Source organism: Tamandua tetradactyla, chromosome 14 (assembly GCF_023851605.1).
Source record: "Tamandua tetradactyla isolate mTamTet1 chromosome 14, mTamTet1.pri, whole genome shotgun sequence".
In the NCBI taxonomy this organism is placed as follows: domain Eukaryota; kingdom Metazoa; phylum Chordata; class Mammalia; order Pilosa; family Myrmecophagidae; genus Tamandua; species Tamandua tetradactyla.
This window is the reverse complement of record NC_135340.1, coordinates 3,855,083-3,927,171: the sequence shown is the minus strand read 5'-3', so window position 1 is coordinate 3,927,171 and position 72,089 is coordinate 3,855,083. Positions and strand designations below refer to the sequence as shown.

Genomic DNA, 72,089 nt, shown 5'->3' with positions numbered 1-72,089 from the left:
AAATAAATAAATAAATGAGAAAGATTCTATGAGCCAATATTCAGTAATTATTAGGATATATTGTTAAGTAAACAGGCAAAGAGTAAAAAGGTATCTTTCAAATTCTATCTTTGTGCAATAAATAAGGGAAAATGCAGTTATCTGCTCAACAGGAAGAAAATATAGAGAATAATGAGCTTGTTTATAATGAGCAAGTGGGTGATAACAAGGTGAAAAGGTAGAAATGTGGGGAGAGGGTGAGTGACGTTCTCTGAATATAACTTTTTGCACAGTTCTAACTTTTGGAACCATGTTAATATTTTACACATGCAAGAATAATTTTTTTAAATAAACTAGATTTTGGAAAATCCTGAAAAAAAAACAAAAATAAATTAATTAAATTGTATCTCAAATGAATACCATAACCTCACTGAAGAAGGGAAAAAGAAAGAATCCCAAAACATTTGAACATGATATTTATAGAGCTATGAACAAATTTTGAACTCCAGCTAGTGGGTTTGTTTTTCACTGTGGTATAGGTTAGCAATTCTGAGCTACTTTTCATATATTCTCGGGTAAAGCAAACTAGTAAATATATTATAAAATTCTGCAATATACTCTCAAATGCTTCAGAATGAAAATCATAATTTTACAGATGTGTGTGTGTAGAGAAAGAGAGAGGGGGAGGGAAAAGTAAATATGGGAGGTTGTTTAAAGGGTTTACAGGAGTTATTTGCATGATCTCTCATCTTGTCAGTAAGCATGAAATTATGTCAAAATAAACAGGTAAAAGGAAAACAAATGAACACAATGGAGTGAACGGTGCAGAAGTACGTGAAAACTGCCGAGCTCGTCACGCACTAGCTTTGGTTGGTTTTACTGGGAAGTCCCGGGGCCTTGTAAACTGTTTTACAGTCTTGTCCCACTGGCCACCGCTACCGAGACCCCAAGCCTGGTCGATAACAAGTTTATCGACCCCACAATCATTGATCATTTAAGGAGAGGTAACAGAACTTTCCTCAAGCTACAGAACTCTCTGCTCCTAACACTATACCAGGAAAGATTTTACTCAATCTTGTGACATTTCAAGAGATACTTACATTTCCAAAGTTGACTGAAAAATGATCATGTTTGATTTGCAAATTTGGAAATAATGCATCATGCAATGAATAGTTAGCTAATTCCGCAAATCTATTATTTCTAAATGCAAAATGTAAGTCACTCAATATAATGAACAATAAAAACTATGATATGTATGAAAAGACATCACCATGAATTAAAATTAGAGAAGCTCTTACTAATTTGTGTTCAACCTTTTGATGTTAAAACAAGAACTCTGCGGCTTCAGTGAAAGACTAAAATATTTAGTGTTCTTGTCAACCGCCAGAAATGGAAACGTCTTTGTAAAAATAAAAATGTAAAAATAACCGCTCACATGTATCTACCAGGAATACTTATTTTCGTCTTTGTACATCAGTTCTACGAGTTCAGTTTTTCTGGATTAATCCTCTCTCATTACAGGTGGATCATCTCTTAAATGAAGTGTATTCCTCACCAGCCATAACATTGCTAGATATCTCTTTTTATCTAGCCAGTTAACTTTGTAATTCATGTCATTCTTCCGACGATTACAGGAAAAGCAAAATTGTTGAGTGTCATAAACAGAGGCAAAAGTCACCGCTTGTACTCTCTTCCTTTTCTCGTACTTTTATAATTCTTCTGCCTTATCTTCCTGTCAGTACTATAACATTAGCTTCTTTAATGGTAGGGTGAAAATAATGCTAAAAGTATTACTACCATACGCAATACTAATTATAGACTAACAACAGCATCTTAGGAGAATGCGCTGTGAGTCAGCTTCTATGGTAGACACTCTGCATACATTTATTTTAGTTCTTGTAACTGCCACAGGAGTTTTAGCCTCAGATTATAAATGAGCTAACTGAGACTCAGGAAGACTGATAACTTTTCCAAGGACACACAGCCAGCAAATTCTGGTTCAAATCCAAGTGTATCTGATTTCAAAGTCTGGAAAATGACTCCCAATGGCAGGCAGCTTCAACCTGGAGTCCTTACCAGAACCACAAGACACAGAAAATTATTCGGCTGGCTATTTTCTCAATATTCTCATAGGAAAATTCTTTCCCATAGGAACAAAGTCAGTTCATTAACCTTTATTCACTGTGGGTTAATATGTTCCAGGCACCGTGAAATGGGCTAATTGTATATTAACACATTTAATGCCCAAAGCCAATCGGAGGGAAACACGGTATCATTTCAGGCTTCTAGAATGGAAAAATGATGCTCAGAACGTGGGATAATGTGACGGAGGTCACACAAGCGCCAAGTGGTGGTGAGAAAACAAATAACAAGCATAGTATTTAAGTTGATCCAGATAAACTAGTAAAGCTTTCTGAGAGGAAATTATCATTAATTAATATGTTGTTTGATTTATGTCAGTCATCCTGAAACCTGACTGCACTTGGTGTCTGAGTCCCACCCTAAGAGATTTCATAGGATGGGTCTGGGGGCTCTCTGGACATCAGGATTTTTAAATAAAATTGCTCAAGTGACTCTCAAGTCCAGCTGACTTCTATGCGACACAATTTGAAAGATTAAATCATCCCTCCCACTCCCAATAAAATGATCAATTGCTTTAAGTATTACTTAAATATACAAGATAGCCAAAGAAGCAAGAAGCATCTCACCGATGTCACATGCTTTCTCTAAAGAAGTCAAGTCAGGAGAAAACACACACTGTTCCACAAAGAGCTACTTTCTACCTGCTTTGTAAAGACCCTCACGTGTCCCCCAGCTGGAGGCTTGTCTTACGAGGGACGCTCGGTTGCTGTGATGTAGGTCATCTTATCCAGTGATTGGCTGGATTGAGCATTATCACCATTTTATTGAAACAGAGAACTTTTTCTGTGCCTTCCAAAATCCAAGAGGGAAAAGACAGACTGGACGCACGTCGGAGTTGCTGAGCAGGCCTGGCACAGCGGCGTGTGGGAAATGGTGTGACGTCTAGTCTCAGGAGGCCACTCATTTCCCAGATGAGCAGAGTGACGTGAGCGGCCCATGGCCTGTAACAGCTAAATGTCAGCGTCCCCACCAATAGTAGAATCGCCACTGCTGAAACTAAGATTTTGTTTGTGTGGTCCCGTATAGCGGGGTCTACTTTTTGCTTCTCTTACCTCCCTCACTCAGTGACTGCACAGGAGAAAGGAAGACAAGCCGACGCGCACACCTCTGTACGCAGCAGGTGAGCTGAGGAGACACCTCTAGAGGAAAGAGCTGGAAAGGACAACGGGGGATAATTGTGGGACGGTTTTGAGGTCTCACTCTGCCGTTACTGGCTATGTGACCCTGATGATTTATCTAACCTCTTTGTGCTTTTTAAAAATTATTATTGAAATGTGCATAATATAGTATCATTTTAGAATTATATAGGCTAATAAGTGTGTTTGGAACAATGCATGACACACAGTAAGTATGCTAGAAATGCTAAATAATGTTTTAGTTAATACTATAATTATTATTAAAAATAAGAGAGTGAGGCAGCACAGGAGACTTGTGTGCTGGTTTTCTGTTGCAGTCTTAATAAATTACTATAAATGTAGTGAATTAAATAACACAGATTTATTATCTGATGGCTCTGTAGGCCAGGAGTCCAGTAGGTCTTCCTGGGGTAAAATCAAGGTGCTGACAGGGCTGTCTGCCTTTTGAAAGGCTCTCAGGAAGCATCGATTTTCTTGTTCATTCAGATTGGTAGAAGAATTCGGTTCCTCAGGCGTAGGATGGACTTCCCCGTCTCCTCACCAGCCATCACCCGAGGGCAGTTCTCAGCTTCTAAGACACCTGTCTCCTGTCCCCCTTCCTTCCTATCGGCAATGGTGAGGCCAGTTCAAACCTCTCTCCTTCCTCCATCATAGCATGTTGCATTCCTCCGTCATGTACTTTCAAGGACCCTGTGATTAGATTGAGCCCACCAGGATAATCCAGGGAAATCTCCCAACCTCAAGGGTCTTAACCGCAATAACACCTGCAAAGTCCCTTTTACCATGTGAGGTACTAAAGTCACAAGTTTTAGGCAATAGGACATGGACATCTTGGGGAGACCATTCATCGCCCTACAACACCCCCAATGACATGGAAGTGGGAAAAGGTACCCTTGGACAGGACACCCTCAGAGAGAAAGGCTTTGGAGTAGTGAGAGCACAAAGACAAACTGGAAAGGGGGGAGGGTGCAGCGAGCAAGATGCTGCCTCAGATGGGAAGCATGGCTGGAAAGGAGAGCTCCATTCTCTAAGAACTGTGCATGCTCGTTTTGGGGCCTTTTCAGTCTCCTCAAGGAGAAAGCGGTGGCTTCAGTGAAAACACATATTAAAGATACAATTCACCCTCTCAAAGGGTAACGATTGGGCTGGGACCCCCTTAACAGAAGGGTTTGCTTTGGGGCAGTTTACTCATGTTTTAGATTGTTCTAGTACCTAGTGGAAAGACAAACCTACTCTCACTTATGATCACTCTCTTGACAATTATTTAGGTAGTACTTTAAAAGTGAAGAGATGAAATTGGAGAGTACCTTATAATGGACATAAAATGGCAAATTAAAATTTCATCCTCAAAAGTACATTCTACCTGAAATTTGCAGACTGTACTTCTACACCTAAGTTTTACAGGGCTATCACATCTCTGTAATAATGCAGTAGGCGTGTTTCTTCCCACTCAAAGGTGGTTGTGAAAGGATGTTTTTGTGTGCCTGTTTCTCATTTATGTAGATTTCAAACTCCACAGGAGTACAAAAGTCCACCCTCAAAAATATAATTTGCAGCTTTAACTAGATCACATTCTATTAATCTAAAATCCTCAGACTCAATTCTGCAGGCATTTATAGACTAAATGTTTCGCTGGCATAAAAATTCTAAATGCTTACTTCTCCAGGTTTAAGCCCCTAGGCCTCTAGTGTTGTAATAACTGTAATTCATGTCATATGTCAGAATCACTGTAATGAGAAACAGTGAGACAGGGCCTTTGGTATCTGTCATCTGAAGAATAGCAGCGATATCTTCAATATCAACCTTATAGCTGTAATTAGAGGGACAATTGGTGACATGCTCAAGTCAATACTTTAATCTAAATAAGCCACCATCATTAAAGTCTGTTGTATTCTCTGCCTAAGAAGACGATTCCATTTTACAGCTTAAAATCAAATTGGTTTTGCAGTCTTTGTGTAAGTTCTAAGCCTTTCTTTTCAAAGTTATTGACTAAGCCTTATTTTCATGATGAGTTCAGCATGAAAGCAAAAGCCAGAGTAATTTCATACTCTCAATGACTTTTTTTACTTACATAGAAATTATTATTTTAAAAGGACCTTTTACTTTCAGATTAAAATTTCTTAAGCTCAAACATTAGTAGTTAATTAAAGTGTTTTTGAGCTTCTAATCTAATAAGGTTTAATGGCTTAATTTAATTACGAAATATAACATTTAGCATGCATGTGGTATTTTCTCCAAAGAAAGGTTTGACGAAATTCCCTATATTCAATCTTTAAATTTGCAAGGGGAAAGATAGTTCTGCATTCAGATCTTTCACTGCTTAATGCCTTCACCATTTAATTAATAATTTTTTTTTGCATTTGTTACAAGGTAAATTACATGATTGAGGCCTACTTCTACCCAGTGAAAATGAGAAAATAAATTGAAAGCAAGGATTTAAGAAATAGGCTAAGGTTTGGAATAGACCATTATAGAGACATGAAAAGGATGTCAATTAGGAAAAAATTAAAAGATGCCTAATTAGGTCCGGGTATCAAAAGTTAGAGTTCCTGTCCTTGGAACAGAACCAACACATATGGCTATGGGATTTTTTTTCCCCAAAGCAATGTTCAATAACACAATAATATGGCAAAGCAATAAGATAGACACCAGGGATACTCAGGAAGTATGTAGGAAGAGAATGTGGCCAAATAAGAACTCTTAAGTTAGATCAACTTTGTGGCCTGGAATGTGGAAGCAAATGAAGAAACTTTTATGCAGGTAACTGAGAAGGAACTACTTTAAAAGTAGGGAGAGAGTTAGGGATGATTTTGTGTTTTGAGATTTTGTGTTTTGAGAGTGAGTTTCAACATCAAAGTAATTGTCCACGGTGTCAAGGACAGACTCGTCTCTTTTAAGAAAACAGTGTAAAAGCATTTAAAGGAACACATTGGATTTTGGAAATTAGGGTGTCCTTGGTGAGGCTGGGTAGAAGCCAGATTCTAGAGAACTAGATGTGACATGAGAAAGTAGAGACTATTTTTTTAAAGTTTTGTCCATGAAATAAAGAAAACAAAGTGCTAGCTGGAGCGGGGAGAAGAACTGAGGGAGACTGCTGTTTCGTAAGTAGAAGAGACAGGACTATTTTATACTGAAATCAAAGTGCCATTGGAGAAACACAATTTAATGTGTGGAAAAATAGGTAGAACAAAATCCTAAGGGAGTTAAGAGAAGGAAAGAGCCAAAAGGAGACCTAAAACTTGGTTTTAGGGAACAAGAAGAAGCTCTTTTCCATGGAATTGTCAGAAAATAAGAGAAGTGAGCATCAGCCTACATAGATGATGCACTTAACCTTGGGGACAAGAAGTCAAGGGAATTCTTACATGACCTCAGAACTCTCTGCTGAGAGTCCTGGTACAGTAGAATGGAAGGCCTCAAAATAGGGGGGGAACTTTGGATAGTTTGAGGAAAACAGGACTAGAATTATATGGAATAATTGCTGTGCAATACTGAGAGATGAGTTTAGGCTGGAGATAATTTTTGTAGTTGCAACTGTTAGGTCCAGGGGTCAACTTGGCCAGGCGGCAGTGCTCAGCTGTTCCGTTGGTCCACAGCAACTTAAATCATTGTCATGTGAAATTCATCTATGGCTGATTATATCTGCAGTTGGCTAAGGGGAGTACCTTCAGCAATGAATGATGTTTAATTTAATTAAGAGGAGGCATAAAAGAGAGCGATCACAAGAGAGCTCAGCAGCCCAGCCCAGCTCAGCTCGGTGCTCAGAGGGCTCAGACCCAGACATTTAGAGAGGCAGAAAGGAATCTTCCCAGGGAAAGTTGTTTGAACTCAGAAGCCAGGACAGAGGGCCAGCAGATGTTGCTGTGTGCATTCCCAAATTACTGAATTTGTAACTAAATAAATCTCCTTTATAAAAGCCTTTCCACCATTGGTGTATTGCATTCCAGCAGGCTTAGCAAACTAAAACAGGAACCAACTACAATTTTTGTCTGTGCTTAGTAATCTAGTTTTACATTTAAAGATCAACATCAAGCATCAAGAATGGTGTGCGGTAGGTTTCTCAGACATTAGCAGTGTTATTGTAGGACTACACTCGTTTTGAAAAATACTTCAGTATGTTTTAATAAAGTTAAGCACACGCTTACTATATGGCATGTAATGCCACATCTAGGTATTTGCCTGAGAGGGAATAAAACAAATGTCTACACAAACACTTGTACAAAATTGTTCATAGTTACTGCAATTATAACAGTCACAGACCAGAAACAATCCATGGTCTATCAATAGGAGAATAAATAAACTCCATAACGAAAAGAACAGCTGATATATGTATAAAACATGAATGAATCTCAGAAATGTTAGGTTGAGTCAAAGAAGTTAAGCACGAAAGAGTGCATTGTCTTTGACTCCTCTTACAGGAAGTACAAGAGCAACGTTTGGTGCTAGAAGTCAGACAGCTATGTAGTGGTTTGAAGCTGAATGTACCCCAGAAAAACATGTTCTTAAATTTAATCCATTCCTGAGGGTGTGAGCCCACTGTAAGCAAGGCCATTTGATGAGGTTAATTCAATTACAGTGGGGCTGCCTCAATCACGATGGTTCTTAATCCTATGACTGGCATCCTTTACAACAGAGTGAAGTCCGGCTGGCAGAGAGAAAGCCAAAGGAAGCATGAAGCTGAGATGGAACTCCAAAGAGGAGATGGACTCTAAGATGCTGCCTTGTGCCTAAGCACATGACTGAGGTGCCAAGGGTTGCTGGCAGCCAGCAGGATGCCCGAGCCGTTGGGGAGAAAGCCTCACCCCGATGATGCCATGCTTTGGACATTTTCCTGGCGTCAGAACCAGGAGTGAACACATTTCCATCGTGTAACCTGAACCATTTCATGGACTTTGCTTGAGCAGCCTGTGGTTACCTCTGGGCATGAGGGATCCTCCTGGGGTAAGGAAATAGCCTATATCTTGATTTGAGGGATGATGACTAGAGCACGTACACAGATAAAAACTTACTCGGCCATGCTCCGGATATTTGCGTGCTTTATTTACTATGTTTAAATAATACCTCACTCATTTTTTAAATCTCCTGAGGAATTTCTCTATAAGATGCACAAGCCTGACTATGAATGGTACAGCACCCTGCATGGTTCCTTTGAAACTGAAGTAACCACAGCACGTGCTGAATTACCAACGCTATGATAGAAACTCGCAGCACCCTTTGCTGTGTTGCAGCAGCAGGAAGAGAAGTCAGGAAATGAATATTCTGAAATTACTCTTTAGCAATTTGCTATGCTGGGAAAACGCCCCATGGCAGTTCTTAATGAAGAAAAACCTCTTTCATGAGTCATAAAAATATAGGTTGACAAAGCTGGTGCTATTCATCCAGATGATTACGCAGAATTTATACTTTTTTTTTAAATAACTGCCATACCAGCTAAATACATTAGCAGATATTACCTTTTTAAAAATGCCACCCCATTTTTTCTTCTCTGTTTTGAGAGTTGAAGGCCAGATTTTTACAATATTTTAAGGAAAAACAGAGAAAGTGAAGAAGCAAAAGAAAGAACCAGGAGAGTAGGCACAAGTGCGATGGTACGATTCCAGCTTTGGCTCAGTGTTTGCCCTCCCCCCATAGCACATGCAAACGCCAGAGCAGGTCTTGAGCAGTGGCTGTCATCACCCCTATTTTTCAGATAAGAAAACTGAAGCTCAGTGGATTAAATAAAAGCTGATATTTTTCTTTTATCTAATACAACTTGAATCTTGATCTACTGACCTAAAATCTTTTCATCATTACTTGTTTCAACATATAACTGACAGTTATAAAATATTTTCACTACAAAAGAAAGGAAATATTAAAATATGGGATTTATTTAGTAATTAACACAGCGTGGTAAAATAAACATGGATTTTCAGGATATCAGACCTACATTCAAATCCCCATGTGACCTTGAAAATGTTACATAGCCTTCCTGAGTCTCTGTCTCAAAATCTACGTAATAGAAACACTGTAACCTCCAACAAAGGCTTGTCATATAGGTTTAAATGTGAAAAAAATGGATATAAAGCACTGTACCTAGAATATGCTAGAATTTCCAGAGTCTTTAAAGGCATAAGGAAGAAAATATTAGTCATTGCATGTAAAGAGAATGGGAATGATTTTTCCACACAATTACTGGAAACCTTCACCCAGCCTTCCTCAGATACCATAGAGTGAGGGGAGCTCAATGTCTAGTGGGGAACTTGGACAGTTCTAATTATTTAAAGTACCTTTCTTAAATTGATCCCCCTTAATCATCCATGGGTCTCTGAACTGCCTTCTGGTATGAAAGAAACCAATCTTCTTTATCTTTTCTATTATGGTACACAGCCTATTATAAACCCTGTGCTCATATGCTTTCTATGGCTGCCCAACTCAACGAAGAAATCAAAATTCCTAATTCAAAGCTTTCTATTCTCCGACTTCCATTTTATCTCCTCTTCTGTAAACAGATCTTTTTTCTCTTAACAGTGAGTGGCTCATATAAGAATCCTCATAAATAGTTGATAAATGAATTAATGTGAAGCATTGCAGATATTTCCATCCTTGCCTCATTTCTCTGTAACTCTCCCCATATTTTCAAACCTTATTCTGCCACAAATTCCATGGTTCAGAACCAAATTTTCATCACCTTTGCTAGGCCCCAATCTTTAGAAGCCTGGCTTCCTAAAAATTCTTATATCCCATTATGAGGTATTATCCAAATTTATTTGAAATATTATTTATAGTTTTTTTCTTGGAGCATTTCTTCCTCCAGCCAGGCTGCAGTCCTTTTAAATGATGACAGGAAGTATAGCAATGTCCATATTCTCAGTCCTGCTAATGAGTACTGATGTGTACTCACTAGTAGGACAGAAAAAGCCAAGACTGGTGGCTAGGTTGAGATACTAGAAACTGGTTTAAAGAAAACAGTATGGACAGCACCAAGAAGTTACAAATGGACATTTTATTGTAATGGAGAAGGACTATGCAAGAATCGTTAATACAGAATATGAAACCAATGTCAGAAGTCAGTGAGTCAGGACAAATTAGAAACTCAATAAATTAGGATCTCAGTAAATAATCAAGAAAAACTCTAAATGGCAGGCTCACGGGCAAAATACAATCTAGATAAGATTAGAATTCAAAATGAGCAGGAGCGAAGACAGGATCTGTACATGAGTAGAGTTTGACTGATTCTCTAAGGAGAAAAACTTTGAGCCATGTGTTAGGTTTATCCTACATTTAAGCACACCTTTGATGAAGGAGTAGGAACTGGCAGGCTGAGGGCCCCCCAAAGTAAATATACTAGACTATCGACTATGCACATGCAGAGGCTAGAACTTCAGGGGGAGCCGTCCCAGGTCCAATGTCAAGATCAACAGAGAGGGCTTTTGTTTTTGCTTCCTAGGCAGCACAGGCAAATGCCCTGGCTTAAGCAATGGTAATTCATGAGCTCATGGTTTTGAGGCTAAAGGAAAATCCAAATTTAGGCCTCATCAGGTCAGTGCCTTCTCCCCAAGACTGTGGCATTCTGGGGCTGGCTTCCAGCAATCCCTGGGTCTTCCATCCTGTGGTAAGGCTCACAGCAGCGAATCCTGGGTCTCCTTTCTCTTGCAGGTTCTGCTGAGGTAGCTTCTTGCTTTCTAGAGCTTTCTCTCTCTCATTCTGAAATTTAATTCTCTTGCAAATGACTCCAGAAATAGGATTGTGACATGTATTCATTGGTTGGGTCACACACATTGTAATTGAATGACCTCATCAAAAGGTCCAACTTGGGTCCACACTCATAGGAGTGGATTAAATTTAAGAACATGTTTCTCTGGGTGCATGCAGCTCCAAACTGACACAGCATTCCAGTGTACAGTTGTGGTCGTGGCAATGGAGATGGTAATGATGAGGAGGTGGAGGGGGCAAAATCATATTCATCACATTGCAAGTTGATTGAATTTACTAGAATAAATGTAAGAAGTTCAATTAACTTGAAAATACCAACTATGGTGCAGGCCGCATGCCAGGCCCTGGATATTCACAGTCTACATTTCCAAAGGCTCACCATCAGGAAGAGAATGTGGATAATGCAGTTGTCTAAGAGACAGCAGCAGAAGTTCCAATGTCAGAGGTATAAGCACATCGCTGTGGAAGCGCAAAGGAAAGGACAGGATCCCAAGAGGCAGGAAACCTAGAATGAATCCCCAGACAGGCTCTTGCCTTAGTCTGACTAGGGCTAGCTTTCTGTTGTAAGACAGAGGACGCAGAAGGTTTTTTTTCTAAATGAGGGGCCTTCTGCAAATTCAGACTCAAGATACGAGTAAACAAGCTGTGTTGTTACCTTCCTTTCTTCCTGTGGCCCATCCCGAGGAAAGGATGCCCAGTGGAAGAGAAAGAGGCAAGAGTTAGGAATTCTTATCAGTTTCGTTCATTTCGATGTCAGAGAAGAGAAAAATGGAGCAAGTCCAATAGCCCGTGAGTTTCGGGAGAAACTGGGTCCTGCCTCATCCGGTCGGGGACTAAGCGACACTTCCATCAGCGAGTCTGACTAAGCGCAGCAGTGCTGTCCAAGATTCAGTGCTTGCTCTGTTACCTCAGGATATAAAAGTAAGAGCCCAGGCGATGCGACAGTGGCACAGTGGCAGAGTTTTCGCCTGCCACGCCGGAGACCAGGTTTGCTTCCGGTGCCTGCACATGCGGGGGGAAAAAAAAAAAAAAGAGAGAGAGAGCCAGAGTTCCTCTCTTTTACAAGTCCTTTGGTGTAGTACTGAATCCAATTAAAACTGGCCAATATTTAAATCCCCATATTTTGGGGATTTAAAAATATAGAAGTTCAAAAACATTGCAATTTTCTCTTTCATACCTAGAACTAGCACCCAAATTCAAACTGCTGTACTGTAACCAATATGCAGTTTGATGCATCAAGTCCTACAGGCATCAGGGATCATCTGATGATCAAACATTATCTTATTACAAAAAAAATGGCATTGCCAGGAGCCTCAGACCTCACAAATTACGTAGTTCAAGGCACCAAGGAAGCTTTATGCACTCTTTGATCTTGGGCAAGTCACATCAATAAACTGCTGTGGCTGTGGCTGTGGCTGTGGTGGTTGTTTTCACCTCACTGTTAAAATAAGCTACATTTTTAGTCTGTGACTATATAATTTTGCTGAACTAGAAATGCCAAATCTGCTATCCGAGAAATAACGCTAATTGAACTTCCTCATGAGTGATACAAAACTAAACTGCAAGTTCACCCTCCGGCACCGTAAACGCACCTCAGGATGATGATGTGAGGACAGCAGGCCCTCAGACAGCTTCCTGGTAGAAACGTGGAAGTGAAGCATCTTGAGAAAATACTCGTCCAGTGCCCTCGGGGGGCTAAACGCCATCTCCCACCTGCTCCAGTCTGAGGGCCACATTGGCTGAGTTCTCCAGGACCTCACCGTCCGATCAGGTCATTTACTTTGGCATATGAAATTGGCACCTTTTAAAAACCGGCCCATTAAGTATTTCACAGCATAATATCAAAGCACACACGACCCGTGGAGGTCAGTGCATTAAGATTTCAGTCCCCTACAGTCTGAAGACTGAAACTGATACAATCTGAAGCAGAGACAGTAGTGTGCGAGGCTGTTCTCCAATCACAGGGCCTCTGTGGCTGAAAGATGTCCAGTGTCCACCCTGGGCAAATGCAGGACACCCTGGGTGGTTCATCAGAAAAGAACCATTTTCCGTTCGTGCGGGTTCTTTGAGTTGGGCTGCTCACAGCTGTGCTGGCGCATGAACCAAAGAGGTAGGTGGCATGATTAACAAAATCTCTCTGCCCTCATTCTTACAAATTCTCAGCCAGAAAGAAGTATTGGTCTTTAAAGAAGAGAATTAAGATAGTTCAAGACATAAAGAAATGAAGTTAGAAACATGGAAAAAAAGTCCCCATGTTCAACCAGGCATATACAAACATCACAATTATTAGCAGCATGTTCAATTATTCTTAATTATTAAAATTAACTTATATTATTCATTCTTCCCATTCAGTATCTTTCAAATTACTTCAACCTTAATTAGCACCAGTAATATTTTCTCTTAATTGCTTTCATGGAAATAAAAGTTTTCTCTAAAAGAGTCCATAATATTGGCTTCTCTGAAATATCCAAACATGTTTCATTTGTCAGGCAAATCTCAACCTGATCAATAAATATGGGGTAATCCTTATTTTCCTCTTCATTTTAGAGGATTTCAGATGGTGCTATTTTATTCTTAGTCTGAATTTAGATTTTTATAATTTGGAAACTAAAGTATGTGTTTTATTTCCACTTATAGGTTGGATGTCCCCGCATATTCATGCAAGATAAACTGTGTATTTTCAAGTATGGGCATGCTTTCTGCATAGGAAGAGTCATTTCACCTTCTCACACTCTAAAGAAAACTCGAGCTCAGGTTACTGTTTCCAAATGTGTTTCACAATCCGCTTGTATCAGTCATCCTGAGCCCTTGTTACAAATACGACATCCTGGAGCCTGCTCCAGGCCAATTAAACAAAAATTAGGAGTAGTTGCAGGTACCAGAATTTCTTATAAGCCCCTCAGGTGAATTCTTATGTATACCCAACTGCATACGAATGTTGAAGATAGATACCCAAAACATACAGTTTTGATTTTATATAAATGATTTCCTTTTTTACATAGTGATATGACAAACTGAATATTTAAAGTGGAAATTACTGATGAGAGAAAAGTACCTTATACAAAGTTTAGAATAGCATTCAAATTCTGAATTACTAAACTCAGGGGAAACCGCACTGTTTCGCCAATACTTGAAAAGCAAAAGAAAAATAAGAGAGGAAATGGGAATAACTGTAGAATGGTTAGCATTTGTTTTAATTCATAAGCTGCCAATTTGGAGTATACCAGAACTGGAGTGGCTTTTAAAAAGGGGAATTTGTGAAGTTGCAAGTTTACAGTTCTAAGGCTATGAAAATGTCCAAATTAAGGCAAGTCTATGAAAGTGTCCAAACTGAGGCGTCCTGGGAAAGATCCCTTGACTCAAGCAGGCTGATGGGCCCAGAACGTCTCTGTCAGCTGGGATGGCCCATGGTGACATCTGCTGACCTTCTCTCCCAGCTTCTTGTTTCATGAAGCTCCCTGGGGGCATTTTCCTTCTTCATCTCCAAAGGTCTCTGGCTATGTGGATGCTGCTGGGTCTGGCTCTAAAGCCTTTTCCAAAAGGGTTCCCTCTTAAAGGACTCCAGTGAGCAACCCCATCTTGAATGGATACAACTCCATGGAAACTGTATTAGTTGAGAAACAGAATCAACAGGGAACACTCGTAAATATAAAATTTATAGAAGTGTCCCACGTGACTGCAGGAAAGCAGAGTCCAAAACCCGCAGGGCAAGCTGCGAAGCCAATGATTCCAATGGAGGGTCTGGACAAACTCCACAGGAGAGGATCACCAGCCGAAGCAGGAAGAGAGCCTGTCTCTTCTGAATCCTCCTTAAAAGGCTTCCAGTGATCAGATTAAGCATCACTCACTGCAGAAGACACTCCACTTGGCTGATTACAAATGCAATCAGCTGTGGATGCAGCTGACATGATCATGATTTAATTCTATGAAATGTCCTCATTGCAGCAGACAGGCCAGCACTTGCCCAACCAGATAAACAGGCACCACCACCTGGCCAAGGTGACACATGAACCTGACCATGACAGGAACCAACTAATCAAAAGTTACTACAACAATTGGGTGGGTCACATTTCCATGGAAACAATCAAAAAGATCCCACCAGCAATACTGAATGAGGATTAAAGGACATGGCTTTTCTGGGGTGCATAGTAGCTGCAAACTGGCACAATATTATTTTAACTTCAAGATCAAATAGCTCCTAGAGCATATGAGAAGTAAAGATCAAAGCTATTCACACTACATTCCTGATTACCATGGAAATACAAACTTCACCTTAACAAAATGACATCATAATGACAAATACATTCCAGCAAGGTAAATAATAATGAGAGGAGGTTCCCCATTGTTCTAGAAAGACTCCTTTCAACAGAAGATTGGGCAAGGTATTTGAAAACCATTGGCTGAGGTTGAACAAAATGTAAGGTGTGAATTGAAGTACGTGAGTGATGTATAAAAGGATGAACCTGTAGGCCTAAGAAAGAGAGAAAAAGGAATGATTAGCTATCTCTACTGACCATTACATAGGTTTCAGAGTTTAAAAATCCATTATGTCTCCATCTATCCGTGCTGTTTCTCTTAATTAACTGATTGCACTCTCTGCTTGGAAGGAGACATAGAAAATGAGAACAAAGATGAGTCTCACTCTCCTTCTGCTCGGTGGAAGGGTTTACATCATCCCAAGAACTTGCTGTGTGGACGGCTCTCCCTCCTACCCTCAGGACACAGGAGTAAGGACCTGGCTGAGTTTGCTAACTGCTATGACAAATACCACACAGTGGTTTGGCTTAAACAACACGAATTTATTAGTTCATGGTTTTGGTGACTGAAATTCCAAAATCAAGGTGCTGGTAAGGCTGTGCTTTCCCTGAAGGCTCCAGTGTTCTTGAGCTGGCTTGCCCCAGTCCTTGGGTTCCTTGATACATGGCGATGCCCTGGCTCTCCTCCAGAGTCTGCTGTTTCCATTGACTTCCAGTTTCTGGCTCCTCTGGCTGCTCCTGGATTTCCTCTTAATGCTTCTACCCAAATGGATTAAGTCCTCACCCTCTTTCAGTTTGGCCACACCTAAATAAGATTTTAGAAGATCCTACTCACAGATAAGTCCATACCTTACCTGATAATACATCTTTAAAGGGTCCTATTTACAAATGGACAATGAGTTCACACACACAAGGCTGCAGATTAACAGCATAAACATGTCTTTTGAAGCGTTACAAAACTCAGTCTAGCACAGGAACTATCCCCAATTTTATAAATGCTGGTTCATAAGTTTCCTTTTCTGCATATATTTAGTTTTAACAAAGTAATACATGCAAAATTTTAACAGTCTAACTATAATGAAAAACCACTGATCCCTTCCTCACTTCTCCTTATCCCTTGATACCTCTCCCTTCAATTTTTAACTATTTTTCCTGGCATTTACTTATTGGTTATAAATATAGGGTTATAATGCTATTTCTTGAGTTATCAATTTAAGACATTAACAGTGTCTTTTGTATTATAGGTGATGAGTCTTTAGATTTCCACTTACTAGCCCTTTTTTACACCAGCTTCTCATCCTTCCGTGCTGTGTTTTGGTGTCCTTGGTATGAAGCCTTTCCAGTTCCATTTGTCCACCAAATAAGTCTCTATTGCCTTGCAGGGAGGGAGAGAAGCAGCTGCTGGGCAGCACAGGATCAGGTAAGGGCCCTCCAACTAAAGCCTCTCACAGCCGCTTTGTATTCAGCCGCTCCTGGTCGTACCCCTCTGTTCCACTTCATCCCTCCGCTGTGAGAGCCCCTCTAGCAGGAAGCATCCTGCTTCCTTTTGGAATTCCCTTTCTAGAGCTCATATTTACGCTCCACCTTCTAAACATGTGTTGTCATTTCCCAACCTCTGATAACGTGTAGGTTTACACCAAACTTATTCCTTTTCACCCACTTTATCCAGATTTTCAAAAGGAGCCAAGGAATACATATATTCAGTGCACCGTAATTAACCCAAATCTCCTGAATAGATGGTGTAATCCATTCATTGCTTCACTGTCTCACTTCTGTTTGAACTAAAAGTCACCAGATTCTGTTTTAGTTTGATTTGGGTTTGGTATTATGTACAATAGTCCCACTGCTTAATTCTGATATTATGTTGAGAATTACAGTAAAACAATCACTTTCAGAGATTGATCCTAGCCAGGTAAATTAGGACAACCTTTTTGGAAAATAATTTAGCAGTCAATATTTAAAAGACTTAAAAATTTTACTGTTCCTGGACTCTGCTCCTGGACCCAGTTCCCACTTCTAAAAATTTGCTCTAAGGAAACAATTTTAAATACAAAAGTAAGAAAATTATGTGTAAAGGTGTTCATCATGGATTTATTAAGAGAATAAGATAAGCTGTTAATAAGATACAATAACAGCTAAGAAAGGCAGATCATACAAAAATGCTCTACAGATATGTTTAAATGATACTCACAATGACGATATAAAAACATGGAAAATTCTTATCACATAATGAAATCTGAGACTAGAAACTCATTCTGAGTAAATGTGCAGTCAGGATTCACCAGGAAACTTGTGTATCAGTGGAAGCACATGCCACTACATTGAAGGGGGCAGGTTATGCCATAGACTGAGCGGCAGCAGTTATTCCTAAATTCAGGATTCAAGGTCCACCTACCAGGGAGAAAGAAAATTCTTACCAAGACACAAAATTATTAGATTCTCTGTAAGTCATATCCTTGTGATTATTCCTGTCTCCTCAGCACTAAAAATATAGTTTAAAGCAACCAAGTAAGCTTTGGCTTCAAAATGCATTATGTGGAGACAGTTGGCAACATTATAGGATAAGTTATAAGAGTTCCTATAATAGAATTGATTCTAAGACATGGTCCTTATGACAATTCCATCATTCATATACATGTAGGCACGTGAAAAGAGAAGATATAGTCAGCCCCTTATGAATTAACATTGTAGCATCTAACAATTAAATCATCAACATGCTATTATAAGGATCATTATATTATAGCTAAGCAATAGAGCATAGTCACTCAGAAAACAGATCAGAGTTCATGTACTGGCTATGCCACTTCTTATTGTGTGGCCTTCTGGAAGCATCTTTAACCTCTTCAAAGTTTCCTGTATTGTGAAGTTGGAGTAATAGTGCAACCTCAGAGAGTGGCCGGAGGTATAAATGAAACAAATGCATGACACTTGGGAATTAATAAGTGTTCAAGGTATGTTGGCCATCATCCTTGCTATGAGATAAATCTGCATACTCTCCCTTGGCTGCGGCATGTCCAGTAATCACTGTTATTAATCTTACAGCAAAATATTTAACTGGAGCCAGAATATGTTTGGGTGCCAGCTCTGAACCTCACTAGCTGTGCAGTTTTAGAAAATTTGTTTTACTTAGTCATGCCTCAGCTTCTTCATCTACTTGTATTTCATTGTGAGGATTAAGTATGAAGAGAAGAGTGCCTGGCAAATACATATGCACGATAAGCATTAGCTATGATCATCATTATTGTGAAGATTATTCTTACTAACTACCATTAGTGACGTTGTCTCCCCTTTGTTCCTCCCAAACATGTATAAATACTTTCATATATAATGTTCACAATTACATTTAAATAACAGTTTTATGGAATATTCTCAAGTTTTCCATTTTAAAATTAACCTAAAAAAATTCCTATCCTATCACTTGGCTGATTTAAAATGGTGCATACTTACGCTGACTACACTTTCATGGTAAACCTGAGAAAAATATCACACTGGGGATGGCACTTCAGTTAGGGCTGAGCTCTGCTCGGGATGGTCTGTCTGGTGATGCACGGACTTGACCTTCTTCCCTATCCCGCTCATGGTATTTATTCAGGAACATCCTGGGACTGGCTAACACTAGCTCCCAAGCTAATAGCAGAACTGGGGGTGCATATTCCTGGGTCAAGATGCCTTTAAATCTAAATATAGCTGCTTCATGGTTTTAAACCTAGCTGTACCCACTCTCTTTGATAAAGCTCTATCAAAGTAGGCTGCCTTCCTTGGAATTTAAAATCGGAAGCTTGTTCCTCCAGAATGGAGAACAAAACTGACTCCTGATTGCATAACATTCTCTAAGTCCTTAAGTTCAAGATTCTTTAATTTTCATTAGAAAATATCTCATTTTCTGTACCTATAGATATCTTTCTATTAATCTCAGTCAGTCTTGAAACAACATAGCAATTCCCCATTTTTCCTTTGTTAATTCATGTGTTCCCCAAATGGCCAATTGCACAAGTTTGCTGCAGAACTATTCAACTTTTCAAGAACCATAATTGACTATAAGCACTAATGGTAGAGAAAGTTATTTAAAGTCAGTCAAGGCTTGACACTGAAACACAGACTATTTTGGTGGGAAAAGGTGCTAATTAATTATTTAACTCCAGGTTGTGATGGTCAGAGTTTGGCAAAGTGGTACATTTAAGGCAGAATCTGAGACCTTCAAGCCTTGAAGACTACAAGAGCACTGGTAGGAACCTGGTGATATTCATCAACATTTCACATTTGAACTGATTTATGGTCCTAAAATTTCCAGCCACTCTGAAACTTGTATTTTAAAAACCTCATCAATAGTCCACAGACTCTGACTTCCTTCCATCATCCACGATGTGGCTTTCCAGATGATGAATAAGACTCAGTCATGCAAAATTACGTGGCGCTTCTTGCCCATCACAACAAGGGTGGCAAAATGTCTTCATGACCACTGCATCTACAGTCACTGTGATAAACAGAATGTCTTCATGACCACTGCATCTACAGTCACTGTGATAAACAGAATGTCTTCATGACCACTGCATCTACAGTCACTGTGATAAACAAAATGTCTTCATGACCACTGCATCTACAGTCACTGTGACATAAGCATTTCTGAACTAATCCGATTCGAAGAGTTGATCAAGTCATCTGGTGTCATTTGGGCATATAATTATATGGTCACCAGAATATCAACAATTAAATACAGAATAATATGCAAAATCATTTAGACCTATCCAACTAATGCATTTTATTTAAAGCTATGTCTGGAATATTTCTTAGAAGTGATCTATTAAGATCTACTGTATGAAATCAATAAAATTGGAAGCTGGGTTAAAGCACCACTCAAAATAGTTCTAGCTCAGTGAAAGAACTATTTTCAGAGATAGAAATAAACTGTTATTGAGGATATATTTACAAACATTAGTAGGTTTGAAATTCTAAGGCAGATTTTGGTCTTAGACAAGGCTTTGGAAGTATTTAAAATGTTTCTTAAGAATCAACTCACACAAAAGTATAAGCTGTGTTTTACAAATAAAATCTGAATACTAGAAAAACACAAGGCAGTTTGTTTCTAAAGTTCTTGAAGAGTGAGTACTGAAATCAGCATACTTATTTTTATAGCAGTACTGAATAGCTTCTGAATGTCTCATTTTTGATAATGATGCATGAATATTCTTACTTCAGGGGTCAGTAAAACTAATTACTTTGGAACACTGGTATTTTGAATTTATGCCAGCCTTGTCCTTCATGAGAAAAATGCAAACCACTTCATATAAATTCACCTATTTCTAACTGATACACATATGAATCAAATCATTTCCTAATTTATAATTGGCAAGCCACAAACAAATTTGTCATTTTGTCTAAATCTGTATTATAGAATCCAGCTCTGCTGTGCCCTAAGTCAATTGTTCTTTGCCGTAGCCTTCACTGCTGTTTCATTAGATTGCAAAAGCATCACTCGAGGGTGATCGACCACAGTGCAGAAGAGATTAACCTCCCCCTTCCTGATAATGATTTTAGATGCTTTCTTTAAAATAACTTACAGTAAGCCTGAAGTAAATGAGAATATTAGTGATCAATTATGTTGTTTGAATAAAGCTTATGATTGAAATTCAATGACTCAAGTCCTTGTGACTATACTGTAAATCAATCACAATGACTTAACAACCTATATAGGAATGGATATCACTATACATCATTAATATCATCTTATGAGGCCTCTGAAAATAACTAGTGAGAAATTTTATGCTGACTATCTAGAATGATGGTTTATTTAAAATATTTTTAAAAGAAAGTTTATCCCTCTTGTTTACCACTGTATCCTTCAGTCAGACTAATATTAACTTCATTGTCCAAAATGAAAAGCTGATCTGCCATTAGGATTTTGCCCTGAGTGGTTCCCCAAAGTAGACTGAATTCCATCTTAGTATGTCATTCTACGCAATTGCTTTTTCCATTCCCTGAGTAAAAGGCTCTATGAATACTATTTTGGTGCTGAAAATATAGAATATATAAAAGGAAACTATATATATATATATATGTGTGTGTGTGTATGTGTGTGTGTGTGTGATTATAAGTCTCTGTCTATAAATCTATTTAAAACAGTGTCTTTTTGGTTCACTGTTCAAGTGTATATGTGCGATAACTATGTATGAACGACTATGAGCGAATGTGCAATAACTATGCATGAGTAAGGTTAAATTATTAAAGTACATTATGAATATCTTTTTGTTATTTCAAGAGGTGGTACATTGAGGGGTGGAGACAGAATTATAATATGATTTAGGGCATGAGTAATATTCTCTGTATAGTTGTATGTTAGTTACACTATAATATAGTCCTTAGACCCAACTATGGGGTGATTTGGGAAGGAAAAATTAAATGAAAACAAAGAAACATATGACCTTGGGACTTAGTGGGAATGTTCTTTACTGAAATGTCAGGTCCTGGAGAGAATGTGAAAAGGAGAAACGAAGACTGATAGTAATTAAGTCAGTAATTCTGTTATGCTACCAGCTGTCAAGCTTCCATAGGATGTACTTTCTTAGAAGGAAAAATAAAAATGCCTATACTCACAAATCTTCAGAATATCCTCTTGAAAAATATGTTAAATTTCTTGGAAATATTTTGGAAACATTTGTATCTTTCCTTCATAGCTCTAATCAAATAGGCATGTCCAGCTTACTGGCTTTCTTGAACTATCCCTTCTCCCTAACAGATAGATTACTGCTTAGTTTTCAGGGTTCCCATAGCATCTTGTACTTAATTAATTTTACAGTTAAAACCTCACCAATGGATACTAATTTGGGCTCATGTCTAGTTCTTCTGCTGAGCCATGAGCTCTTTAAGAGCTGGAACTGTTGTACTTATCTTTATATTCCAGGTACCGATCACTGCACCTTACAGACAATCAGTTCTAAATAAATGTTTTAATTGCCAATTTGTTTATCAACAAATGCTTATTAAGTCCCTACTATGTGCCAAATACAACAGTAGACAGTGGAGAGTCTATAGTAAATGAGCTAGAACATTTCACGGAGTTGTCACACTCATGAAAGGGACAGACAATAAACAATAAACATACATATAAAGTGGGTGTCTTAGTTTCCTAGGGATGTCATAATAAAATAACACAAAGAAGATGGCTTAAAACAACATAAATTCATTGTCTTATGGTTCTGGAGGCTACAAGTCTGAAATCAGGGTGCCATGCACCCTATGAAACCAGCAGGGGATATTACTTTCTTGCCTCATCTTAGCTTCTGGCATTGGCTGGCAACCCTTGGCATTTCTTGACTTAGCAGCCACAGCAAATCAATCTCTGCCTCTGCCTTTACATGGCCATCTTCTCTTTTTCCTGTCTGTTTCTATGTCCAATTTTCCTCTTCCTAATAAGTACACCAGTCGTATTGGATTAGGGTTCACCTGAATTCAGTATGACCTCATTTTAACTAGATTCCATCTTCAAAGATTCTTTTTCCGAATAAGGTCACATCCAGAGATGTGAGTTTCGACTTGAATATATCTTTTTTGTGTGTGTGTGGGGGGTGCATAATTTAACCCATAAGACAGGTGATAAGTTCTACAGGGAGAAAAAGTAGTTTGCAGGCATGAAAAGTAAAGGACAGTCACTATTTCAAAATAGAGTGGACATGGAAGGCCTCTCTGGGGAGACAACGGTGTAGAGGTAGAGACCTCAGTGCATCGAGTGTGCCACCAGCTGGGGAGCAGGTAGGAATGAAGTAGCAGGTAGAGCAAAGCTCTCAGGTCGAGGATTCCTTGGTGCTTTTGGGAAACATCAAGGAGACCAGCATGGCTGACATAGAATAAAAGAGGGGCAGGGTGGAGAGACTAGATTGGAGACTTGCTGGGGTGTGGATGCCGCAGACAGAATTGGGGATTTTACCTGAATAAGGGAGAAAGCCACTGGAGCATCTGGAGAGTTGAATGTCACGATCTGATTTCCTTTCAAAGAATCACTCTGGCTGCGTAATGGAGAATGGGCTAGTAGGAGCTGGGCCAACAATGGAAGCAGGATGGCCAGTTAGGAGAAACGGCACCGCTCTGACCAGGACGATGGTGGGGGTACAGATGGTGGAAGGTGATTGGCAGCTGTGTTCTAAAAGAAAAACGGACAGAATTTGCTGTTCGATTGGATTTGAGGTGTGAAAGAGAAGAGTCAATCTTATATGCTATCAAGCAATGTGTTTATCAGAATAATAAATACAAACATTCAGATAGCTAGAGGCTTCTCTTTGTGAAGTAGCAAATCTTAACTTTCATATAATCTCCAATTTATAATCCTTGGTAAAGCGTTTATTAAAACTTGCAAGAAAATGGTAAAGTTCAGTTTACCTTTCCTGAATCGTGCCTTTTTAGAAGAGTTCCCGTTCAACAAAGCTCACTTGCTACGTGATAATTTCAAGGTTTCTTTAAGTTTTTTAAATTGCATGTACCCGGTCAGAGCTGCGTGGTCTCCCAGGCCGTCCACAGCCTTTCACAGCTCTGTACGGCAGCTGCTCAGGGTCGGGGCCTCGTGGGCGGCCAGGACGGTGGCCTTCTTGGCACCAGCTGGGCTAACCGACATCATCTTACTAATGACCGAGTGCGTGAGAACTTTTTACACAGGTCAGGCATTAACTCTGCAGTGGGGTAGCTTTGATGGCCGTCCTTTTCATCCATGTGCGGAAAACAAAGCCCGCCGTTGATAGGCCAGCGTGCTGTACTGAATTTTGAAAAACATTTACAACCACTCAAAACCATGGGGAACGTTGCTCCAATATCAAATAAGCAAGATATACGTTACCCAGTGATCTTTCTTATCTTCATTATTCATTCCAAACAAAATCGCAAATACTTAAGTCTTATTCAATCCTAAAGACATCATAGACAAGAATTTTCTAAAGCCTTTATATCAAATCCGGGAAACACAGAGTTTAGAAAATGGATTAAAAAAAGGTCTTGGGAGGACTTCTGGGCCAAGATGGCGGCTTAACAATGCATGCATTTTAGTTCATCCTCCAGAACAACTACTAAATAACCAGACACAGTACAGAACAGCTGCGGGGGCCACGTCAGTGACGGACACACAGTGTACCCCAATCTGGACCAGCTGGACCGGCTGCGAGCCCCCCCAGAACCATGAGTTCCCCAAGCTGCCACAGCCGGCGCCCCTCCCCCACAGGCTGCTTCCCAGAGAGGAAAGGAAAGAGACTTTACCAACAGCAGGGGCTGCTGGAAAACCCCAAATGCGGAATTAATTAACAAATTCTGACTACTAAAGATAGTCCCCCAGCTCAGGTGAACCTGGTCAAAGTGGAGGTCGCTCATTTTTGCCCTAGTGCCAAGGGGGCAGGACTGACAGAAAAAGGAAAAAAAAAAAAAAAAAAACAGAAGGAAACAGAGGTTTTGTGGCTGTGTTTCTGCAGGGTCTTGGCTGCCTTTGGATACAGCAGCAGGGCTCCTTGGACTGCAACTGCCCCAGGCATAGGCAGAAACAAATTCATTTGAGGGCTTGTCTAGAGCCTGTGCCTTCGCCAGGGGAGGTGAAGCCCAACTCAGGTGGAATCCCTCTCTCAAAGAATTCAGACCCCAGGGCTTGGTTGTTTGGGGCCATTAAAACCAGCCTACAACCTCTCCTCCGTCTCCACGATGCCCCCAGCCAAAGTTAAAGGTACCACATCATCTTACGCTGATGGGACCTGTAGGCAGACAAGCACCACTACTGGGCAGGATAAGAAAAACAGAGTCCAGAGACTTCACAGGAAAGTCTTTCAACATGCTGGGTTTCACCCTCAGGGAAAAGTGATGCAGGTGACTCTTTCCTCCTGATAGGAGGCCAGTTTGGTCTGGGAAAATCCAGCTGGGGTCTATAATATCTAAGTAGACCCTCCTAAGTGTGTGGGGGGGAAGGCACCACACAAGCAGGGCAAGAAACAAGAAAACAAGGACTGAAAAATTCTCCTGTTAAACATAACCTAAGCTAGAGGTCCAGATAAAGCTGAACTGAATGTCAAAGAACAGATAGACAACAAATTCATCCAGCAAGAAAACCCTAGGTAAAAGAAGGGAAAGCAATCTCCAGAATAAACTAATTAAAGTAATTAAATGCCTAGATGCCAGCAAAAAATAATAAATCACACTAGGAAAATTGAAGATATGGCCCAGTCAAAGGAACAAACCAACAATTCAAATGACATACAGGAGCTGAAACAATTAATTCAGAATATACGAACAGACATGGAAAACCTCATCAAAAACCAAATCAATGAATTGAGGGAGGATATAAAGAAAGCAAGGAATGAATAAAAAGAAGAAATTGAAAGCCTGAAAAAACAAATCACAGAACTTATGGGAATGAAAGATACAGTAGAAGAGATGAAAAAAACAATGGAAACCTACAATGGTAGATTTCAAGAGACAGAACATAGGATTTCTGAACTGGAGGATGGAACATCTGAAATCCGGCAAGAAAAAGAAAATACAGGGGAAAAAATGGAAAAGTATGAGCAGGGACTCAGGGAACTGAAAGACAATATGAAGCGCATGAATATACATGTTGTGGGTGTCCCAGAAGGAGAAGAGAAGGGAAAAGGAGGAGAAAAACTAATGGAGGAAATTATCACTGAAAATTTCCCAACTCTTATGAAAGACTTAAAATTACAGAACCAAGAAGTGCAGCATACCCCAAAGAGAATAGATCCAAATAGACATACTCCAAGACACTTACTAATCACAATGTCAGAGGTCAAAGAGAAAGAGAGAATCTTGAAAGCAGCAAGAGAAAAGCAATCCATCACATACAAGGGGAGCCCGATAAGACTATGAGTAGATTTCTCAGCAGAAAATATGGTGGCGAGAAGACAGGATGATATATTTAAATTATTAAGAGAAAAATTGCCAACCAAGAATTCTATATCCAGCAAAATTGTCCTTCAAAAATGAGGGAGGAATTAAAACATTTTCAGACAAAATATCACTAAGAGAATTGGTGACCAAGAGAGCAGCTCTGCAAGAAATACTAAAGGGAGCACTAGAGACAGATAGGAAAAGACAGAAGAGAGAGGTGTGGAGAAAAGTGTAGAAAGGAAGACTGAGTAAAGGTAAAAAGAAGGAAAATTAGATATGTCAGATAAAATCCAAAAGGCAAAATGGTAGAAGAAAGTACTACCCGTGCAGTAATAACACTAAATGTTAATGGAGCATTTCTTTCTTGTAATTTTTTTAATTAATAAAAAATTATTTTAAAAAAAAGGCCTCGGGGTTCAACCAAAATCCCCATATCTAAAATATAATTCCTGAAAAAACATTAAATTAGAAATAATTTCAGCTGCACTCGGGTCTACAGGAGCACAGTACATCACACATGCACAGAATCTGCACCAACCTCCTAACATGTGCCGAGCCCTGTGTCCACGGCATGATAAGTCACAGTGTGTGGCCTCAGAGGCTCATGGAAAGCTCAACCCCTCAGCTACTGCCAAAACCCTGAGTTCATTTGGTTACGTTCTTTACAGGGCTTACCCCAAGTGTCTGAGGCATCTGGCATTTCCATTGTGAATCCAGACCCTGACCTCAGGTTAGTTTTATGAACTAACACCTTCTTAATTTACTTCTCTGTCCAGTGAGTTGTGGAGGAGATGATGCCTAACGCTCTGTAGTAGTTAGATCCAGACGTCAATTTGGCCAGGTGAAGGTGCCTTGTTCTCTTGCTGTGGACATGAGCCAGTGGTACATGAACCTCATCTGTCACTGATTACATCTGCAGTCGGCTAGGAGGCGTGCCTGCTGCAATGAATGATGTTTGATTTAATTGGCTGGTGCTTAAATGAGAGACTCAACATAGCACAGCCCAAGCAGCTCATCTCAGCACTTGCAGCTCAGCCCAGGCCTTTGGAGATGCAGAAAGGAATCACCCCAGGGAAAGTTGTTGGAACCCAGGGGCCTGGAGAGAAGGCCAGCAGAGATCACCCTGTGCCTTCCCACATAAGAAAGAACCTCAGTTGAAAGTTTGCTGCCTTTCCTCCTTTCCATCAACTAAATAAACCCCCTTTTATAGAAAACCAATCCATCTCTGACGTGTTGCATTCTGGTAACTAGCAAACTAGAACAGTCTCATTTCAATACTCCTCTCTCAGAGAGTACCAATGCTTTAGTTTATTTAGGATACTTTTAAAAATTATTTGCATTGGTCTCGAGCTAATTAATCAATTGAAAGATAATTTGAGTTACTCGTAAATGAGCAGGGGCCTACCTAAGGGCTGTGGAAAGAATTACAAAATATGTTGTGAGAATCAGATTCTATAAAATGAGCAGCATGTTTGTAGTTAAGAGTTTAAAAAGTCAAAATCTCCATCAATAAGGCACTGGATTGACTGTTACGATTCTCAGCAGCCTGGCCCATCAGATTTTTTTTTTCTTCTGATTCAAGCTTATGCAGGGTAACTTCACACTCTCTTTACATTATGCTGCCTTTGGAAGCAACTGTGAGTATTAGGATATAAACATCCTGTAAGCCTTTGTGCCCTGCTGCATATCATCAGTCCACCACAGATTTATTTTCACGTTAATGTTCAGCCTGGAATCACTGTTCCCAAAGAGGAATAAAAGAATAGCTAAACCGTAATCACATTTATTATTGTTTTCATCCCTTCTTTGCATTTGATATGAGAATCCCAGCTTCTTCTAATGCATCTTTTTTAAAAACAGTTTTAGGTTCCCAGAAGTGTTGCTTTATAAACCTTGTAAGTAGAAACTAAAACACAAATGAATAACATTTTTAAGTAAAATAGTACTTTCATTCATTTCTCTGTCTTTATTGCAAGGAATACTACTAGTATTGCTAAAATAATTTTGAACATTTTTAGTGTTCTTTTATGATTTTTGGTGCATGGCTTACAAATAGTGAGGAAAAAACAAAATTAAAAGTAACTCACATTGCTGGAAAAACCAAAAATAGGTACATTACATTATGTTAATATAAAACATTTACTTTAAATATATATATAATTAAATATATCAACCCTTTTCACCTAACAAAAAAAAAATCCATCATCATTTCTCAAAAGAATACATTTACCAGGGAACAACTTAGAGAGAAATAACTCCCTACGGTCACTTCAGTTCTTCTGTTTGCCTAGCGTAACAGAAGAAATTGCACAATTTCCTGCACAGGTTCTATGCACAAGGATCAAATTCCAAAGATGGTCCATAACCCATCTGCTTATGGCCCGGGCTAGACACCTTGTTTATCTGGGTCTTTACGAAATATGTTTCTACGCAGCAGAAAATTTTCATAAGAATTACATGTCACCTGTTGAAGGGATGAAGGGCTTTTTAAAAGCAGGAGTGTTTCCAAGCTCAATACAGAAAGATTGACTACGTACCACCTAGGTTTGATATTAAGATTGCCACTTTGATTTCTTATTTCTTTTCTTTTTTAAGAAACTAAATCACTACAACTACATATTCCAAAGTGGAGTTACTGGACTGTAGAATACACATATCATCAAATACAGTGAAATTTGTCAACTGCTAATTGACATTTTCATCCCTGTGGCTCCACTACTTCATATTCTATCATCAGATTTCAAATTTCTGCTTATTCAATAGGCACAAAAAGATATTTCATGTGGGTTTTATTTGCATGTTCTCTTTACCAGTGAGAATGACTCCCTGTGTTTAGTGTACATTTGACTATTGCTTCTGTGAATTGTCTATTCATGTTTTTGCCTGTTTTTCTATTAAGTTGTTTATCTTTTATGGCAATAATTTGAAAGAGCTTTTTTTGAAAATTGTTCTTGATTCCAATCCTCTATTTGTTATACACATTGAAAATATCTTTTCCTATTCTATGATTTTTAACTTATTTATGTTTTCTTTCGTCTAACAGAACTTGTTTTCATTTAAGGCTGTGGCGGACCTGGGGTGCCCTGCCTGATTGCAGCGCTCACCACTTCCTCACATGCCGATGGCTTTCCGAGCTGAGCACCTTCGCTCTCTGATGAGGGCACTGACCGCCCAAGTGGACGGCATGTGCTTTGCATGGGACAGCCTGGAAGGCCAGGGGTTATAGCTGCTGGAGGCAGCCTCCAATCGGTGAGGGATGGAAGTTGGTGGGTAAGCTCCCCGGTTTCCGCACCCCCAGCTGGGAACTATAGGATGCAAGGTTCTCAGTTGTCTCCCAGACACTGGCAAGCAAGCCTAACCCAAGTGAAGTCAAATGTATCATTCCTTTTCTTTGTAACTGTTGCTTTTTGCATTTCATCTACAAAGATAACGTACAGCTGGGAGGCAAGCACTCCTGGGAACCAGACTCATTCCTGTAAGTCTTCTAAATTTCTTCCTAATTTACCTTTAAAGTTTGTAAAGTTTTGCATTTTAAATTTAGTTCCTTATAAGTAAGATGTGTTTCTAAAGTAGAGGCAAATATGTTTTCCATATTTAAGATGATTTTTCATCTTTTCTCTAGTGGCATTTAATGCAACCTCGAGCATTTATGTCATATCTAGGTGGCTCTATTTCTTGGTTATTGATCCCGTATTTAATCAAGATTGCATAATTTAAATTACTATACATATTTAACGAATCTTAATATCTTGAAGATTATGTCCTCCCAACATATATTAAATGATCTTGGCATTTTCTTTATCAAACTGTGTTTAATTAGCTTATTGAAGATGTACAGTCTTACAGAAAACAATTGAAAGATGGACAATTTGCTTTAAACTTCTGCATGGGTTTATCAGAAAGCACGAAAACAATTATATAAGCTGTAAAAAATCCTAAAAAAGAAAGTAATACCATAGATGATTTCTAATTTATCAATTGTTTGTTGAATTTGTATGAATTACTGCTACCATAACTGGCTGTCAAAAGTAAAAGCAGGTCCTTGTTATGAAAACTGTAACAATATCTAAATGCTCAAATTATCTCCACATTTTTAACAGTCAGCCTTTATGAAAGGCAGACATAAAAGTTATAAATTGACCAAGTAGAGAAGAAAAGAGATGAAACAGACAACAGAAAAATCTCCACAGGAAAACCAGATAAAGTTAACAAAAACATATATAAAAATAATGGTAATTAATTTTAGTCATAAAATGAAAGGACAAAATGGAGAATTCCAGTAAAGGAATAGAAACTATGACAACAAAGGAAATCCTCGCACTGAAAACTACACACTGAAAACAAGTTAAGACCCAAATACTTAAGTTTAAAAATCACATTATGCACAGCTGATTAGGATTAGAGAACTGAAGATCGATCACTGAAAGAAAAATTATGGATAATGGGAGAAGGAATTGTGAGAGATTATCACTGTATGAAATGGTGTAAAGATCTAACATATTTAACTGGCATTCAAAAGGAAGATAAAAAGAGTACTAATATTTGGGGGTGAAATAATTACTGAGAATACTTTAAGACTGATGAAAGATATCAAGCCATAGCCTCTGGAAGTGCTAAAAAAAACTCCAGCTCAATGAATACAAATAAAGTGATATGTAAAAAGATGTCTTATTACCTTCAAAGAAGTATGATGACTAACATACCAATAAGAACATTAGATGTCAGAAAAAAGTTGTGCGTTAGAATGGTAAAAGTAAATGCCAATCTAGAATTCTATGCTCAGCATAGTATTGTTAAAAAATAATGGTAAATTTAAAATTTTTTTTAGAAAAACAAAACTCAGATGACTCAGAATTACCTGAATAAAATTAAAGGAACTATGACAGGATGTTTTTAAAGCAGAGGAAAGTGATTACGAGTGGTAGAAAGGAATTCAACAAAGAATGAAAGTAAACGGGAAAGGTACATATGGGAGAAAATATAAATGCAAATTGTATTTTAATAAACATGGATATTGAACACATATAGCATAAGCTATATAGCATTAAAATGTACTATAACAACAACTCTAGGGATTGTAGAAGAATAAATAGAGTTGAAATATTTAAAAGAGCTTTCTTTGTCTGAGAAGTGTGACTGTCAGTACTCTCTAAAATGGTGAAAAGAACGTTACCAAATCAACAAGTTAATCGAGAAAATGATTGTAATAATTTATAAATAACTGATTTAATTAAAGGCAAGAAAACTGAAAGCAAAATAAAATAGGTGTGACAAAAACAAAAACAAATTTTAAATAGTATACATCATTAATTACTTTAACATTACACTGACCACATAAATCAATTAAAAGAAAGATGACTGAGTGATATCAACATAACAACATAAGCTATCTCCTAAAAACACCTCCCCAGAGAGTCGAGGAATAAGAGGACAAACCCTACTTACTTGGGACACTGGTGGACAGTGGAGACTGGAGGAGAACTCCACATATACTGAATTGAAGAAAAAAGAAAAATATCAGATAGGAAATTTCCATCCTGAACCCCCTGGTCTACTGGCACCCCCTCCCTCATACTAATTCCCTGCAGGCTAGGGGTTGCTCAGAGGGAGTAGCCAAATCGCTCGCACTGCAGAGGCCACAGAGCCACCAGCAATCAGTCAGAACCCCAGACGTATGCAGGGTAAGGAACCCAAGTCTAGGGCTTTGCACGAGCTGCTGAGGAGTGCTGCACACAGCATGTAAAAGGGCACCCAGGGAGAGAGGGACTGCCATAGAAAGGTTGGCAGCATTCAACCCAGTTTTTGTTGGCTGGATCCCATAAACACAAAGTACACATTTCTGGACCAGCCAGCCTTTAGACTGATCCTATATGGCTCCACAGGGTAGAATTCAGTGACAGGGAAATAACTGGAGACAGAAAAGCCACAAAGAGAGAGAAAAAGGGGTGGGTTAAACTGAACTGCTGTAATAAATCGTAATAAACATATGCCAAGATACATACTGTAAGATTGCCAAATACCAAAGATAAAGAGAGAATACCGAAGGCAGCAAAAGAAGAGTGGTTGGTCATTGACAAACAATCCTCAGTAAGACTAACTGCTGACTTCTCAGAAACCATGGAGGTGAGAAGGCAGTGAGATAATCCAGTATACGAAAGTGTAAGGAAAATGGACACTGAATAAGTGAGAGAATACCACAAATCAAATTCTGCACAAAAACAAACATAACAGATCAAGATTCTTGGAAAAGGAACAGAGGAAAGGAAGCTTTATCCTGGAGGTGAAATAATTACAAAAATAGTACAATCTTAAAAATTGTACTGCATATCCAGGGCAAAAATCAGATGAAGACAGGTTGAGAAAATCTAATCAAACTCAGGCTACTCTAAAGGTCTAGAATAAATTGGACCAAGCATTAAAGAAGAGCCTTAACACAAAGCTAATCAACAATAAAACCCTAGACAAGAGGAGAAACTGAACTTTAGAGCTAACTTACCCAGATAATCAGAAGCCTACACTTCAACAAAAATTAGAAGCCATGCTAAGAAACAGGAAGAAATAATTCAGTCAAGGGAACAAACTAAAACTTCAGAGGAGACATAGAATTTGGAACAACAGCTCAAAGAGGTTCAAACAAATCTCCTAGGCCAATTCAAGGAGATGAAGGAAAATATGGATAAAGAGATAAAAGATATTAAGAAAAAATGTGTGAGCATAAAGAAGAATTTGAAAGTATAAAATAAGTCATAGCAGAAGTTATGTGGAATAAAGCTCAATAGTAGAGATTAAAATATCCTAGAGGGAGTATAGAAGAACAGAGAAAAGAATAGAAAAAAAAAAAACTCGAGCAGTGTCTCAGGAATGAGCAGCAGCACAAATCACTCACACACCGTGTCACGTTGTCCCAGAATGAGAAGAGAAGGGAAAAGAGACAGAAAGACTCTTTGAGGAAACAATGGCCCAAAATTCCCCAACTGTTATGAAAGGTAAAAATATACAAGTCCAAGAAGTACAGTACACTCAAAACAGAATAAATCATAATAAACATATGCGAAGATACATACTGTAAGATTGCCAAAGGCCAAAGATAGAGAATTCTGAAGGCAGTGAAAGAAGAGTGGTTGGTCAGACACAAACAGTCCTCAGTAAGACTAACTGCCAACTTCTCAGAAACCATGGAGGTGAGGAGGCAGTGGGATAATCTATTTAAGACACTAAAACAGAAAAACTTCCAGCCAAAAATTCTTTCTCTAGCAAAACTGTCCTTCAAAAATGAAGAAGAGTGTGCTGGTTTGAAAGGAAGCATGCCCCCTAAGAAAAGCCATGTTTTAATATAAATCCCATTTCATAAAGGTAGAATAATCTCTGTTCAATATGTTCGAAACTGTGATCGGATCATCTCCCTGGATGATGTGATTTAGTCAAGAATGGTTGTTAAACTGGATTAGGGGACGACATGTCTCCACCCATTTGGTTGGGTCTTGATTGGTTTATTGGATTCCTATAAAACAGGAAATATTTTGGAGAATGAGAGATTCAGAGAGAGCAACACTACAAAGCAGAGGGTCCACCAGCCAGTGACCTTTGGAGAAGAAGAAGGAAAACGTCTCCCGGGGAGCTTCATGAAACTGAAGCCAGGAGAGGAAGTAGCAGACGATGCCTTGCTTGCCATGAGCCCTTCAAGCCAAGAGAGAAACTGTGACTTTGTTCGCCATGTGCCTTTCCAGATGAGAGAGAAACCCTGAACTTTATCGGCCTTCTTGAACCAAGGTATCTTTCCCTGGATGCCTTAAATTGGACATTTCTACAGACTTGTTTTGATTGGGACATTTTCTCGGCCTTAGAACTGTAAACTAGCAACTTATTAAATCCCCCTTTTTAAAAGCCATTCCGTTTCTGGTATATTGCATTCTGGCAGCTAGCAAACTAGAACAAAGAGTTTAAAATAGTCACAAATAAACAGAAACTGCAAGAGTTTGTCAACAAAAGACCTGTCAACAAAAGACAAGAATCACTACTGGGACATCTGCAGGTTGAATGGAAAAGACGGAAAAGTGGTGTGGGATAGTGTGAGGAAATAAAGATTATCAGTTAGGATAGTTAAAGGGTAAATACAAAATCCACTAGTACTGTATACTCAATATATAGCTCTACTCTTTGATTCCTATAAGAGTCAAAATACAAAATGGAACAAGAAAAAGGCAAATTACCTAATAATGAGCATGAAATATAAAGTGGTTAAATGCGACAAAAGCAACTTACAAGGGAAAAAGCGGGATATGTGAGCAGAGAACATATATGCTATCGAAGCTAAGTTGGTATCCTTCAAATTAATAAGTTAGAGATGTAGGCTGTATAATATAAACACAGGGTAACCACAAAGATGGTATTTAAAAACATACAGAAACAGAAATGAGAAAGGGATCAGTCAGATAAATTACAAAAATCAACTATGTAGAGATGAAGCTTACAATAAAGGAAAAGAGAGACAAAAAGATATGACATGTAAAAACCGAAGGACAAAATGGCTAAAGTAAATATTGCCTTTACCATAATAACCCTGAATGTTAATGGCTTAAACTTCCCAATCAAAAGACACATATTAGCAAAATGGATGAAAAAGCTTGATCCAACCATATGTTGTTACAAGAGACTCACCTTAGATTCAGATGTACAAATAGGTTGCAAGTGAAGGGTTGGAAATAGATATTCCATACAAATAGTAACCAAAAAAAAAAAAAAAAAAACGGCTGAAATAACTATGCCAACATTGGGCTTTATGTCATCAGCATGGTGACATAAACAGATACTGAATATTTCTCCCTCAACAACTGCAAAGTTATAAGAGATAAAGAAGGAAACTATATATTACTAAAAAGGGCAATCCACTGAAAGAAATACCAATAATAAATCTTGGGTCCCTAAAATAAATGAAGTAAACACTGGCAAACCTAAGGGAAAAACAGACACTTCAACAATAGTTGGAGACTTCAATACATCACTGTCATCAATAGATAGAACATATAGAAAGAAATCTGTAAGGAAACAGAATTTGAATAATATGATAAATGAACTAGGTCTAATACACATACAGAACACTGCACCCCAAAACAATAAAATGCATATTCTTCTCAAGTGCACATGGACCATTCCATACACTTGACCACATGTTGGGTCACAAACAAGTCTCAATAAAATTGAAAATATTTTAATTAAGCAAAGCATCTTCTCTGGCCATAATGGAATGAAATTGGAAATCGATAATAGTCAGAGAATTGGAAAAACCTACAAATACATCAAAAGTAATATTCTCTTAAATAATCAGTGGGTTAAGGAAGAAATCACAAGGGGAATCTACAAATATCTTGAGATGAATGAAAATGAGAATATAGCATATCAAACCATATGGGCAGTGAATGCAATGCTGAGAGGGAAATATATATCTCACATGCTGTACATGCAATGGTATACATGTGTAACACTTACATTTAAAAATATTAAAGAGATAAAATCAAAGATCTAATTTCAGACCTGGAGAAATTAGGAAAAGATCAGCAAACTAACCTCAAAGCAAGCAGAAGGAAAAAAGAAACAAAGTTTAGAGCAGAAATAAATGAAATTGATAATAAAAAACAATAGAATCAACAAAACCGACTAGAATGACAAAGAATAAAAGAGAGAACATGCAAATAAATGAAGTCAGAAATGAGAGGGAGGCTATTACTTCTGACCACACAGGAATAAAAATTATCATAAAGGGATACTATGAACAAATGTATACAAATAAATTAGACAGCACAGATAAAATGGACAAATTCCTGGAAACACATAAACAACCTACACTGATGAGAGAAGAAATTGAAGACCAATTACAAATGAAGAGATTGAGGCAGTGATCAAAGATCTGCCAACAAAAGAAAGCCCAGGAACATCATCAACATGGTGACATGAACAGATGCTGAATATTTCTCCCTCAACAACTACAAAACAGACAATTCTGAATTTCTCAGAACTCTGGAGAAAGATAAAGAGTGGAGAAAGACCCTACAAATACAGAGTTGAAGAGAGATTATAATATCAGGTAGAAGACCTCTATACCAGAGCAACCAGTACTCTCTCCTCCCCCAGCTAGGTCTCACACATGGCACTGAAGGGATCATAAATAGCAGCTGGGGTACCTCCATCTGGGACATGGAAGATATATTGTCTCACAGTAGTGAGACAGGCCCCCCACTGTTTGGAAATCCCGGGAATGTTGGAGGGCATTTCAAGGCCCAGGTTAGGGAGGAATAAGGAATCTGAGAAAACATGGACAGATTCTGTAATTCTAGCCCTGGGTCCAAAAGCCCTTCCCCATCCTTGACAAAAATAGCAGTAGCAGACTGATCCCTACCAGCTCAAGACTGCCATAGCTGGGGGAGTCCTCTGCCAAAAATAAAGTCAGGGGCTCAGTCCCACATTGAACTACATTTTGGCTGGCAAAGGACAGTACAGCATGCCAGCAGTCCCAGCCCCATCAGGCCAGATATAACCTGGCCTGTAAACAAATGCCTTCTCAGGACAATTAAGTTATTGAACACTGTCATTTTCTGGGAAAAACAGAAACTGCAAGGGAATTGAAGGGCTTTTTCAGAGAGTCATCAGAAAAATATCTCAGACATTGAAGCTGGTCTAGACCCCCTTCACTGGAACATACCACTGTTTTGGCTGTGAAATACAGTCAGCCCAACTCTTAAAGCAGTACCCTAAAATAAACCCAGGTCTTGTGAGCTGACAAAAACCTGAGTGCCACTGGAACCCAGCAGACAAGAAAAACAGATGCCTAAACATCAGCAGAAATCAATAACTCATGCCAGGAAGTCTGAAGACATGACCCAGTCAAAGGAACAAGTAACACCTCAGCTAAAATACAGGAACTGAAACAACTAATTAATGATGTTCAAACAAATCTTCTAAATCAATTCAATGAGTTAAGGGAGAATGTGGGAAAAGAGATGAAGGATATAAAGAAGTGTAGTGTGCATATAGAAGAACTTAAAAACTTAAAAAACTAATGGCAGAACTTATGGAAATGAAAGCCACAATGGAAGAAATGAAAAACAAAATGGAGACATACAACAGCAGATTTGAAGAGGGAAGAAAGGATTAGTGACGTAGAGGACAGGACATCTGAAACCCTACACACAAAAGAACAGATAGGGCAAAGAATGGAAAAATATACGCAGGATCTCTGGGAATTGAATGCCGACATGAAGTTCATGAATGTATATGTTGTAGGTGTCCCAGAGGGAGAAGAGAAGGGGAAGGAGGCAAAAAGAGTAATGGAGGAAATAATCACTGAAAATTTCCTGACTCTCAAGAAAGGCATAAGGGCGGGCCACGGTGGCTCAGCAGGCAAGGATGCTTGCCTGCCATGACAGAGGACCCGGGTTCGATTCCCAGTGCCTGCCTATGTTAAAAAAAAAAAAAAAGAAAGAAAGAAAGGCATAAATTTACACATCCAAGAAATGCAGCAACTCCAAACAGAATAGACCCAAATTGACCTGCTCCAAGAAACTTACTAGTCAGATTGTCAAATGTCAAGGACAAAAAGAGAATTCTGAGAGCAACAAGAGAAAAGTGATCCATCCTGTATGGGGAAGGCTGATAGAAAGACTAAGTGCTGATCTCTCAGTGTTAGACATGGAAGATAGAAGGCAGTGGCATGGCATATGTAAAATACTGAAAGAGAAAAATACTAGCCAAGAATTCTATATCTAACAAAACTGTCCTTCAAAAATGATGAGGAGTTTAAAATATTTACAGATAAATAGAAACTGAGGCAGTTTGTAAAAAAGAGGCCTGCTTTACAAGAAATTCTAAAGGCAGTGCTACAGACAGATAGGAAAAGATGGGAGAAAGAGGTTTGGATAAGAGTGTAGAAATGGAGATTAGCAGTAAGTGTAACTAAAGGATAAAAAGAGAGAGAAGAAAACAAAGTAAAATATGACAGATGGAATCCAAAAGACAAAAAAAAATGGTTGAAGGAAGTTAAAACAGTAACAACATTAAAAGTTAATGGATTAATTTTCCCAATCTAAAGGCATAGGTTGGCAGAATAGACTAAAAATAAAAGGATCCATCTATATGCTCTCTATGAGAGATTCTTTTTAAGACCCAAGGGCAAAAACAGGCTGCATGTGAAAAGATGGAAAAAGATATTTCATGCAAAAACAACTAGAAGAGTCGGGGCAGCTATACAAATAGCAGATAAATTAGACTTCAAATATAAAGCAATAAAGAGGTAAAAAAAAGATACTATTTATTAATAAAAGGTACAATTTAAAAGGAAGACATAACAATCATAAACATCTATGCACTGAGCCAGACTGCCCCAAAATACATGAGGCAACCACTGACAATATTGAAGGGAGAAGTAGATACTTCTGCAATGTCTAGTAAAAGTTGGAGACTTTACTAGACATTCTAATCAAGGGATAGATTGTCTATATGAAGATCAATAAAGAAACAGAGCTCTTGAACAATAGAATAAATGGTCTAGACTTAACAGATGTTTTCAGGATACTGCATCCAACAGCAGCATGATAAACTTTTTTCTTATGGGCTGACGGATCATTCTCCAGGATGGACCACATTCTGGGGCAGGTCACAGTAAATTTCAAAAGAATGAAATTATACAAAGTACTTTCTAAGATCACATTGGAATAAAGGTGGAAATCAATACCAGTTGGAAGGCTGGGCAATTCACAAATATATGAAGACTAAACAACACACTCTTAACCTGTAGGTCAAGAAAAGAAATTGCAAAAGAAGTCAGTAAATATTTTGAGGCAAATGAAAACAAGAACACAATATATCAAAACTTATGGAATGCAGTAAAGGCAGTGTTGAGAGGAAAATGTATTGCCCTAAATGCCCATATTAAAAAACAAGAAAGAACAAAAATCAAGGAATTAACTACTCACTTAGAGGAACTAGAGAATGAACAGCTAACCCCAAAGCAAACAAAAGGAAAAAAATAACAAATATTAGAGCAGAAATAAATGAAATTGAGTATATGAAATCAATAGAGAGAATAAATAAAAACAGAAGTTAGTTACTTCAGAAAATCAATAAAATCAATGAACATATAGCTAGGCTGACAAAGAAAAAAAGAGAGAGGATGTAAATAAATAAGGTCAGAAATGGGAGCCAGAACATAATTATTGACCACGAGGGAGATAATGAGAGGACACTATGAACAAGTATATGCTAACAAAGTATACAATGTAGATGAAATGGGCAACTTCCTAGAAAGGCATGAACAACCAACATTGACTCAAGAAGAAACAGAAGACTTCAACAAACCACTCACAAGTAAAGAAATTGAATCAGTCATCAAAAAACTCCCCATACCGTAGATAAAAGGAGCATCAGACACAAGGTTTTCACAATCGCACAGTCACATTGTGAAAGCTATATCATTATGCAATCATATTCAAGAAACATGGCTACTGGGACACAGCTCTACATTTTCAGGCAGTTCCCTCCAGCCTAATACACCTTAATCTAAAAAGTAGATATCTATATAATGCATAAGAATAACCGCCAGGACAACCTCTCCACTCTGTTTGAAATCTCTCAGCCATTGACACTTTATTTTGTCTCATTTTTCTCTTCCCTCTTTTGGTTGAGAAGGGTTTCTCAATCCCTTGATGCTGAGTTCCAGCTCATTTGAGGATTTCTGCCCCACATTGTCAGGGAGGTTTACACCCCTGGGAATCATGTCCCACATAAAGAGAGGGAAGGCAATGAGTTTCCTTGTCCTCTTGGCTGAGAGAGAGTCCACATCTGAGGCACAAAAGAGATTCTCTGGGGATGACTCTTAGGTCTAATTTTAAGTAGGCTAAGTCTATCCTTTGTGGGGATAAGTTTCATATGAACAAACCCCAAGATTGAGGGCACTGCCTATTGATTTGGCTGTCCCCGCTGCTTGAGAGAATATCAGGAGTTCTACAAATGGGGAAGTTGAATTTTTTCCCTTTCTTGCCATTCCCCCAAGGGGACTTTGCAATTACTTTTTATTCACTGTTCAAATCACTGGGATTTATCAGGGCATCACTCTGGGATTTATCAGGGCACCTCTTTGGACAAACCTGCAAATGAGTAAAACATATGGATTTAAAATAAATAAATAACAGGGGAACAAATGTTAAAATTAAAAATATATATATCAGGAAAAAACCCCAAAAATGAAAAGTCCAGGACCAGATGGTTTCATATGTGAATTCTATTAAGCATTTAAGAAAGATTTAGCACCAATCCTGCTCAAACTCTTCAAAAAAATTGAAGAGAAAGGAAAGCTACTTAATTTATTCTATGAAGCCAAAATCACCCTAATGCTAAAGCCAGGGAGAGATACCATGAGAAAAAAAATTGCAGACCAATCTCCTTAATGACTATAAATGTAAAAATCTTTAAGGAAATACCTGCAACCTGAATTCAGCAGTACATTAAAAAAGTCGTACACGATGATCAACTGGGTTTTATTCCAGGTATGCAAGAAAGTCAATTAATGTAATGCACCACATTAATAAATTTAAAAAGAAAAACCACATGATCATCTCAATTGATGAAGAAAAGGCATTTGACAAAATTCAACATCTTTTCTTCATGAAAACACTTCAAAGGATAGGAAAAAATGGAAACGTCCTCAACATAATAAAGGGACTAAATGAAAAACCTACACCTAGCATCATACTCAATGGAGAAAGACTGAAAGTGCTCCTTCTAAGATTAGGAACAAGACAAGGATACCCACCGTCACCATTGTTATTCAACATTTTTCTGGAACCACTAGCTAGGGCAATTAGACAAGAAAAAAAAATAAAAGGCATAAAAATCAGAAAGGAACAAGTAAAACTTCCACTGTTTGCAAATGACATGATACCATATGTAGAAAATCCTGAAAAATCTACAGCAAAGCTATTGAGGACAGGCAAAGTGGCAGAGTACAGGGTCAACATCCAAAAATCAGTGATGTTTCTATACACTAGTAATGAACAATTTGAAGAAGAAATCAAGAAGAGAATTTCACTTACAATAGCAACCAAAAGAATTAAATATTTAGGAATAAATTTAACCAAGGTCATATAAGACTTATACACAGAAAACTAAAAATCAGTGCTAAAAGTAATCAAGGAAGATCTAAACAAATAGAAGGACATACCATGTTCATGGATTGGAAGACTAAATATTGTTAAGATGTCAATCCTATGCAAATTTATATATAGGCTCAATGCAATACCAAATAAAATCCAAACAACTTACTTTGCAGAAAAAGAAAGCCAGTAATCAAACTTATCTGGAAGGGTTGTGTTCCTGGAATGGCTAAAAATATCTTGAGAAAGAAGAATAAAGAGGGAGGTCTTGCAATACCTGATTTTAAAGTATATTAAAAAGCTACAATGGTCAAAACAGCATGGTACTGGCATAAAAATAGATTTACTGACCAGTAGAATTGGATAAAATGTGCAGAAGTGGGTTCTCTCATCTATGGCCAATTTACCTTTGAAAAGACTGTCCAGCCATCTCAACTGAGATGGAGCAACCTCTTTGACAAACGGTGCTTGGAGAACTGGATAGCAGTATCCAAAAGAATGAAACAGGACCCCTATCTCACACTTTATAAAACTTTAACTCAAAATGGATCAAAGAACTAAACCTTAGAGCTAAGACCATAAAACCTTTAGAAGAAAATGTAGGGAAATATCTTATAGATCTTGTGATAGGAGGTGGTTTCCAAGACCTTATGACCAAAGCACAAGCAATGAAAGAAGAAACAGATGAATAGGATCTCCTCAAAATCAAACATGTTTGCACATTAAAGGACTTTTCCATGAAAATAAAAAGGCAGCCTATGCCATGGGAGACAATATTTGAAACCACACATCAGATAAGGTTTTAATATTCAGAATATATAAACAGAACCTACCTCTCAACAACAAAAGGCAAACAATCCAATTATAAAATGGGCAAAAGACAAGGAAAGACACTTTTCAGAAGAAAAAATACAAATGGCTCAAAAACATATGAAAAGACACTCAATCTCACTGGCTATTAAGGAAATGCAAATCAAAACCACAATGAGATATTATTTCACACCTACCAGAATGGCCATTATAAAAAAAAAAAAAGCACACAGAAAACTACAAGTGCTGGAGAAGATGTGGAAAAAGAGGTACACTCATTCACAATTGGGAGGAATATAGAATGGTGCATCTACTCTGGAAGGCAGCTTGGCAGTTCCTCAGGAAACTAAGTATAGATTTGCCATATGATCCAGCAATCCAATTACTAGATGTATATTTGGAGGAACTGAAGGCAAAGACATAAGCAGACATTTTTCCACTGTTTGTAGCAGCATTATTCATGATTGCCAAGAGATAGAAATAGCCCAAATGTCCATCAAAGGACAAGTGACTAAATAAACTGTTCTATATACATACTGTGGAATATTATGCAGCTGGAAGACAGAATAAGCCCATGAAGCATGTAACAATGTGGCAGAACCTTGGGGACATTATGCTGAGAGAAATTAGCCAGTAACAAAAGGACAAATATGGTACAGTCTCATTACTATGAACTAACATTAGTGAGTGAACTTTAGAGTTAAAGCTGAGAGCACAGGCTATCATGAGACAGAAAGAGTGCAGAGAACAGGCATTTGATGCTTAAGGAGTACAGAATGCTCAACAGTGATGATTGCAAGATCCAGGAATGGATAGCACAATGCTATCTGATCATAGCACAAAATTGTAGGTACACTGAATAAAGCTGAGTAGAGTTGAGGGAGGGGGCTGGGGCATGTATGACAGCAGAAGGAAAGACAGAGGATAAAGACAGGGATGGTATAACCTAGCAATGTCTAGAGTAGACTATTAAATGTCCAAATATAAAAATGTTTTTGCATGACAGAGCACAAACAAATGTCAGCATCGCAAGGTGTTTAAAATAAGATGATATAAAGGAAAAAATGCAATCAATGCAAACTAGGGTCTATAGTCAACAGTAACATTGTAATATGCTTCCATTGAATATAACAAGGCAATATACCAAAGCTAAATGTCAGTAAGTGGGGGATATAGAGGAAAAGCATGGGATTCTTTGTAGAAGAAATGAAAATCTCCTCATATAGATTGTTGTGGTGAAGGAATGGCTATGTGATTATATAGGGAAACACTGATTTCGTACTTAGGTTGGATTGCATGATGTGTGAGTAAAACTGTTTAAAATGAGCAGAGAGATGCAAGTGTTAGAGAAAATATGAGAGAGATGCCCATTCACTGTTGGTAGGAAAGTAGAGAAGTGCAGCCCTTCTAGAGGGCAGTGTGGAGGCTCACGGGAGGCTAAGCACAGGGTTGCCATATGGATCCTGCAACCCTGCAGTTAAGTGTGTACTGGAGGAACTGAGAGTGGGGACGTGATAGGACATTTGCCCACTGGTGTTTGTGGTGGCATCGTTCACATCTTGCAGTGGATGGAGGTGGCCTAAGGGTACATCAGCTGAGGAATGGAAGGGGACTGTGGTGTATATAAACAATGGACTATAGAGCAGCTACAAGAAGGAATGAAGTTGTGAGGTACGCAACTAGGTGAAGGAACTTCGAGGGCAGTATGTTCAGTGAAATAATCCAGAAAATAAAAGGCAAATATTATAACACCTCTCTGATATTGACTAACTCTAACGTGAAAACCAAGAGAATTGAGTTCAAGAGCACAGACTATCAGGTGAGGGCCTACTGTAAAGGTTCCTAGATTGTAAGCTCTTACAGAAGTCACGTCTATTCTGGATTTGTAACCGTTATTTCTAAATTCTGAGATGCTGAGCTCTTTGCGTATAACCTGGTTATTCCCTGGAACTTCAGGTATTTGTGTGACACCTGAGACTCAGAGCTGGAATTTTGCTGCTATGATAGGCTGCATTACTCCATCCAGCAACTGCTAAAACACTGAAAAAGTAATCAGACTTCAATTAGAGATATGAATGAAGCTGATCTGTGTAGGACTAAATTAAATCAGAGTAAAGGGCAAAGGGTAATATTAACTGTACTTTAAAATTTCTTTATATTTGTGAGACCAAAAGAAGAGATGTTTATTTAGTGCAAAATTTATATTTTCTTTAGCACACTATCTAATTTAACTTGTATGGTCAGCTTATTTGAACACCATAATTACATGGAAACTTGAGTAAGTATGATAAAGTCCCCTTGAAGGACTGGGGAAAAAGGCAGAAATATGAAACTTCCCAACCTGGGGAAGACCTGATATTCTCGCAAGCATTGGGGACTACCAATTGGATGGACCAGGTCCTTGATCTTGGGGCTTGACTTTATGAAACTTAGTCCTGCAGAAGAGAAGCTAAGCCTATTTATGATTATGCCTAAGAGTCACCCCCAGAGAACCTCTTTTGTTGCTCAGATGTCATCTCTCTAAGCCAACTCCACAGGTGAGCTCACTGCCCTTTCCGCTATGTGGGACATAACTCTCCAGGGTTTAAATCTCCCTGGCAATGTGCGACATGACCCCCAGGGATGAGCCTGGCCCTGGCATCTTGAGAGGAGTAAGCCTTCTTGATCAAAAGCAGGGAAAGAAATGAAACAAAACATTTCTTTTTTGAAATATTTCAAATTGAGATATTTCAAACATAGTTGAGAGGTCATTCTGGAAGCTATTCTTATGCAGTATATGAGATCACTTTTCAGTTTTTGGTGTGTTGGAGTAGCTGCAGGGAAATACCTGAAATTGTTGAACTGTAATCCAATAGCTAATTTTTGAAAATGGTTCTATAACTATATCATCTTTAAGGTGTCACCATGTGATTGTGAAAACCTTGTGACTGACTCTCCCTTTATCCACTGTATAGACAGATAAGTAAGAGAACAAAGACAAAAAATAAATAATAGGGGGACATGGGGGTACGGGATGTTTTTGGTGTTCTTTTTTTACTTTTATTTTTATTCACATTTTATTTTTTTTGCAGAATGAAAATATTCGAAAGTGGATTGTGATGATGAATGCGCAGCTGTATGAGGAGACTGTGAATCACTGATTATACACTTTGGATGATTATAAAGTATGTGAATATATAGCTCAATAAAATTGCATTAACAAAAAAAGAAAAGCTCATTACCAGATTGCTTCCCAAGTGAATTCTGCCAGTCATTCCAAGAAGAATTAACACCAGTCCTGTTCAAACTCCTCAAGACAAACTGGAAAGGAGGTCTCAGTCCATGAGACAGACATCATGTTACATACCAAAACCAGATAAAGATACTACAAGAAAAGAAAATTACAGACCAATATCTCTCATAAATGTACATGCAAAAATACTTAAAATGTCTTTCAGTAACTGGCAAAACTATCAATCAAATTAAAATCAAGACTATTAAAAGTTTGGACAGGGCAGGCAATGTTGGCTCAGCCGCAGAGTTCTCGCCTGCCATGCCAGAGACCGGGGTTTGTTCCCCAGTGCCTGCCCATGCAAAAAAAAAAAAAGTTTGGACAACAGGATTTACAAATTAAACTAACTGCATGCCTGTAATCAACAAATCCAAATTAAACATTTTTTCCAAGTATGCATAGCATGCATAGCAAAATGGATCATACACTCAATCATAAATGAATTCAGTAAATTCCAAAGACTTGAAATCATACGGAGAATTTTATCTAACTAACATGTCATTGATTAGGCTAGAAATCAGTTAGAAAATGTTAAGTATAAAACTCCCAAACGTTTCTAATTAACCCATTTGTCAAAAAAAGAAAGAACAATACATGTTACAAAATGTTTTAAACAGAATGATAAAAATATGAGAAAATAAAACTGTCCTGTAGAGCTAAAGCCGCTTTGACAGGAGAAATATATAACCTTAAATGTATAGCTAAGGAAAAAATAGAAAGTCTGAACATTAAACATTTAAGCATTCATCCAAATTAATTTAAAAAGTAAAGCAACATTAAGCCCAAATGAAGTAGACGGAAAGGAATAATAAAAAGCAGACATAAAATATAAATCAACAATAGAATTTAAAGAATTAATGAATCCTAAAGTCTACCTAATAACATTACTTTGCATGTGCAAGAACAATCAATTAAAACCAATAGAAGTATTACAATGATGAATTTAAAATGACAGAAGACACAGATAATAAATATCAGGAACAAAAATGGGACATCACTCCAGATTACATATTTTTAGGAAGTTAATAAGAGGTAATTTGGAGCAATCAATAGGAAAATTTAAATGGACAAATTCTTTTTAAAACATATCTTACCATACTGGGCCCATGGAAGAAACACAAAATTTGAAGAGAGATTTAATCTGTAATAAAAATTTCCCTACACAAATAAAGCTCCATCCCAGACAGATTCAAATGTGAATTCCACAACACATTTAGGGGGAAAAAGAAAACGTCATTCTTAAACACACTTTCCAGAGGATAACAAAAGAGATAACACTTTCAAACTTCTTTTAAGAGGGTGATGGAAACTTAACACCAAATCCTATCAAGGATATTACAAGAAATGACAAAAAAAAAAGAAACTCAGGCCCTGTCATGGACAAAAATGAAAAAGGTAAACATATAAAATATTACAAAATAACACCAAGCAACATATAAAAGGGTGATACATGTGATGAAAGTGGATTTATTCCAGAAATTTAATAAGGGTTTACAGCTTGAAAACCAATCAAAAAATCAATTTGAAAAATGAATCATATTAATAAATTAAACAGAGAACATTGATTAGATCTTTACAATATATGAAGGAAAAGCATATAATAAAATTCAACTCCAGTTCATGATTAAGAGAAAAAACAAACAAACCTCAAATTAGGAATAAAAGCAAACTTCCTTCATTTATAAAAGTTATCTACAAACACTTTCAACTCTATCCTAAATAGTGAAATATTGAAAGAGTTCCCCTGACACTGGAAATAAGATAAGGGTGCGACACTCTCAAAACTGCTTTTAATGCCATACTAGAATTCACACATAGAACAAAAAGGGATGAGCTCATGGAAAATGCTTAAGGAATTCCAGGGGAGAAATAAAGCATCATTATTTACATATAGCATGTTTGTGTTCAAAGAGAATTAATAACATCCACAGAGAAATTATTACTTTAGCAAGACCCATGGATACAAAATCAACATACAAAAATTAATTACATAACAAAAGAATGAAAATTAGAAAATTATATTTAAAGTTAACAATCTTTGACAACAGTATAAAAAATAGACGACGGGTTTTCAGAAGCATCAAATATCTAAGTAAAAAAGCCTAATGAAATATACGCAAATTCTTTATAGAGAATACTATGAAATCTTGAGAGAAGCCAAGACCAAAATAAATCACATGGAATTATTATGCTAAATGATTTGAAGATTCAGATTGTAAAACTCTTAGTTACGGTGCACGGGTGGTCAGTGATACAACGCTCACCTTTCACGCGGGAGACCCGGGTTCGATTCCCGGACCATGCACCCCCAAAAAAAAACAAAACAAAAAACCTGTTGGTTATCCCCCACATTGTTTTATAGATTCAATACAATGCAATCCCAATGTAAATCTTAGCAGGTTTTGTGTTATTTTGGAGGGGAGAGGTGAATGGGTGCAACAAGCTGACGAACTAATTGTGCCAAGAATAAAAAGATAGTTTTGAAGATGGGAAAATAGTTGAAGAACTCATACAACTAGATGTAGGGATTTTGGTTACCATTACAAGAGTTAAGCATTCCATTTGTGCCAAGATAAGGCCAAAGGAACTGATTTAGAGTTCCAAGACAGAATATAACCTTAATTTATGACAGAGATGGCACTTATATTTCAGTAAATATTGAAATGCAAAAAAAAAACCATTGAGTCCATACCTTACACACACACAAATATGCACACACAATAATTCAATTCCTACTGGTTAGGCTTCCCATTTCTATTTTTAATTAAAATTAAGAATAGTCATCAGAATTTGTCATTAAAAAAATAGAAAGGAAGGCTAAGAATGGGAGAGGATATTTGCAAAACATAAAACAGACAAAGGATGTTTCCAGGGGGAAAAAGCACACATAACTCAAATAAATCAATGAAATAAAAAACTGACAACCTAACAGGAAAATGGACAAAAAAGATTTGAGAAGCACTCCACAAAATAGGATCGCTAAGTGGCTGATAAAAAGTTATCAACTTCATAATTCGGGAAATGCACATTTAAACCATGAAGATACACCACTACATCCCCACCCGAACGGCTACAATTAAATGGCTGACAATACCACGTGTTTGCAAGGTTGTGGGCCATGGGAAACCTGCAACTGGGGATAAATCATTTCGTAATTATGTTCAGCAGTACCTACTGTACTACTCTGTAGCCCCCAAATCCCATCGCATCCCTGGATATATACCCAAAAGAAATATGAAGTGCGTGTATATATGTGTGTGGATAAAAGACATGCACAGTATCATTCATAATAATACAAAAGACAGTATGTTTGTAATAACCCAAAACTTGAAACAACCATGTATTCATTAGTAGTAGAATAGATAATTAAACTTGTAAAAAACAAAAGAGAAACTGTATGTTATTGAAAATAAACGGATTACTGTTTTGCGTAAAAGGATGACTCTTTACAGACATAATGTTGAGGAAAATAGTCAATTATAGAATAATGCGTTCTTGGTGGAACAATTTAAATATAGTTCCAAACAGGCAAAATTAAGCAATGCATTAGGAGCCAGAAAGCGGTTCCCTTTGGGAAGGTAGCGGCGAGGCGGAGGACAGCACGAGGGTGGCTGATGGCGGGCGAGTAGTGTTTTATCACTCGGTCTGTGTAATGACTTCCTAACTTAGTGAGCTTCGTGGCAATTCCCTGATGGTTGAAACACCTTTATGTGTGTTTTGATAAAAAGAATTATGCTTTCCTTTTTTTGGGGGGGGATGGGGGTGGTTGGTGCATGATCTGGCAATCGAACCCGGGTCTCCCGCCGGGAAGGCAAGCATTCTACCGCTGAACCGCCCACGCACCCTAAGAGTTTATTTTTTAATATTCTGTTGGTTCTATTAAATCTCTTTTAGTCATCTCTAGGTTAGCTTCCAGAAAAGATCCTATTTGGATTTTTAATGAAATTATTTTAAATAGATAAATTATTACGAGAAGAATTAGCTTCCTTTCAATATTGCATCCCCCCCATGCACTAACATAGTAAATCTTTTCATTTATTCAGTATTCCTTTATGTCCTTTAATGATGGTTTTTAGATGTATTTTTCCATACAGCTCTTACGTTTTTGTAGACTTTATTCCTAAGTACTTGTTGCTATTGTGAAAGATTTTTTTTAAAATGCATTTTCTAATTGTGCACAAAAAAATGTTCTTTGTACTAGTTTATCTATTGATAGATAAAAAGTTGTACTATTTTTATGTCAGCAATCATTTCATCAGCAAATAATGGCTTTATTTTTTCCTGTTTATCATTATCTCCTAAAAAATTCTTACATCATTAAGTAGTATGTTGAATAGAAGCCATTATGGCTGGTATCCACACTTGTTCTTGATTTTAAATGCGATATTTTTCATGTTTAAAACTTAGTGTGCTAGCTGTTAGGTTTGTAAAAATTAAAATAAATATGTTTTCAACAATTCAACAATTCTTTCATTTGGGAGGTTAAATCCTACTTGATTCCAGTGTATTTGGTCTGTATTCAAATTGGTAGTAATATTTTAGGGTTTTTGACTCTGGGTTCATAACTGTTTGTCTATAATTTCTTTTTTTTACTGTCCTTGTTTGCTTTTGTTGCAGTTATGCCAGCCTTTCAGAAGGCTTTTGAGGACCTATTCCTCTTGAATTTATTATATTACATTGGCATTATCTTTTCACAAAGTTTTGTAAATGCCTTTGGGATGGGGCAGGCAATGGAACACTGACTCAGTATCTTTAATAGGTATTGTTCTCTTCAGGCTTTTACTTTCTGAAGCCATTTTGACATTTTCATTTTTTTATTGAAAATTGTCTATTCTATCTAAGCTTCTAATGTTAATGCAAAAGTTATTCAAAGTGTTTTCTTGATATTTTGAAAATGTATAATGCAACAATCTATGTCCTATATTTGTCACAAGTTCTGTTTTTTTTGCCATTTCTTTCTTTCTAGCGAATGGTTTGTTTTATTAGTCTTTTCAAATCATCAGCTCTGGTTTAGTTTACCTTCTCTACTATCACTTTGTGAGAAAATTAATTAAATGAAATTGAATTTAAAGTGATTTGAATTTATATCATCAATGTAATCATACACAATGGGAGATGTATCTGGCTAGATTACCACCAATATGAGTCATTTTCTAATGGTAATCATTCTCAGTAGGAAAGATAAATTATAGGATTATTGAATTAATGCAAGGAAAGATTTTTTTTAACAGATGTTTCTACAGGCATGGCTAGATGGATGATTGTTATTCACCACTTAAGGCATATTTTCTGTCTTAAGTACAAAAATTGCTCCTTAAGAATCAATTTGTCCTTTCCTCTTGATTGTATGTTATGTAGTAGGAACTCAATCTTATGTGTTGAGTTTGAATGAAATGAAGGAGGCAGACTAACATATTTTAAAGATTCTGCTACTTTTCTTGATTGCATTTTTATCCTTTGCTTCTTCGTTCATTCATTCCAGAAACAAGTATTCAGCACTATTCTTGGGAACTATAATACAACAGTAAATAACACAGAGAAGAACCTGACTTCATACGCATATATTCTTCTCTTAGCAAAGTCACAAAATAAACAAGAAAAGAAATAAAGACGAACTGAAATATATCATTAATGTTAAAAAATAAAAACACTGTTAAGCATTTATGAGTAGCTGACGGGCTGCCAGGGGCAAAGGCACACTTTCAGAAGTGGTCACCAAACGTCTCTCAAAAAAAAAAAAAAAAAAAAAAAAAAAAAATATATATATATATATATATATATATATATATATATATATATATATATATTTGAGGACAAAATTAAGAAAATGAGCCAGGAATAGGAAAAAATGAGGGAGAGTTCATTGAAGAAAAGGGTATAACAAATGGAAAGACTCCAAGGCCTTGGCATATTTGAGTAAGATACACACACGCGTGCGCACACACACACACACACACACACACACAAGTCCCTGTAGCTGGGACACAGGGAGAAAGAGGTGGCAGTAGGAGGGATAGGTGAGCACGTACTATCTGACAGGTCATCTTGACAAGTTTGGTTTTTGATTGTAAAACCAATAGTAAATCACTACAGAGGTTTTGTTTGCTATTGTTATGTATGTATTTGCTTGTTTGTCTATCGATCTAGTTGTCTATGTATTCATCTAATTTTTTGTTTTAAACAGAGGACTGTGTAACGTTGGTCTGGAAAGGTAACTCCAGTTGCTGCCTAAGAAGAACGGCTCAAGGAGCGACAGGAGCGGAGACGCAGACAGCGGCCGGTGCAGCTTAAAGATGATGTAACCTTGGGCACAGCAGAGGAGATAGCAAGAAATGGACCAATTTAGAGGTAATGCAATCAGGATTTATCAGTGCACTAAGTGCAAGCAGTCGTGTTAAGGGAAAGGGAAAAATGAAGGACAAATTCAAACTGTTTGGCTTGAGAAAACTGGGCATTAGAACACCATTATGGTATGTTACAATCCTGTTGTCACGATGGCAACATCCTTTTTCTCTAATTATATTGTGTGGCTATTTTCCTGATGGTGCAAAGAGAGTAAAATATAATGTAGGAGAAATTCATTATGAATTGGAAGACTTCAATACAAATCCCATAGATAAAGTTGATTTGCTGTACAAAGTCTCTCTCAAACCAAAAATTGTGAAAATAATTAAATTAATGATTGTGAGAATTAAATGAGATAGCATAGGCAATGGTAAGCCGCACTATACCTAAAGCATAGTGTTTATTCAATAAATATTGGTTAAATCTGAATATCGTTGCATTCTGATCAGCAGGATGGGTGATGGAAGATATCCTAGTACTCCTGGATTAATCTTTGACTGTTTTTTCTTAGAGATGGAGACTGAGAAACGTCCCGCTCTGAAAAGTCATAAATTTATCTATTATTTCTTCAAGTATGTTACCTCTTTGGCTGCTTACTCTTGTGAAATTTAATACTGAATGCACTTAGCTTTGGTCAACTAGGTTAATTTATAGATTCTAGTAGTACTTTTTCTAAAATGCATCACAATGTAAACTGCCAAAGAGGTATATCAGGAAGGCATTGAATAATTTTCAACAGATGGTTTAGGAATAATGCCATCTCAACTCTTCCTTGTAACTCAGGGAAGTCAGTTAAATCTCTTCAATGCAAGGTCTTCGTCATGATCAGGCAGCTTAGGAGCAGATGCTCTTTTAAGCCATATTTATGTCAGGCTTCTAGAGTGGGAGAGAATATTCTGCCTTTCTTGGTGAGAATTGTTCATTGGATTACAGCTTTATGTACATAAAAATCTCTTGTCAAATCCAAAGTATTACATGAATTAATGTAATTAATTCCTTCTGCAAATCTTTACGGAGCATTACTATGACCTGGACAGAGCCCTGATACTCTTAGTGATAACAGTTCAGTTGTAGGAAAACAAGCATAAATGAATGAATGAATGAATCAGTCGATCAATAAATAAAATGCAATACAATTATTAAAGAGCAAGGAGGATACAAGCAAGACTATGTTAGAAGTGGATAGTAGCTTAGAATGAGTGGGTTACGTGGATCAGTATAGATCCTACTAAAGAAGCATCATTTGAACTGAGAGGTGAAGCTTGCAAAGGGCCCAGGCTTGCAACCCCATATAAACATAAAGGGAATTTCAGAGATAATAGCAAACGTAAAGATCCAGGATTGGAATGAGCTTAGCAAGTTTGAGGAAAACAACTAAACCAGACAGGGAAGAAGAAAAACAGGTTAGAGAATGACATGAGAAGAGTTAAAAGAATAAGCAGGTGCCAGGTAATTTATGACTTCAAGAGTGATGGAAAGTCATTTGAATTTTATTTTTGCATAATGATTAGAATATTTTAAGCAGTGCAGTTTCACGTTTGAAAATAACCGGTTGTCACAGGGCAAGATTAGAGAGAAAGAGAATGTTTAGAAGACTAGTAATATGGTAGTGATAATGGAGAAGGTGAAATGCATTAAAGTTTGGGAAATATACTTAAGATAGGGTTGACAGCCATTGCTGATGGTTGGGTGTGAGGAGAAGGGAAGTCAACAGCAAGTCCTATGTTCCTTTTAACAACCGGTGGCATCGTCTATTGAGATGTAGCAGGCTAGGAGGGCATGATGGGGGATGAGCCAAAATAGGGAGCTCTTATACATGTGGGATGACTTCTACACATCTAAATGGAGTGTTAAATCAATGTGATAGTCAGGTACATTATTCTGAAGCTTAGAGTTTGGGGCTGAACATATAAATTTTATAGTCACAAGCATAAAGATGGTACTAAAAGGAACAGGACTTTATCAGGTTATAGAGAGAGAGCGAGGTTGTGGATTTAAGAAGGCCAGTTATTTCATTGCTTAAAGGTTGGGAAAAGGGGGATCCAGCAAAACAGACTAAGAAATAGGAGGAAAACCAAAAGGAAATAGTCTTCCATGAGACAAGTAAAGAAAGAATCTCAAGAAGGAAGGGTAATCAGCTGTGCAAATACTATTGAGAATGTCCAAGTTGAGAAGCAAAATTGACCATTGGTCTCATCAAGATGGAAAACACTGGTAACTGAATTCATTTTAGTGAATTGAAAAGAAAACATCACCAATGGATACCATTACACACCTATTAGCTTGGTAAATTCCAAAACATTTACACCAAATTCTAGTGAGGATGTGGAGCAAGAGGAACTCTCATTCATTGCTGGCAGAAAGGCAAAATGGTGTTGCAACCTTGGAAGACAGTATGACAGTTTCTTTTAACGTCAAGCATAGGCTTAACATACAATTCAGCAGTCACACACCTTGGTTTTACCCAAATAAATTGAAAATTTATCTTCACATCAAACTCTGCACATGAAGGTCAATAGCAGCTTTATCCACAATGCTAAACACTGGAAGCAACCAAGATGTCCTCCAATAGATGAATGGAAAACAAACTGTGGGGCAACCATAACATGGAATATTATTCAACAGTAAAAAGAAATGAGCTATTAAGCCAAGAAAAAACATAGAGGACCCTTAAATACATATTGCTAAACAAAAGAAACTAGTCTGAAAGGCTACATTCTGTATGACATTGTGGAAAAGGCAAAACCTATACAGCTGCTAGGAGTTCAGGGGGAGGGATAGAGATATAAATAAGTGGAACATGGGATTTTTAGGGCATTTTAACAATTCTATACGATGCTGTAATGGTGAATATGGCATTATGCAGTTGTCAAAAAGTGTACGACACAAGCAGCCAGCCCTAATGTAAACTATGGACCTTAGTTAATAATAATGTCTCAATATTTGTTTATCAGTTGTAACAAATGCACCACACAAATTGAACATTTTAACAGTGGGAGAAACTGGAAGATGGGGGAGTGAATATGTAGGAACTCTCATATTTTCTGCTTAATTTTTCTGTAAGCCTAGAACTTCTCTAAAACATAATCTATTAATTTTTCAGGAAGAGAGAGTGAAAGGAGAGAAAAGTAACGACAATATCTAGAATACTTGTTTGAAGAAGAACAAAAAAAGTAGAGTGGTAGCTGGAGGGGTATGTGGGGACTAGGTTTTATTTTTAAGACTGAGATACTGCAATATGTTTCATATGCTGCTGTCAATTTACAGATGGAAGAGGAGAAAGTGATTGTGAGAGTAAATAAGTTAAAGCTACAGGAGCAAGTTCTTGAGTAGACCCAAGACAAAAGATCTAACGACTGCATAGAGAAAATTGTCTTCTCATCAGCATGAAGGAAGTTCACTGACTTTATCAGGAAAGAAGGGAAAGCACGTGGCACAGATGCAGGTTGTAAGTGGACCAGTGTCTGTTCACAATTGTCTCCATCTCTACCTTCCTCTCCAAGAGTTTGATGTGTTTGGTGGTGACAAGAGTAGGTTATGGAGTCCAAGGGACCTGATTCAAATCACAGGCTAGTGCGTGACTGTGAACAAGTGGCTCATCCTTGTCTCGGTTTCCTCACCCGTAAATTGGGAATAAATACTACATAGCTTGTACTATTGACATGACTCGAAGTTCTAAGAACCACAGCTGACAGCAAGTGTCCAATAAATTGTATATATTTTTATGATTGAGGATGATGATGATGATGATGTTATCACAATGGTGCTAGGTACAATGCTTATTCTATACCTGCACTCGTATGTCCCGATATATATCTATAAAGCATCTCAAGCATAACATACCTAAAACTGAATATGTATAGACTAATTAACCTGCTCAAAAGCATATTTCTGAATAAAACCCTAGTTTATATGTGCCTGAATTTCCTTGTGTTTTCTTTTACATATTCTCTGGATGTCACCAGCAATAATAAATGTGATTACATCTAAAATGCTTTTTAAAACTTGAGATTTTTTTTTTAATTTATCAGTTATCCAGTTGTAAAAATACAAAGTAATATCAATTCAGAAATGTTCTAGTTTACTAGCTGCTGGAATGCGATATACCAGAAATAGAATAGCTTTTAAAAGGGGGAATTTAATAAGTTCCTATGTTACAGTTCTATGACCATGAAAATGTTTCTATGAAAGCAAGTCTATAAAAATGTCCAAATTAAGGTACCGAGAAGAGGTTACCTTCACTCAAGAAAGGCCAGTGAAGTTCAGGGTTTCTCTCTCACCTGGAAAGGCACATGGCGGACATGGCGATGTCTGCCAGCTTTCTCTCCCAGCTTCTTGTTTCATGCAGCTCCCACAGGGGCATTTCCCTTCTTCACCTCCAAAGGTCTCTGCTAGTGTGGGCTCTGGCTCTCATCATTTTTGTGCCTAGAAAAAAGGACTCTCTCCAAAATGTTTCCTCTTTTAAAGCATCCCAGCAACCTAATTAAGACCCACCTAGAATGGGTGGGTCACATCTCCATGGGAACAACCAAAAAGCTCCCACCCAGCAATGCTGACTGAAGATTAAAGGACATGGCTTTTCTGGGGTATACCACAGATTCAAACCAGCACGAGAAATAATTTGGATGTCCCCCTTTTTTTCTCTCCCATATTTAGTCCAAAACTTCGAGCGGCTTTTCAACAAACTTTTAGTTATACAATGTTAATTATGTTTATAATTCATATTTGGCATAGAGGTCAATTTATAAATTCAGGAATTTAAATTAAAGTTTGTCAATTTCAAATTATTCTAATTTATTCTCTTAGAAACTTCTTTAAGTATTTGATGGAAAATATTCAAAGTTTACTTTTAGCTGTCAGAACATAAATTGAGTTTTATTTTCTTCTCCTCAATAAAATATAATTAAAGATTTTGGATAGTCCTAATTGAGAGGAGAAGACATTTTCAATTAAAAAACAATCTACCTTATTAAGTTAAAATTAAATTTCAGGTTTCATTACATGCAGCTGTATTAAAGCACACTTCAGCATTTTTTTCTGCTTTCAAGATAGGTACAGAAATACTGTAGCTTGTTAATGATAAGTCACATGGCTTTAGTAAAAAGGAGTGAGTACTCTTAGGAAATGAAATGTTACCACCAAAATTGTAAAATATAATAATCCCTATCAGTAATTAATGACCTGTAGCCAAAATGAACATGTAAAAGAATAAAATCTTTTAATGAACTATTCCTTAGGGAAAATATTAGAAAAGTATACTTCAAGGTTATTATTTTAGTTTGAAAGCTCCAAGAATGCAATATACTAGAAACAGAGTGTCTTTTAAAAGGGAGAATTTAGTAAGTTGAAAGTTTACAGTTCTAAGGCTGTGAAAATGTCCAAATTGAGGCGAGGCTATGAAAATGTCCACTCTAAGGCATCCAGGGGAAGACCTCTTGGTTCAAGAGAGCCAATAACATTCAGGGTTTCTCTCTTAACTGGAAAGGCACATGGTGAACAAAGCGATGTCTGCTAGCTTTCTCTCCAGGCTTCTTCATTCATGAGGCTCCCCTGGGGGTGTTTTCCTTCTCCAACTCCAAAGGTCTTTGGCTGTGTGGGCTTTAAAGTTTTTTCCAAAATGATTCCTTCTTATAGGGCTCTAGTAAGCAACCCCACCTTGAATGGGTGGGTCACATCTCCATGGAGACAACAGAAAAGATTCCACCCAGCAATATTGAATGAGGATTAAAGAACTTAACTTTTCTGGGGTACACAACAGATTCAAACCAGCACAGTTATTAAAGTCAGTATTTAATTGGGTAGATACTGTTATACACAAATTTATCTTTTAAAAAAAACTGCTGGAGAAGTAATTCCCCTGTATTTGATAGTCTTTTGGTAAAAAAAATTAAAAACAACAGACTCAAATTGTGTATACATAATATGTTATGCTTCGATCTGTGAATCACACAGAATCCTAAAACTAGGGCTTCACTAATGTTAATTATTGAGTATTATATTGAGTGTTATTGAGTATTATATTGAGTACTGGAAATAGAAATTGCCTTAAATACATTTAACACAGAACTTACCACATATTCAAAATACTGGAAGTAGAATAAATGTATTTATTTGTTTCTAATGCAAAAATATATGTCCTTATCATTGACATAAACCCTCTTTTACATAACAAACTTTTCAGGAAACCAGGTAAAAACAGCAACAATTTAAATTTACTTATAGAGTTAAGGATACTAAGTTAATTACATATATAGATTCTGTCTAATTCCCTTTGTGCTATTTGTCAAGAAAGGCCGTCTCCTCCACAACATGGGACTATAGAAAGTAGAAACAAAGAGATCATGTTGAACCATGTGAAATTGCCAATATTTCATCATTTTTTCCTTGCAAAAACAATTTTATATTATTCAACTTAGTAACTGCCAACAAGAGAGTGGTAAAGGCACTAATCACTTTTATCTGTTTGAGATACCCACGAGGAATTAATATCCAAGAGATAGAAGCTAAATTTTTTTAACAGGTCTAGCTTTTCAAAAGCTAAAAAGTCATATATGCATCCAACTTTGAAATGTCTTAATTCAATTTTAGGAAATCAAGTGGGTAAAAGAATATAAAGAAACTTTATTCTTAAGTTGAAGGAGCTGAACATTCAATTTTAGTCTTACTGTTCTCTGAGAATCAATGGTTTATAACTACTTACATATGTTGTATCTATTGCAAAGGACATGTTTTTTCCATTTTAACTCACCCTCATCTCAAAACTTTCCATACTCCATGTGTCAGCTCACAAGGATCATATCATGTGCTTGATCATGTATTGATTTCACTTTGGCTTTTTAATATAAACTTAATGTTATCTGACCGGTGAGAATTTTAACTTATAGGAAATGAAATTATGTGAAAAGTCAGTTCTTTATTTTAAGCCTGCTGTCTCAGCATCAAGGTACTTATCAAGGAAGTACCTACTTGTCCTACTGCCTGATCATGTCTTCTGACCTTCTCAGCACTCCATCTGTGGCACTGCTACAGCGAAACCAGCAATGGTAGCTCAACAAGAGCCAGTAAAACATCAGTAGCTTTGGCTTGACCTTTCTCCTTTTAGATTTGCATACATTAAAAAGCAGAGTCTCTGCAGATTCAATACTGAAGGCTAAGCAAAAAGAGAGAGAGAGAGAGAAGTTGGGGACACATTTAACAATGTTATCTTCACGAATTTCCATATGTACTAAAAATCATGACTTCAGTAGCTTAGGTGACAGGTCTTACTTGCCACTTCCCTATCACACACATGTAGAAAATCCCTGACCCAAAGTTCATTAGAAACCTGACAATTCACACATGGCAGTCATGTTTTAGTTCACTAAATTTAAAGCAGACTAATCTCTGAGAGGGTAATCCTACAACTGATGTATGTCTGAATTTAAGAGTTCATTATCATCGCAAAGGCAAAACAGAGCCACTTCACAAACAAATAATGCTTTTCTGGTTTTAAAATACTTTTAAATGTCGCTTCATGTTATCATAACCAACATATAAGTACATAAAATCCCATTTTGTGTTTACAAAAAGGAGGCTTAAATGGGCTAGGTATGCCCAAGTTAACATAGCAAGTGGCATAAATTCAACTAAAATTCTTATCTCTTGCCTGCACATATATCTCGCTTTGCTTTGTATTATGTGATGTTCTTAATAGGATATTCTATACATATTATGAGATATGCAAAGACACTCTCACTAAAGCATAAAATTATTTGCATAATACTGTCCTTTACTCCTGGACCTCTGGGGGTCTGCTCACAGTCAGCTGCAGTCATTATCTGATGTTTTAATGCTTACAATCACTGTGGCTAAGGAACCAATGACATCCTTAACTCAGTTTCACTCTGGTAACCCAAGTTGTATGTGAGTCCTAAGGGAGAGCTGAGAGAGGACTCTAAATGGAACAAAACAGAACCCAATATACCAACCAGCAAACAAACAAGCAAAACAAATAAACAAAAAAAGCAAAACAAAATTTTCAAAAATTAAGCACCCACAGCAGGCCACAGTCACTCAGTGGCAGAGTTCTCGCCTGCCATGCTGGGCTCAATTCCCAGTGCATGCCCATGCAAAAAAAAAAAAAATTAAGCACCCAAAAACACAACAAAGAGTTGTTCAGAAATCCAGATTTTGCAAAGCTGATATAATCTCTAATAAAATAAAATAAAATAAAATTCTTCATCTTCATTCTTTTAGGTCACGTGTATTCCAGTGAATGCAGTACTGATTGGGGGATAAAAGATATACTAAGTTTAGGGTGGGCTACGGTGGCTCAGCAGGCAGGAATGCTTGCCTGAGATGCCAAAGGACCCGGGTTTTATTCCTGGTGCCTGCCCATGTAAAATAAAAAAAAAAATTAAAAAAAATAAAGGTATGCTAAGTTCAATTTTTCTTTATAGGTCTCTCTCACCTGTGGAAGAATGAGTGATTCTTTAGTTTTAAAAGTTACTACAATTTTAGTGGGTTATTTTCGAGGTAAAATATGTAAAAGGTAAAAATATCAAGAACTTGGATAGTTTTGTATAACCTAGGACAGACTCTTGAATATGATTCTTAGATAAATTAAAAGAGGAGAAAACGTAGTTCTCTTGAACAATTTCTTCACCAGTTTGATCAGTACTTGCTATTCTGCCAAACCATGTTTTTGAGAAAACTATTATCATAGATGATTTATCTAATTTTGCTAAATGCTTTTGGTTTTCATAGTAACATAGTGATAGCAGCAGGAATTTAGTGCACTTTTAAAATTCTCTTTGAGTAAGACAAAGACATGATTGCAATCAAGTTTATTTATGTTGTTATCATGTGTGTGTATATCTAACAGTATAACCAAATAAAAACTATAGACTATACATATAAATAATAAAAGGAAATTGATCGGCTCTGTTGTGTATTATGTGTAGGGACAATTAATTTAGTCTTCCTACCTATGAAGACATTTGTAGACAGTTCCAAGAGAATTAAACCTTTGGCTCTCAGTAAAACCATGGTGCTAAAGATGTAAAAGCTGATACCCCTGGAGCAACGAACCATTTAGCTTTCATTGGGAAGACAAGAATATTGTTGTGCAGTGGACTGGAGGGAACTTGAATTAGTTCAGTCAATTAAGTCACGATTAATTTATGTTAGATCCTGCTCTCCTGAGTCTATAAAAGCCAAGACTTTAGTTAACCAGCAGTGTTTAGTTAAATAAAAGTAGAGTCTTCAAAACTGAATTCTAGAGAGAAAAAAATCAATAGTCAGCAAGATCCTCATTTTAATTTGTACCAATGAAAGTTAGAGTAAATTTAGAAACTAGTAAGAACAGAGTTGCTGTCTTTAAACGGATTACCAAATTTCCCAGATACTTATTAGCATGACGTATCCAGCAGCTCTACCCCTACTTGTGACAGGTTGTAAGTATGCACAAAAGCAGTGCCTTTATTTGCAGAAAGATCTGCCAGAAGTGATAAATTCACGTTCTCTTCTTGGTCTAAATAGAAACATTCAATTTCTAGTAGCTTCCATCAAGAATGATTCTGCAGGGGCTGTGAGTAGATTTTGATTACTCTAATTATCCATCTGAACATAATACACAAGCTTAATGGGCCTTTGTGTGTTTAGGGTGTATTGAGAGAGCATGTGGTTGTAGGTCTAGCTGGGTTCCTAAACCCAAGAGACAATAATAGAGGCTTATTCAATCTGTTCAAAGGAAAGTGCAAAAACAAATCTTTTTTTAAATGCCTTAGCTCCATTCACAAGTAGATCAGGTAGCCTAAATACTGTGCAGTGCATTTTCTTGCAGACAAGAATAGCTCTGAGGATAAATCTTCCTTTAAAAAGAAACTGAATAAGAAATGCACATTCAGGAATATCCTCTTGGCCATTGAAAAAAATTATGAGGCTGATGTGACTTACCCAGTTTTTCTGTAGCATATGAATAGATTCTTTCTGTGTGATCTGAGTTCTAGAAAGATTATGAGGAATAGCATCATGTGCAGTTCAATGAAGAAATTACTGCATGTGATGTGATTAATAGACTGTACAAGTTCAAATATTATTTTTCCAAGAGTAGCATGTGTGAGCATGGCTAGACCAAATAGCGAAGCTATTGTGCATGTAGGCTCTGGAGCTGGGGTGCTTGAGTGTCAGTGCCCATTCAATCACCTAGTAGTCATGCAACCTGGAACAATTTATGTCACTCCTTTGGATCCCATATTTCCCATGTGCAGTGTAGGGATGATAATAGTCCTATTCCACAGATTGTCATGAGACTAAATGGAATAATGTATTTGACACCCTTTGCACTGCTTTGTCCTCAAAAACAAGAAAGAACTGAGTAGGGTGAATTTGAGTCACCTCTTCTACCCACCCCGAGTCTTCCAGGACTCAGTCCTCCTGCCCTTTTCTGAGTAGTCCAAGGCAAGCAGCAGCACCTTTTATGTGAAAATGGTTTTTAGACACAAAGGTCGTTCCAAATATAGCTACTGTCTATCGTTATTCTAAAGATATATCAGCATGCAGTATCACACTGTTACATGTTTTATGTTTAAGTTACATGTACTTCAAACGCAGTGTGTTATCTAAAGCATATGAGATCATAATATATAACTTCTTTTTATTCATTTTCCTTTTTGATTTTTAAACACATCCTTACACAGGATGGGGGATCATTCGAAAGGTGTTCTTTTTTTCAAACTGAATATTTTTAAATTTGCTTCTAAGATTCCGGGCTGAGGGCATCCATGTCAGACACGAAGTAGCTGTTCAAAAAAATGGCAAAGGGAAAGATGCACGCTCCGTGACTGCAAGTGTCCAGGTGCTCACCTTGTCCTTTACAAACCATGCTCAAGTCGCGATCAGGTACTGCCATCAGTTCTTCTCTCAGGCCAGGTGGCCTGAAGAAAGAGTCCCGTCTTTGTGACATACCATGTTTCATTGCCAGCATTGGAGATTATTTTTTTTTCCTGCCAAAGATAGTCAGCAGATAATGATATAGTAGCTCAAATGTTTTATTTTTCTGCAGAAACTAACATGGTTTCCACTGGTCTAGAAAAATTGGCAACAGCTTGTTCACATTGCTGAACTGAGCAATGGAGAGAAGGTACTTTTGACACCACAGTGGCACTTGTACTGGGCTCTTGAAAACAAATCCAAGTGACAGGGAATGAAAAATGATGTTTTCTGCAGTGGACATGAAGATGCCTTTGTGCAATAATAGACATGTGTCTCCAAAAAGGAAAATAAAAAAGTGAACTACTTTTTAGGGCTGATAAAGGATATTTCTCCTGAAATAACTTTGAGTTGATAACAAATTAAAACAACAACAACAAAACAAAACAAAACAAAAAACCACAGAAACATGGAGATCTTATGTATCAACATAAGGGTCGGGTCCCTTTGAAAGTTGGAGAAAACAGTAAAAGCAATCATCATACATGTGCCTAATTGATACCCAGAACCTTCATTAAGCAGTTTATAAAGGAATGCCTATCCATTGTAAGTAACCTGGAAATACAAATGAACAAAAAGAAGACCATTTCAATAATCCACTACCCCACTAATCATGTTGGTCCAGGGTAGTCCATTCATTACGTGTTCATAGCCCTCCACTGGCTCCCCGGTACACATGAAATAAGGCCTAAGGTGTCCTCGTGACTACACATCCCCCAACGAGCAGGCTCCTGGGTCCGCTCTCATTGTCTACCCCTAATTACCCACCTCCCTTCTCTTCGTTTCTCCTGCTCCAGCCACAGAATCTTCTTGAGGTCCTCCAACATATTGCATCCCCATCCAAGGGCATTCCCAGTTTTTCCTTTGACTTGGAATGCTCTTCACTTAGATGCGTGTAAGCCTTCACGTGGGGCTTTAGTGAGGTCTCTTCACAAGCACCTGCCCCTGAGAGGCCCTCACTGACCACACATCTAAAGCACCCCTTCCATGACCCCTCTCCCTTTACTCTGCCACATTTGAAACGCTACACTCATCAGTACCTAACTTCATATCATGTGTCCATTTGTTTATCTTCATGTTTATCTTCTCCAATAAAATGCAAGTGCAAGAACTTTATCTGTTTTGTTCATCAATGCCTCCCTAGTTCTGATAACAGCACCACACCTAAAATGGGCCCTCAATAAATATAATAAATAGTTGTTAAATGAATGAATACCCAATGTTAACCTTTGGAGATAAAAATAAGAAATAATATTTTGGTGTGCTTATTTTGGACCAGCCATCTTCTAATTATTTTACGTATGTAAACTTACCTAATCCTCCCAAGAATCAGATGAGAAAGATTATATTTTTATTCCCACCTTGTGAATAAGGCAATTGAGGCACAGCGATGTTAAATAACTTGCTCAAGATAAAGCAGAAAACAATGAAACTGGAATATGAACCCAAGCAGTCTGGCTACAGAGCCAAATCTACACTCCTCACACCCCAACCTTTCAGACACACACACACACACGCAGAAATACACATGTGTATATGTATATTCGTGTGGAAAGATCAAAGTGATGTAGAGTTATACAGAGAATGCAGGATTTAACAAATGGATGTGAGTGCTGAATCACTAAATTGGTATCTCTTTTGGTCTCCAGTGTTTTAGAGCAGCTAGATAAAATAAAAAACCTAAATTTGTGGAATTGTAATCCATGTTAAACTCTGAAATATGTTCTACAACTAATTGTGGTGCTGTGCTTTGAAATTTATTGCTTTTTTTGTACATGTTATTTTTCACAAAAAAAGAAGGAAAAAATTCTATTGTAATTATTTTAAAAATATTTAAGCCTTCAAGCCTCCTATATTCTGGAACAGCAAGAAGGAAAAATCTGAGAGCATCGTATGGTAGCCTGTGACAAACTCTGGGATCTGTCCTATAAGTACTTGTTGAAGAGTGCTTTGAAAACTATTGCACTTTTATTTCTTTGCTTTGTATATATGTCATACTGTACAATAAAAAAGTAAAAAGCAAAAATAACATGGACATCAGGATAATATCCTTGTTAATATTTATGTTGGCATTAGCCTTTATTTCAGAAGACAAGACTCACTATTAATGGAAAAACTTAGAAATAATTTGTTTTTTCATCTTGGATAGGTAAGGTGCTAAAATAAGTTAACCTATTGCATAAGAAGTGTTTGGGGAGTATTACAATGGTTAAATGGGATTTTCTATCTTGTTGCTAGTTAAGTTTAAATAAATAAAATATTCATATATTAAAAAATATATATACATGTGTCCTCATACTTAATAGAGTGTTTTGGAACCTACTTTTTTCACCAAACTGTATATTGGGTATCTTTCTCTATATAACTAACTAACCTCTGATATCATGTTAATATATGCAGCATATTCTTCTCTGTGAGAGCACCAGAGAGATTTTTAAAGCAGTCCCATATGGTGAGCATTTACAGGACTTTTTCTTTACTGCAATTATAATTAATGCTGCAATGAACATCTTTATAGCATATTTTCAATACTGGATTTATCAAATTAAAACAAAAGATGCATGTTCCCAAAGATATTTTAATTTATACACCAAGTTCACCAGAAAACTTAATTCAAACCCCAGTTCCTGGTATCATCACAAACCTATGTATGTATATGCATTTTTACATATTTAAACTTCAGTAATGTTGATATTTCATTATTTAAATTTGAATTCTAATTTAATGTTTGTTTTCTACTGAGGTTGAATATTTCTATATGTGTATTGGCCATTTATATTTCTCCATTTGTGAACTATCCATTTTTTAAGAAAATCTTTAAAAGTTTGCCTTATAAGTTTTTCTTATGTTCTTATGCCAAAAAATTTCATATAATATATATCATGTTTATCAATCACAAAGCTATTCTTTCTCATCTAATTCTATGGAAGTTTTCTAAATAACCCCCTCTTACCTCTTGTAGATAATTTGATATATGGAATGAATAAAGATTTTTGTTGAATGCATTTCACTTTTGTGTAGAGAAGTAACCACTGAAACAGAAATTCAGTTAAGACATTGTGTGAACAATCGTAAGCGAGGCAGAACCCTTTGCATCCATAGCTATGTAAGGAAGTGAGCAGGGCGTGAATCAATGCCACACTCGGGGGTCACTGAACCATCAGGGGTCACTGCAGCAGCCTGAAGAATGACACAGAATCAGATCACAAAAGAAGGGAATGCCTAGACCAGAACAGAGACAGTCTTGAAAGAGCCTCTCCTAAAAAAGGGTAGCCTCAGTTTCCTAGAAAAAGGGAATAGAGCCAAACTGGAGTAGTAACATAAACATATGCAATTATACTATAAAAGTGTGTGTTGCACTTTTGAGAGCATTCTTTGGCTAATTACATGTAATTTACTTCAAAGAATAGTTTAACTCTCCTTGAAAAATACTGCTATTTTATTAAATTCTGTGTTAGAAGAATATGTTTAGGTGCTAAAACTACTAACCCCGACTGGCATTAAAATAAATCATATTGCTCCCAGGTTAGCTAGTACAGCTGTATTCCAGACCTTTAAAAATGTTACCCTGCCCCTGCCCAAGCCACCATTATCTCTGGCACACAACACCACATGGCTTTCTCACGGGCTTCTGGAGCTCGCCTCGCTCCTTCCCACACTCTAGTCTCCAACATCAGCTCACGTTTAAGCAGGACCTATTTTTATCTAATAGTGCAATGCTGCTATTGATACTCCCGACTTTGTAATGAATAATTCAGACACCCTTAGAGAGTAGAATTCATCATTTTCATAGCAAAAGGGAGAAACAAACACCTCCCCTCTCCATGCCTCTCCATGAAACTGAAAAACTAGGACACAAAGTCCAGGCATATGAGATGTACTTGCTGCTTCTGCGAACAAACTCTCTGTTCCTGTATGTGTCAGGATAGCTCAAACCAGTAACAGTCATCGTATTTCAGATTATCACTATTTGGCTTGATTTCCCGTATCTCACTGGCCATGCCTCCTAAGTCCCCATTGATGATTTCTCCTCTTCTTACTTCTGACCGGTTCAGTCCACCACCCTCTAACTCTTCTATTCTAAAATTACACAATGAACCTGGAGAGCATCTGAACATTTAAGGCCCAGAAATATATATCTGGCCTTGGGCTCTTCCTAAAGTGACGGTTTCATAAATGTTGCCACACTCAAACCTCCGTTAGGGTGTCGAGTGGACAACTGAAACTTGACAGAACTGCTAAGTCACACCCCTAGCACCACAAGTGTCCCCACTTCGGAAACTAGGGAAAAATATCCTCTCCATCAGTCTGCTCCAAAATCATGGAGATGTTCTTAACTCCTGTCTTTCCTTCCTCCACCAAACCACCACCGTATCCAATCCATCAGCAAATTCTTTCCATTTTACAATCAAATATATCAACATGTAATTCATAAGCAAATACCCTCTCACACTGCTAGCACTCTGGCTAAGCCACCAGCATGTCTGAAGTATTTCCCAACCGGTTTTGCTGTTTCTGCCCTTGCCCTACTCGCAATCTACGCCCACGTCACTTAGATGCATGTGCTTAAATGCAAGTAAGATCATTTCACTCTCCTGCTCAAAACCAACAAAGGCTTCCAATACAGAGAACAAAATTCTTTTTGCTTTTCTTTTTTTTTACAATATTACGCTACCATTGCCATCATCCATCGCCGAAACATTTCCATCAATCCAGATAAGAACTCTGTGTAATTTAAGCCTTAACTTCTCATTCCCTGTACTCACCCCAGGCCCTGGTAACCTACATACGAGATTCTGACTCTCTAAGTGCACTTATGCTCGTTCAGATCAGTGTTACCATACCATGTTAAATGTTCAGATGCTCTCCAGATTCACTGTGTCATTTTAGAATAGAAGAGTTAGAGGGTGGTGGACCGAACCGGTCACAAATAAGAAGAGGAGAAATCATCAATGGGGACTTAGGAGGCACGGCCAGTGAGATACGGAAAATCAAGTTTAATAGTTATAATCTGGTGTGTCATTTTGTGTCTGGCTTATTTCACCCAATATGCTGTCTTCAAAGTCCATCCACATTGTCAAATGTATCAGGACTTCATTACTTTTTATGACTGAATAATATTCCATCGTATGCATGTACCGCATTTTATTTTTCTGTACGTTGGTTTCTGGAACACAGGTTGCTTCTACCTTTTGGTGGCTGTGGATAATGCCACTATGAATATTAGTGTACAAATGCCTGTTTGAGTCCCGGCTTTCAATTCTTTGGGGTGTAAACAAGTAGTGGGATTGGCAGCTCATATGCTTATTCTATACCTAACTTTCTGAGGAACCGCCAAAACGTCTTCCACAGCAGCTGCATTTACATTGCCACCAGAAATAAATGAGTGTTCCTGTTTCTCAGCATCCTCTCTAAACCTTGTCATTTTCTCACTTTTAATAGCAGCCATTCTAATGGGTGTGAAATCTGTTCTCACTGTGTTTTTGATTTGCGTTTCCCTGATGACTAAAGACGCTAAGCATCTTTTCATGTGCTTTCCGGCTATTTGTATATGTTCTTCAGAGAGATGTCTTCTCAACACTTTTGCCCATTTTTGCCCATTTTTAATTGGGTTGAATGTATTTTTATTTTGTTAAGTTGAAGGACTTCTTTATATATTCTGGATACTAAATCTTTATTCGATATGTGGTTTCCAAATATTTTCTCCTGCCATATAGAGTGTTGTTTTACTTTCATGATAAAGTTCTTTGAGGCATAAAAGCTTTTAATTTTGATAAAGTCACATTTATCAATTTTTTTGTTAATTCTGCATTGTATGTACAGTCTAAGAAAACATTGCATAACACAAGGTTCTGAAGAGGATTTCCTACATTTTCTTCTAGGATTTTGATATTTCTAGCTATTTTATTTAAGTCTTTGACACATTTTGAGTATCTTTGATTTCTCTTAGCAATGTTTTATAGTTTTGTATAAAATGAGAAGTATGAGTCCTTTTTTTTTTTTTTTGCAAATGGAGACCTAGTTTTTGCAGCACCATTTAAGAAACTGTTCTTTCCCAAGTGAGTAATCTTTTCCCCCTTGCCAAAAATCAGTTGACCAGTGCTTGCTTTGGCAGTACAAATACTGAAATTGGAATGATATAGAAAAGATTAGCATGGCCCCTGTGCAAGGATGATACACAAATTCGTGAGGCATTCCATATTAAAAAAAAAAAAAATCAGTTGACCATAAACGTAAGAGTTGGTTTCTGAGCTCTCAATTCTATCCCATTAGTTTATGCATCTGTCCTTGTGCCAGTACCATGCTGTTTTGATTACTGAGGCTTTGTAATACGTTTTAACACTGGGAAGTGTGAGTCCTCCAACTTCATTCTATTTTTTCAAGGCAGCTTTCACTATTCAAGTTCCTTACCATTCCATATAAATTTGATGATTGGTTTTTCTATTTCTGCCAAGACAGTCAGTGGAATTTTGATTGAATCTACACATTTCTTTAGATAGGGCTGATATTTAATATTTAGTCTTCCAATCCATGAACATGGATTTTACTTCCATTTATTTAGATCTTCTATGATTTCTTTTAGCAATGTTTTACAGTTTTCTGTGCACAAGTCTTTTACATTCTCGGTCAGATTTATTCTGGCTATATGGTTATTTTACTTCCTATTGTGAATGGAATATTTCTCTTACTTTCTTCTTCTGATGGTTCATTACTTGTGTACAGCAACACTGCTGATTTGTGGTGTTGATCTTGCACCCTGTTACTTTTCTAAATTCAGTTATTAGCCCTAGGAGCCATGTTGCGGATTTTTCAGGATTTTCTGTATATAGAATCATATTATCTTCAAATAGGGCAGGTTTTACTTTCTTTCCAACTTGGTTGTCTTTTATTTCTTTATATTGTTTAGTTGTTCTGGCAAGAAATTCCAGTACAATGTTGAATATCATGGTGGCAGTGGCATCCTTGTGTTGTTCCTGCTCTCAAAGGGAAATCTTTCATTTTTTGATCATTAAGTAGGATGGTAGCTGTGAGTTTTTCATACATGCCTTTTATCATGCTGATGAGGTCCCCTTCCATCCCTAGTTTTCTAAACGTTTTTTCCCAAGAAGAGGTGCTGGATTTTGTCAAATGCCTTCTCTGCGTCAACTGAGATGATCATGTGTTTTTTGTACTTCATGATGTTAACATGGTCTGCTATATTAACTGAATTTCTTAGGTTGCACCAACCTTGCATACCAAGATAAATTCCACTTGATCACGACCTTTTAGCATGGTGCTGAATTTGGTTTGCTAGCATTGTTTTGAGGATTTTTACATCTATATCCTAAGAGATACTGGTCTGCAGTTTTCTTTCCTTGTGGTATCTTTATCTGGCTTTGGTATAAGGGTGATTTTTGCCTTGTAGAATGAATTAGGGTGTGTTCTCTACTCTTCAATTTTTTTGAAGAGTTTGAGTAGAATTGCAGTTAAATCTTCTTGGAATATTTGTTAGAACTCCCCTGTAAAGCCATCTAAATTCTGGACTTTTCTTTGTTGGGGATGGTTTTGATATCTGATTCAATCTCTTTACCAGTAATTGGTTTGTGAGATCTTCTATTTCTCATTGACTCTGTATAGGCAGTTTATTTTTTCTAAGAATTTGTACATTTCATCTTGGTTATGATTTTGGTTTGCTAAATGCTGCTGGAATGCAATATGCCACAGGTGAAATGTTTTTTAACAGGAATTTATTAAGTTACAAATTTACAGTTCTAAGGCCATAAAAATGTCCAAACTAGAGCATCCATAGAAAGATACTTGACTCAAGAAAAGCTGGCGTCTGTCTCATGGGAAAGCACACAGCTGGCACCAGCTGGTCCTTCTTCCCAGTTTCCTTGCTTCCAGTTTCTGATGTCTGTAGTTTCCTCCCTAATTATCTGTGGGCCTTCCCTTAGCATCTCCAGGACACAACTCTGGGTTCTGGCTTGCTTAGTATCCTTTGGGAAGGCACATGGCATTACCTGCTGGGCTCTGCATCTCCAAACATCCCTGTCTAGGTATCTGCTCTCTCTGTCAGCACTCCAAGCATCTCCAAATATCTGCATCCAAATGTTGGCTCTGAAGCAACCATGCTTTTCTGAACCATCTCCCTTTTTGAAGGACTCAATAAACTAATCAAAATCCGATTTGAAGTAAGTCATATTTCCATCTAATCAAAAGGTCACACCTAAAATGAGTGCAGTCAAAGGGTCCCACCCTACAATCTTGAACAAAGATTAGAAGAGCAAGACTTTTCTGGAGTATACAACAATTTCAAAACCAGCAAAGTTATCTAATATATTGACATACAGTTGTTTATAGTACCCTCTTATAGTCTTTTTTAGTTCAAAGAGATTGATAATAATGTCTTCTTTTCATTTATGGTTTCCATCATTTGTATCTTCTCTCTTTTTTTCCTTTGCCAGTCTAGCTGAATGTTTGTCAATTTTATTGATCCTTTTCAAAGGACCAAGTTTTGATATGTTTGATTTGCTGTATAGTTTTTCTGTTTCCTATTTCACTTATCTGTTACTTCCTTTCTTCTGTTCACTGTGGGTTTAATTTGCTCTTCTTTTTAGTGCTTTGGGGTTAGGTCTCTGATTCAAAGTCTTCTTTTTTAACGTAAGCATTTAGGGCTATAAATTTCCTTCTCTGCATTGACTTTGCTTATCTCATGAGTTTTCATATGTTGTATTTTCATCTTCATTTGTCTGAAGATACTTTCTAACCCATTGGTTGTTTGGGAATTGCTTAATTTCCACATATTTGTGTATTTTCCATTTCTCCTTCTGTTATTAATTTCCAGCTTCATTCTGTTAAGGTCAGAGGACAGACATTGTATGATTTCAACATTTTTTAGTTTATTGAGATTTACTTTGTGACCTAATATATGAGCTATTCTGCACTCTAGACGAATATTTCCATTTTTCTTACTATATGGCCTACAGGGCTTTTTCTCTGTCCTAGCTCCCTCTCTGACCTCATTCTTGCCATTTTTCTCACTTTTATGGTTGCAGTCTTACTGTCTTCCTTGAAGTCTTACTTTCTCCAACATGGAAAACGCATTCTCAAACCAAAGACTTTGCAATTTGATCACTCTGATTTGAAGGCTCTTTCCCAATTCCCACCACTCTCCCACCTATACACAAGATTCACATCATTTACTCTTTTAGTACATTCAGGTTATGCTCAATGTCACCTCTGGGAAGTCTTCCTTAACCATGCCATCTAGAGGAGCACACATCCCCCATTTTCCTATGTCCTCTTGTGCTGTTTCAGTTGACTTTACAGCTCCCATCTCCATCATGCATGTTATATATTCACTTGTTCAATTGTATACTTTCTGTGTTCCTCACTAGAACATAAACTCCATGCTCTCAAGGAAATGTCAATTTAGGTCTCCATTATATCCCCAGTCTCTAGAATAGTACCCAGCCCATAGTAAGTCTTTCATATATATTTTAGATGA

The 72,089-nt window shown here is 37.4% G+C and overlaps 2 long non-coding RNA genes and 1 other non-coding gene across 7 annotated transcripts; 2 read left to right on the top strand and 1 right to left on the bottom strand.

Annotated features, from left to right (window-relative positions):
• The first annotated feature begins 15,262 nt into the window (after window positions 1-15,262).
• LOC143654779 (uncharacterized) lies at window positions 15,263-55,548 on the top strand. Of its 4 annotated transcripts, XR_013161941.1 has the most exons (6): window positions 15,263-15,368; window positions 16,493-16,622; window positions 29,492-29,540; window positions 45,087-45,179; window positions 51,471-51,634; window positions 54,899-55,548. It is a non-coding gene; the product is annotated as an uncharacterized LOC143654779 (long non-coding RNA). The 4 variants fall into 4 exon arrangements; XR_013161939.1 differs by lacking the exon at window positions 29,492-29,540 and having other exon boundaries at window positions 15,306-15,380; XR_013161942.1 differs by lacking the exons at window positions 29,492-29,540; window positions 45,087-45,179 and having other exon boundaries at window positions 15,306-15,380; window positions 51,498-51,634.
• Window positions 17,438-34,785, bottom strand: LOC143654780 (uncharacterized). 2 transcript variants are annotated; one of them, XR_013161943.1, is made up of 4 exons: window positions 34,724-34,763; window positions 31,511-31,557; window positions 23,124-23,336; window positions 17,438-17,593 (listed from the first exon to the last, which is right to left on the bottom strand). It is a non-coding gene; the product is annotated as an uncharacterized LOC143654780 (long non-coding RNA). The 2 variants fall into 2 exon arrangements; XR_013161944.1 differs by lacking the exon at window positions 31,511-31,557 and having other exon boundaries at window positions 34,724-34,785.
• Window positions 55,549-68,701: 13,153 nt separating the features above from the next.
• LOC143656608 (U6 spliceosomal RNA) lies at window positions 68,702-68,808 on the top strand. Its single transcript, XR_013162524.1, has one exon. It is a non-coding gene; the product is annotated as a U6 spliceosomal RNA (small nuclear RNA).
• Window positions 68,809-72,089: the final 3,281 nt, after the last annotated feature.